This window comes from Quercus lobata, chromosome 12 (genome assembly GCF_001633185.2).
Source record: "Quercus lobata isolate SW786 chromosome 12, ValleyOak3.0 Primary Assembly, whole genome shotgun sequence".
Taxonomy (NCBI): Eukaryota; Viridiplantae; Streptophyta; class Magnoliopsida; order Fagales; family Fagaceae; genus Quercus; species Quercus lobata.
This window is the reverse complement of record NC_044915.1, coordinates 11,524,214-11,596,302: the sequence shown is the minus strand read 5'-3', so window position 1 is coordinate 11,596,302 and position 72,089 is coordinate 11,524,214. Positions and strand designations below refer to the sequence as shown.

General features: G+C 36.1%; 3 protein-coding genes and 1 long non-coding RNA gene across 6 annotated transcripts in view; 2 read left to right on the top strand and 2 right to left on the bottom strand.

Moving 5' to 3' along the window:
* LOC115969810 overlaps window positions 1-1,420 on the top strand; it is a 6,225-nt gene extending 4,805 nt beyond the window's left edge. The window contains exon 3 of the long non-coding RNA XR_004087080.1: window positions 380-1,420. This is a non-coding gene — a long non-coding RNA (uncharacterized LOC115969810). The remainder of the gene's footprint in view (window positions 1-379) is intronic.
* A 6,938-nt stretch (window positions 1,421-8,358) lies between these two features.
* Window positions 8,359-20,114, top strand: LOC115969809 (3-isopropylmalate dehydratase small subunit 3-like). Of its 2 annotated transcripts, XR_004087079.1 has the most exons (3): window positions 8,359-9,213; window positions 18,800-18,901; window positions 19,709-20,114. XR_004087079.1 is itself a non-coding variant. In XM_031089425.1 (2 exons), the coding sequence occupies exon 1, from the start codon at window positions 8,416-8,418 to the stop codon at window positions 9,193-9,195; it is 780 nt and encodes a 259-aa protein (XP_030945285.1). In that variant the 5' UTR covers window positions 8,359-8,415; the 3' UTR covers window positions 9,196-9,213; window positions 19,709-20,114. The 2 variants fall into 2 exon arrangements, 1 of the variants encoding a protein (XP_030945285.1); XM_031089425.1 differs by lacking the exon at window positions 18,800-18,901.
* A 6,761-nt stretch (window positions 20,115-26,875) lies between these two features.
* LOC115970976 (E3 ubiquitin ligase PQT3-like) lies at window positions 26,876-37,020 on the bottom strand. 2 transcript variants are annotated; one of them, XM_031090621.1, is made up of 16 exons: window positions 36,353-37,020; window positions 35,987-36,161; window positions 35,307-35,403; window positions 34,966-35,047; window positions 34,699-34,865; window positions 34,529-34,608; window positions 34,367-34,432; window positions 34,076-34,232; window positions 33,834-33,982; window positions 33,413-33,577; window positions 33,018-33,323; window positions 32,664-32,705; window positions 32,244-32,490; window positions 31,960-32,079; window positions 31,006-31,060; window positions 26,876-27,905 (listed from the first exon to the last, which is right to left on the bottom strand). In XM_031090621.1, exons 2-16 carry the CDS (start codon window positions 36,150-36,152, stop codon window positions 27,267-27,269), a joined length of 2,538 nt encoding a protein of 845 aa, XP_030946481.1. In that variant the 5' UTR covers window positions 36,153-36,161; window positions 36,353-37,020; the 3' UTR covers window positions 26,876-27,266. The 2 variants fall into 2 exon arrangements, with proteins under 2 accessions (XP_030946481.1, XP_030946482.1); XM_031090622.1 differs by having other exon boundaries at window positions 34,367-34,423.
* Window positions 37,021-51,528: 14,508 nt separating this feature from the next.
* LOC115971416 lies at window positions 51,529-66,964 on the bottom strand. Its single transcript, XM_031091333.1, has 10 exons — window positions 66,640-66,964; window positions 61,746-61,805; window positions 61,598-61,637; window positions 59,886-60,064; window positions 59,703-59,741; window positions 59,441-59,527; window positions 59,097-59,157; window positions 52,641-52,765; window positions 51,924-52,015; window positions 51,529-51,777 (listed from the first exon to the last, which is right to left on the bottom strand). Exons 1-10 carry the CDS (start codon window positions 66,685-66,687, stop codon window positions 51,663-51,665), a joined length of 846 nt encoding a protein of 281 aa, XP_030947193.1. The 5' UTR covers window positions 66,688-66,964; the 3' UTR covers window positions 51,529-51,662.
* Between the last annotated feature and the right edge of the window lie 5,125 nt (window positions 66,965-72,089).

Genomic DNA, 72,089 nt, shown 5'->3' with positions numbered 1-72,089 from the left:
TCTCAAAAACAACTTTTTTTTACCGGAAGAGACATCCATGCTCACCGATACATATTTCTGTATACTTACAATTTATATTATGGCACTTTTCTTTAATTATAGCAAAATTTTCAATTCCCAGCCACCAAACAGACTTTTTTTTTTTTAATGATAAATTAATTACTTGTTAAATTAGTTACTACCATTTATAAATTGCAGTTGTGTTTGTTTTCAGCTTAAAATGGTTTTTAGTGTTTTTCAGTTGTTTGGTGTGGTGTAAAATCCAGATCAAATTAAAAATGTTTTAGGCTGACCATGATGACACTATAGATATTAGATATATATATTCATGTGGATGGTTTTAGGCTGAATCTAATTTTTCTCTCCTAAACATATGCAGATTGATGGATCCGATAGCAGTGACCTATGAGACTTGTGTCGTATGCCAGACACAGACTACAGATCCTTTCAGGCCCACATATTGCGACCATACCTATTGCAAGAACTGTGCACTGGTCGAGATGAAGTCTGGGAGACAGCGTTGCAGAATTTGTAAGGAACCACTACACTTCCTGGTTAGAGTTATGGATTAGTTCAGGAGACCGTTCAAAATCTGCCCTATGCGAGACTATGTAATGTTGACTTGGTATCTTCTTGTTGCTTGCATACTGATGATGGTTATTGTGGACACAGCATGTTTGGTGACGTCAGGTCTCACCGTTGGGCTGGTTTGGCCTCTACTGCTGCCCTACTTGATGGTTTCCATTGTCATACATACTATTGCATGGGTGATTCTACTAGCCTTCCGTGCAGTCATGTGGATCAGGTATGTTGTATGGGTGATTGGTCACCGTCTTGCATGGTTTGTTGGCCCTTGAGCCCTCATGCGCTCCTTATTGGTACTGTTGGGTCGTGGTGACACTTTAGATATATAGATTGGTGGATGGATATATAGATAGATACTATGGTTTGTGATGTATAGATGGTACCTGTATGCTCATGGGACCATTGGGCTTGGCCTCTGCTACTACTTTACGATCTGGTGTCTATGCTCATGTCTATTCCGTGGTTGGTTTTACTTAGCTTCCGTGGATCAGATATTCTGGCCAGGTGATCGGTCACCGTCTTGCATGGTGTGTAGACCCTTGAGGCTTCATTTGCTCCTTGTTGGTGCTATTGGGACGATTTTTCCATGATGACACTATAGATTTTGGATATATAGATTCATAGATACTTGTGGATGGTTTCATGGTATTGAAGGATATGTGTAGGCCGACTTTCTTGGATGATTTTACATGATAGCTCTTTAGATATATAGATCGATACTTGTCTATGGTTTGTGATATACTGATCATATATAGATAGAAATGTGGGACCTAATTCCTTTTGTTTGAAAAACATGTTCATATATATAGATAGAAATAAGAAATATGGGACTAATTCCTGCTGTGATGTCTTATAATGTTTTTAGTATTCCTAGTCCAGATTCAGCAAACTCAAATTTACGGTTGACTTGTGTAATTGGAGGGAACTCCTACTGGGATCAAACTTAAGATATCTGAATTTAAAGCTCATCCCAAACCTCCAACTACTAGCTGCATTCGTTTGTACAATATTTTAGTTGTTTTATCTTCAATTTTGCAACCAGTAAATAAGTCTTCCACCTAATCAGAAAAGGTGAGATATTTAAACCTCCTTCCCACATCTCCTCGCCCCCTATTTGCAATGGTGAACACTTTGTAATTGTAACATTGTATGTTAATAACACATCTCTCCCAAGTTTATATATAATGACAGAACGAATTGTACATATAGAAAATTAGAAATGATCAAATGATTCAAATCATAAACTCTTGTCATGCTTTCCCATGAAATTGCATTACCTTCCTACGAAAAAGTTGTTTTTTAATATTTGAGGTGTTCACGTATGTCTGATTTGGTATTTTGGATATGGTGGTTGGATTATGTTGAAGTAAAATCAATTGATTATGTTTTCATGTTGGCCGGATTGGTTTTGGTTGTGTTTGGGGCTTGGTAATCGTTGTCCGTTGACGGTGTATGGGTTGAGGAGCTTAATTGGATGTGTAGAGTTTGGCTTGAGGAATGCCCGACCAATATACGATCCATTGAGAAATTATGTATTGCTTTTATTGAAAACTAGTTGCTAACCCGTACGATGCACATATTAGTTAAACAAAAATTTTAAATTTTAAATTTTCCTAAAGTTATGATCACTTGAAAAAATAAGTTACAATTTAAGAGGGAAAAAAAAAATACTAACACCAATAATGTTAGGCATGCCATGTCTATTATCAATGGCATCCTTTCTTTAATGAAAATTAAAGTCTTAATCATTTTTTTAATATAATATAATCCCTCCCATTGCTTAATTTGTTTGCAAAATCCTGGGTTTTTTCTTGCCATATAAAATGCAACCAAAAAACCCAAAAATAAGAAAATAAAAACTATAGAAGTTTTTATATAAAAAACAGTAATTATTTATTACACTCAGAAATGACACTAACACTTAAAAAGAGTCATTAATCTAGAGCAATAGGTTTTGGAAATTTTTTTTTTTTTTTTTTTTTTGAGAATTAGAAAAGCTAATTTAGTGTTATAGGCAATAGTTATAATATTTTAACAAATAAAAGAACAACAACAAAAAGGCGTATTAGATGAATAAATTGACTTTGTTAGAGAATGAAGACAAATAAATGCACTGGAAAGAATATATATCAGAATATATGAATGTAAAAAGAAGAAGAAGGATGTACCAGTTGAAAGACCATAGAGTTTTTATCGAGATAGAAGACAACCAATCTAAGAAGCACTTGGAATGCTCCTAATAATAGAAAAAATATAAGAGAAAGATAGGTTACCTCAAAAGAACAATGCATGACTATAGCAATTGAAATTTGTCAAGACAATTTCATATATTGCAAAACATGAATCCAAAATTTAGATGTTAAAACTTCTAAAAAGCCAAAAGAAAGAGTAAAGAATTTAGATACATTGTTGGGTGCAAAACAAATATTTGCACCATTGATGTTTGTAAGGTGGTGGGCTGTGCTAGTGGTGTTGGGCTGCTTTCTGCGGCACTAAGCCCAAGTTTTCTGGATAAGGGAGTTGGGACCGGTCCAACTGCAACTTAAGTTGATCCGACTTGTGCGCAAACTAGGCCAGATCTGCTAAGAACGTGTTTACGGCAGACAGAACTGTTTCAGGCAAGTTGTGGCAGTCAAACATAATAATAAAAAAATAAATAAAAAAATATCTAGCTACTCAGTAGGAAATGACCAAAAAGCCCTTGAACTCAATTACATCAACAATATTAATCGTTTTTATGGAAGGGAAAGAACAGAACAGAAGTTAACAAATATTAATATGTATGGGTTAGTCAGAATGTTAGGGAAATCAACCAAAAATCCGATCCGCAGGAGCAGAGCCAAAGAGGAAAGAATGTTCTTTCTCAACGCAGTTAATCTCTCAGGAAAGAGTCCTGCCGTGGAGATTAACTGCCCTGAGGGAAACGGACCTGAGTGGTTTTTCTGCACAGATGCTCCTTGAGGTTTTCACAGAGAGCAGGATTTCATGAGGGAGAGAGGGAACCAATCTACCAGTGCATGCCTACCGTTCTAATTCTCACTTTTGTCTTTCTTTCTTGTGGTTTTCTTTCTTTCTTTTCCCACTCGTTTCTTTGCTATTTCTTTATTTCTTTTTTAAGTTCCTATTTCTTAGTCGAAGTTCCCATTGTTGCCCCCCTTTTCTGCTCACGGCAAGACCCTCTCTTTATAGTGCCTGTTGTGACCAGATTTTACTGTTTTAGCCCTTAACTCCCTTTGTCTGGTCTAGGTGTACTGGCTAACCATCACTATTTCGTCTGTGTGTCACCCTCCCATCACCAGACAAGGAAGAGTATTTTGTTTGCTTGTCTGTCATGGCACCCTTTCCTGTTACGGTCTGGGTTCTTTCTCTCTTCCTATCCCTCATGGCATGCACCTAGTGGTTCCAACTCAGCTTGCCTCTTTTGTGTAGTAAGCTATCCCAACAGGACACCTCCCCGAAAGAGCCTGAGCCGAAACCTTCAAAATAGATTTTTCCCCTCTCCCCACCACCAAACTATGCCATCTGAATCTTTGACCCCCCGACCTTACCATGCTCCGTATTAGCTGGGTACAAGCTGGTGGTGCCTGGGCCTTGCGCATGCCTTCTTTCCATATGTGTCCAAAATTTGCCTGCTGCCTATTCATTTGCCGTGGTCCGAAGACTTGCCTACCGTTTGTTTTCTTTGACCTTTTATGTGGCTGCTTCTTGATTTCGAGCTCCTCTCAGGAGCTGGGCTTTATTTGACGATGGGCTTTATATTTCTTTGGCCCACCTCATTTCCTGCCATATTCGTTCTGTTATTCCTGCTGTAATGATTTAATCCTGTTGAGCTTTTTAAGCCAGTCGTTTATTCTTTCTCCCAGTGGCTTGGTATGGCCACTGGTTTCTTTTCTTACTTATGGGCTCCTGTGTCCCTTTTGTTTTTCTCTTAGGCTTCCTTAGCCCATTTGCTTTCCTTGGGCTTCCTTAGCCCTTTTGCTAATTTTGCATTTCCATAGGCTTTTACTAACTTCATTGGGCTTCCCTGACCCAATAACCTTATTCTTATCCTTGGGGTTCATGGGCCTGCCATAAACCCCTTACTTTTTTAGTTTGCATTACTTTGGGCTTGTGGCGGCCCTTTCTCACTTTTCTACCTCATACACTGCCCATGGGATGCTAGTTCTCTCTTTTTGGGCTTCTTTAAGCCCACTTGCCTCTTCAAGGCCGATTTGTTTATTTCTTGGGCCTGTGATCCATTATTCCTGCTGCTTGGGCCTGATGGTTTTGCTATATGCTTTGCCAATTCTTTGCTGCCCTTGTTATTGGGCTTTCCTTCTTTCCACTTGGATTCTCACAAATGGCCCTCAACAATGTCCTTATTAAGATGCTTGGTAACCATAGAAACCAAATATCAATCAAATGATTTCTTTTGCCACACCATACAAAAAAGTAAAAGCTAAGAAAAACACCATAAGAAAGTGCAAAAATAAAAGCAATCTTATATTCAAGCGTGGTAGATATGAACTTTATTGATTATTCCATACCATCTTGACAAATCTGTTAGAATGTTTTGTTTCATATTACAATGCATTGATAGCTATTTTTATGCCGTTTGTGCAATGCTCCGAAAAGTTGCAAAAAAAAAAAATACGACCACATAACAAAAAAAATTGACAATTCTTATTAAAAAAAACACAGTAAAATTATAATTAAAAAACCCTAATAGTAATCTAGTGACCGGAAAATTAGAAAAGGAGGAAAGGAAGAGTAAAAAAAGTAAAAAATAAAAACGAATGAGAGATAAGGTGTACCAAGAGTGTAAACTTCAACACCCAACTTGTAGCATGGTTTTTCATCAACACTTTCGCGAAAGAAAACTGCAACAACAACAATATTGTATGTGTTCTTTGGACGATCGAACTAGAATCCATATTTTCTACTGCCTAGCTTAGGAGAGGTTGTAGATGGTGGCAGTGGTAGATCGAAGTTGTTGCCTTAGAGGATTAAACAAAACCAAGAATCTATCATCATAACTTTTTGAAAGGCAAAGCAAACCACTGCAACAATCCTCTAGGTAACATGTCATTGATTTTGTGAACTTTGCAACTAAATTCAAGTCAGCCTTCAAGAAGACCCCAACATTTGTAACTATTACATCCATTGGTTTTGTTTTGGGTGTGATGATTGAGAAGTAGGATTTTGGGTTCTTCAACACATCGAAAATGGTGCATGTAAGCAAGGTGTGGATCATCAATGATATTGCGCCATTGTTAAGAGACGGACTTGAATTTGAGAAGTGACTTGATGGGTAATCGTGAAAAGATGTCAAAGAGGACATCTGAGGGAAACTTCACCACGCTTGTTTACCATGCTGTCGGTGCAAAAGCCTAGAAATAACAACCCTAAAGTTCCTCAAAAAAAAAAAAGAAAAAAAAGAAATAACAACCTTAACATCCACAACAATTAGGGAAAACGATTATGAAGACTGCTTTGTGGTTTGGTGTGGCGACTATGGTATTTGAGAGTGAGCATGAGTCTATCGTGTGGTAGTATTCAATTTAATTCTTAATAAACCCTAATAGTGATGTAGTGACCAGAGAATTAGAGAAAGAGATAAGGAAGAGTCCAAAAAAAAAAAAAAAAAAAATTGTATGAGAGAGGAGGTGTTTGCGTTTGAATACATCTTAAAAGTCCTAAACCAAATTTAAAAATATAAATAAAAAATGCTGATGTGGAAAATTATAGGAGTTTCAGAGGTTTCGGTTATATATATATATATATATATATATATATATAGATAGATAGATAGATAGATAAAATTAAGTTTGCTCAACATGTCATTAGCCATTGCAGCAAAGAATGGACAAAAAATTATCAAAGCACAAAATTGTTTCCTTTTAAAAAATTTGACATACCAAAATAGAACTTAATTGAAATATACTATAATATATATGCTTTTTATTCTTGTAATGTTACTACTTACTCCTATCATTCTAATTTCTAGATTTATTTTTATAATAATTTGGAGACCCATAGAAAGAATAAAATTGGTGAAGAGAAAAAAAGAGGAGGGGGGTGGGGCAACACACGGTCATATTAGTTTTTAGCCATGTCATTAAGGGTATGTTTGGATTAGTAGATTTTAGGGAGGATGAAAAAAAAAAAGAAAAAAAAAAAGAAGAGAAAATAGGAGGAAAAACTTTTTGAAAGGTATTTGGTTGGAAGGGAGAGAGAAAAAAGAGATGATGAGACCCAAGTGTTTTCTACCAAGCTCACCAAAAAATTTTATTCCCCAAATGAGAAGAAAATTGGTTTGTAAAAATGTTATAAAATAATTTAGGACTAAAACATTATTCTATTTACATCTAAACTTAAAAATTGTAATCTATATATATATATATATATATATATATATAAAACCGAAGCCTTTGCTTGCACCACAATTTTCCACGTCAGCACAATATTTAAAAAATAAAAAATAAATAAAAATTATAACTCCTCAAAACCCTAGCAACCTTACCCCTCTCTCAAGTTAAGAAATATAAAACCACGGTTTCTGCAAACTCTCTCTCTCTCCAGACGTAAGAAGCCCTAAAGCATTCAAGATCTACAATGCACGGTATATATTTTAGCTTATAAAGTTCAGTTTTTGTAAAGTTAGTTTTGTTTATATATTAATTAATACATAGTACTTTGTTCACCATTGAATACTCATATAATCAATTTCCAATTCAGTGTTCAAGAATTAAACCAAAATTCTAACTGCGCTATCATAAAATATTATTATTAGTATGAATTTTATGGAGTTGCGGTGTTCAAGAATTAAACCAAAATTCTTTTAAATTATCTATAATATTTTGTCCTCTAAAAATTTTATCTCTTTGATTTTATTATATTGTGTTTCTTAAGTTATAGAGAGATTTTCTTTGGTTTCTGCAAACTCTCTCTCTCTCTCCAGATGTAGGAAACCCTAAACGCACGGTATAGCATTCAAGATCTACAACTCACGGTGTAGATTTTAGCTTATAAAGTTCAGCTTTTGTAAGGTTAGTTTGTTTATATATTTAGTCCTTACGTTTAGGTTTAGGTTTAGGTTTAGGTTTAGGTTTTAAGAGATTTATATATTACTACTATGTGGCTAAATTTCCCGTGACATCAGTTTTATATTTTTAACTAAATACATCAGGAAAGCAAGAGAAGATGCATAAATATTTAGTCCTTACGTTTAGGTTTAAGTTTAGGTTTAGGTTTTAAGAGATTTATATATTACTACTATGTGGCTGAATTTCCCGTAACATCAGTTTTATGTTTTTTTTTTTTTTTAAATTTGTTTTATATAAGGTTAGTTTGTTTACATCAGTTCTTTATCTCAAAGATAAGACTTTTATTTCTACCGCAAGAACTATTTAGGTATGTATCCCTTGCAAGCACACATGAACTTAAATTGTCTTTTAATATATGCATGCTTTATTATTTTCTAATAGTTTTTCCGTGCATCGCACGGGTTAGCGACTAGTTTTGATGATTCGTGAGTATTTTGACAATGGTAATACTTATTAAGATCTTCTCAAAAAAAAAAAAAAAAAAAAAACCTTATTTAGATGATTGATGCATTAAAAAATAAAAAAAATAAAATGAAAAAGGGGAGTAGCGAAGACGTGAAGGGCTTTACTTACATTTGGGCCGCCCATTTTGACTTGCATGCTCGATGGCTCGATGCTCCATTGGCATTTTGTGCAAGGCCCATCTTTAATTCTAAAATTTTAAACCCTTTTTAGCTGATTTTTTAGTCCTATCACCTTCAGCTATCTGACACTCTTGACAGATTGACTCTCCTCAACCAAAATCATGGCAGCCTCCTCACTGTCTCTCTCTCCAAACCCTACTACCTTCACCACCTCACCCAAACCCTCTTTCTCTCCTTCTTATCACACTACTCGTTTTATCAAATTTCCCAACACATCCCAAACCCCAACCCACCTCATTGTCAATCCCCTCACCACGCATTCCCCACGCGCTTCCCTCTCCTCCATCATCCCACGCGCCGCCGCCACCCCCTCCTCCTCCACCACCTCAACCGCCCAAACATCATTCCACGGCCTCTGCTACGTCGTCGGCGACAACATCGACACCGACCAAATCATCCCCGCCGAGTACCTCACCTTGGTCCCCTCTAACCCCGCCGAGTACGAGAAGCTCGGCTCATACGCCCTAATCGGCCTCCCTTCCTCTTACACCACGCGGTTCGTTGAACCAAACGAGAACAAAAGCAAATACTCCATCGTGATCGGCGGCTACAACTTCGGCTGCGGCTCGTCTCGTGAGCACGCGCCCGTGGCTCTAGGCGCTGCTGGAGTGTCGGCGGTGGTGGCGGAGTCGTATGCACGTATATTCTTCAGGAACTCTGTGGCGACGGGAGAGGTGTACCCTCTGGAATCGGAGGGGAGAATATGTGAGGAGTGTAAGACTGGTGACACTATCACCATTGAGCTCGCGGAGAGCCGTCTGATCAATCACACGACTGGGAAGGAGTACAAGCTGAAGCCCATTGGGGATGCTGGGCCCGTCATCGAGGCCGGTGGCATTTTCGCTTATGCGAGGAACACTGGCATGATTCCCACTAAGTAATTCACCCTAGAATTTCAGGTACTCCACTCACTCACTATCTGCGTTTTTGAATTGAAAATTTGCTCACTTTTCTGTGTGACTGTGAATTTATGGAATTTTTTACTTTCATTCTTTCAATTTTTTTTTTATTTAATCTTTAATTTTGAGAATGTGACTTATTTATGTGAGTGTGTGAATGACGGGTAATTTAGATTTCTTAGTTTACCTGTATGTCCTTAGTTTGTTCAATTTGTTAATAGAGTTATTTTTGGATGTTTAGAAAACTGGACAGCAAAGAGTGTGGTGTAGGTGAGGATTAGCAAATAGATTGTGTGTGTATTCATTTTTAATGGTTGTTTACTTGTTTTTATTTGGTCTTATTGTGCATATTTTGTTTGATGAATTATTAGGTTGTTTAGGATGCATTAGCTTCTGCTTTCTGCATATAAAAGTTAATGAATTGAGGTGAATTTTTGTTTTAAGATGGAGAAGAAATGGATATGGATACTTTTTTTTAATGTGATTAAACTTGGAATAGAACCTGTAATGCCGAATACTGTCATGGATCTAGATTGATATGGCATGTGTTATTGTTTAGGTTTGGTAACTTGGAGAAGTAGGCATGGGGCATATTTGTAACTAAAATGTTCCTTTTTTTTTCTTTTTCTTTTTTTAATGTTTAGCCTATGAATTGTGCATTGATGATGAGTCTATGGGTTTATCATATTTAGTTTCCTTTCTTGGTGGTTTTTGCTATTCTTGTTCTAGTTCCTATAGTGATCTGTGTATGAATTGGAATCAAATGAAAAATTTCCCACCTCTTTACATGTAAAATATTTGCAGGAAATTTTTTTCATTTTACAGTGTTTGGCAGTGTACATGAAGATGTTGTGTAAAATATTTTCCAGTGTTTGGCACAATGTAAAATGAAAAAAAAAAAGAGGTAAAAATTTAAAACATTGTTTATTAACTTCCAAAAAATACATAGAGACAGGCGAAGGGCTAAAAAGGTTGAATCTACTTATACAAGTTCAAAATAATGAATATACATTGATTATGATCTTTTAAGGGATACTATGATAAATTGTCCTGAGATATCACCAATGGTTAAAAAGGTTAATCTACTTATAGTACCACTTCTTTGAGCTTTAGTTGAAGCTTGTAAATCATCTTGTAAACTTCTTTTGTTATAGAAAGCTGTGCGGAGAAAGTGTGTAATTAGCTAGTGCACAGAATTTTGTGCAATAAGCAATTGATCAAAACAATGAGACAAGCACACAATTATATTAAGCATATCACTAATTAACCTTTCAAAAAAATTATTCCAAAAATAATGTAGTTACAAATTTTCCAATTTAATTGAGAAACTAAAATAGAAATAAAACTACCAAAAAGTTAAAAACTCTTGAGCCAGAAAGAGGGAAAAAAAAAAAAAAAGAAAAGAAACACCCTAAATGCCGCTGTTTGACTAAACTTCCTATGTAATCAAAAGACAAAGGTACAATTCTCAACAAAACTGGAGCAAAAGGAGCAGTCATAGCCTAGCTCATGCTGCCTTGACTGGCTTGGCGTGTGGCTTTTCCATCCACCATTTTGGTAGACCCTATGGCCAGTTTCTTCATTCTGTCCAGCATTACCACCAGTTCGATTTGAGAAATCACCTCGCCTCTCAAAGTCATTTCTCCCATAGTCCCGGCCTCCGCTAAAATTCCCACTACTAAAGTTTCCACAGCCCCTAAAGCTATCATTTCAATAACCAGCCCGTCCTGAAAACCTCCCTCTGTCATTGTTAGCTGCAAGAAACAGCAGACCATGAATTCCAACTATATGAAAAAAACAGCACAAAGGTTGCCATGGCCCATCCAGCAGGCACTCAAAGACTCCAGACTCTCATCACATTAAATATAACCGAATCGATGAGACAAAAACACATAAGTTACTTCACAACATTAAGTTAACATGCGTACCACACATATCCACAAAGTACGAAAAGTTAATCATGACAGCCATACAAAAAACAGAGGATGAAGTTTTGTGTGTCCTTGCTTGGTGAAAAATGTGAGAATGAAGCTTAGACTGTACAATGGTTTTTTTTGATAGATAATAAGAGTTTTATTGATGAAAAAGAACAATGTGTTTACGATTGTAAACACACTGCCCTCGAAACAGATACAATCAAATCATAAGGAAAGACTAATAGAGTTAAGGAAATCAGACAAGGAACTACAATGCGTAAGCCCCCAAATACGAGACCACTCAAACAAAGTCCTAGCAAGCAAGGTCTTCAACTTATCTATAGGACTCTCAACGTCCTCAAAAGTTCAGGCATTGCGTTCCTTCCATACTAACCACATAAGGCAAGCTGGTACCAAATTCCAAACCTTTGAAGAGTAAGTTCCCAACCGATTCCTCCAAGCAAAAAGAAGAGAAACAATAGTGTCTGGCATCACCCACTGAACCCCAAATATACTAAGGACCTCACTCCACAAAGTAGATGCAAACTTACAATAAATCAAAAGGTGATCCACAGTCTCCTCATCACACCTACATAAACAACACCAGTTGACAAGGGGCAAGTTCTTCTTAACAAGGTTATCAATTATGAGAATCCCACCCCTAGCAGCAGTCCATAAAAAGAAAGATACCCTTTTAGGTACCTTTACACACCAAATGCTCTGCCAAGGGAAAGAAACAGAAAGGGCTTTCAATAAAGCAATATAAAAGGATCGCACATCAAAGACACCACTACGATTCAACTGCCAAATCAAGATGTCCTCCCCATCCCCACTAGGAATCCTGGCAGAAACATGCCCATAGAAAGAATAAAACCTCCTCAACTCCCCTTCATTAAAATTACGTCGGAAATGGAAGTTCCAACTCCTACCTCTCCCGTCTGGTGCAAAGATTAACATGTCAGAAATCAGAGCTTCTTGAACCACAACACATGCAAACAATTCCGGGTATAATTCCTTCAAAGGAGTAGGACCACTCCAAGGGTCGTGCCAAAACCGAATACGATTGCCCTCTCCCATTACATACACCACATGACTGAAAAAATTGTCTGCACCTTTCCTGATATTCTTCCATAACCCACAACCATGAGTCCCTCTCACAACTCTAGTGCACCAACCTCCACTATCCTCTCCATATTTGGTGGCTACTACCTGACGCCATAAATGAGTAACTTCCTTCCCAAATCGCCAAAGCCATTTCCCAAGTAGAGCTTGATTAAAAAGCCCAATCTTCCGAATCCCCAAACCCCCTATCTCCACCAGCCAAACAACCTTATCCCAAGCAACAAGCGGATATCTGAAAACATCATCAGAACTCCCCCACAGGAAATTCCTCTGAATCCTCTCTAGTCTGTTTGCTATGTGTTGCGGAACTGTAAACAGCGATAGATAATAAGTTGGGAGACTCAACAAAGTACTCTTCAATAAAGTAAGCCTACCTCCTTTTGACAAATACAACCGCTTCCAACCAGCGAGCTTTTTCTCCACCCTCTCTAAAATAGGATTCCAGATCGAAGCATCCTTAAAATGAGCCCCAAGAGGCATTCCCAAATAAGACATAGGCAGACGCCCAACCTTACAACATAGAATGCGAGCCAAAGCACCCAAATTCCCAACCACACCAACTGGCACAATTTCACTCTTGCCAACATTTACTTTTAAGCCTGTAATAGCTTCAAAAAAGATCAACACCATCCTTATATATAATAATTGTTCCCTAGATGCATCGCAAAAAAGAATAGTATCATTAGCAAACAAAAGATAAGAAATATGCAAACCTCCTCTTGCATTGGGGCTTGCCTGAAACCCCCTAAGAAAGTCACCCTCTTCTGTCCTCCTCAATAACCTGCTCAACACCTCCATCACCAACAAGAACAAAAGAGGAGATAAAGGATCTCCTTGACGAAGACCACGTGAGCTACCAAAAAAGCCAGCCGGGACCCATTAATAAGCACTGAGAAACGAAGTGAAGTGATACAAGCCTTCATCCACCTCCCCCATTTCTCCCCAAAACCCATCCTCTCCATTAAGTAAAACAAAGCATTCCAATTTACATGATTATAAGCCTTCTCTATATCCAACTTAATGATCACACCCGGAACATCACTCTTCAATCTACTATCCAAACATTCATTTGCTATAAGAATAGAGTCCAGAATCTGTCTTCCCCCTACAAATGCATTCCGAGAGTTGGATATAAGTTTGTCCAAAACTCTTTGAAGCCTAGAAGCCAACACTTTTGACAGAAGTTTGTACAAACTTCCCACAAGGCTAATGGGCCGAAAATCTTTAATATTGACAACTTTAATCTTTGTAGGTATCAAACAAATAAAAGTAGCATTTAGAGATTTCTCAAAGATGCATTGGCTATGAAAGTCTGCAAAAAAAGCCATAACATCCTCTTCTATCACACCCCAACACTTTTGGAAGAAAGCTATGGTAAAGCCATCAGGACCAGGAGCCTTACCACCCTCAGCCTCCTGAAGAGCAGCAATGATCTCCTCCCTATCAAACTCCCTTTCAAGAGAAAGCCTATCAAACTCATCCAAACTAGCAAAATCTAACCCATCAACAATGGGCCTCCAATCCTCAGGTTCCTGATAAAGACTCTTATAAAACCCCACCACCTAATCCTGAATATCTGATTCAGCTTCATACATAATGCCATCAACCTCCACACCCCTCATGGTATTGGCTCATCTATGTGAATTAGCAAGCCTATGGAAAAACCTAGTGTTATTGTCCCCCTCCTTTAAGAACAAAGCCCTTGATTTCTGCCTCCAAGAAATCTCCTCCAAAGAAGCTATAGATTCGATCTCCGCCTTAATCTCAATTTTTCTTGCTTTATCTGCCATAGTCAGCACTTGCATACCTTCTCTCAAATCCAGATCCAATAGCTCAGACAACAAAATTTTTTTTCTAAAATGCACATCCCCAAAAACATTTTTATTCCAATGCTTCAAGTCTTTTTTAAGAGCCTTGAATTTACATGCAAGAACATAACTAGGGGATCCCACAAAATGATAACTGTTCCACCAGCCCCTAACTCGAGCCACAAAACCCTCCACTTTTAGCCACATGTTCTCAAATTTAAAGGGACTTTTCGCCCTCACCAAGCCTCCTGCCTCCACTAGAATAGGACAATGATCGGAAACCACCCGAGGGAGAGGCCTTTGAATTACATCCAAGAAGTGTTCCTCCCAATCAGCTGAAACCAAAACTCTATCTATGCGAGACATAGCAGGGTTCGCTGAATCTCTAAACCACGAATACTCACCCCCGACCAAAGGAAGATCAACCAAAAAATTCCTCTCAATAAAGTCTGAAAAATTGAACATGGTTGGACTAAACGAATTACACCCAAGACACTCTGCCGAGTATCTAATAATATTGAAATCACCCAAAACACACCACGCTGAACTCCACCTCGCTCTCACACTATCAAGCTCTGCCCAAAAAGCATCCCTCAAACCGGCATCATTTGGGCCATAAACTCCCGTGCAAATCCAAACAAAACCATCTGCCACCCCTTTCAACAAGACAGAAACAGAAAAGCTACCCACACACAATCAATTTTCTCATACACCCTTGTGTCCCAGACCACAAAAATACCTCCCGCTGTGTGAATGACATCTAAAGCCACCCAATCCACAAAAGAGCTGCCCTAAAGACTTTTCACAGCAGCAGAATTGATATGGTCCAGTTTGGTTTCCTGAAAACACACAACCTCACACTTCCATTCTTTAAGTAAGTTCTTCACAGTATCCCTCTTATGAGGGTTGTTAAATCCTTTCACATTCCAAGATAGAAGTCTCAAATTCATGGACAACCATTAGAGCTCAACCCACTGAATTTCACAATCTCCCTGTTTCGTTTACCAGCTTGACCATCATAATTAACTGTAGAAATTAAATTCCGTAATTCCCTCATACCTTTTGTAGAGGAAGAAGTAGTGCGACGAAGACTGCCTGCCTCAGCTTGTTTCTCCCACACTTTCTCAAGTCGTCGAAAAAATTCAACACACTGCCTCTCACAGGAATCTATTGGGAAGCCCACCCACTTACCGAAGCCCTTGACCTTCTTACTTACCCAAGCCGAAGGTTCCAAATCATCTTCCACAGAGATGTCAACTGGGTCAACTTCCTCATTCATTAACACCAAACCCCCATTAGGATCCCATTGAGCCAAATGTACATATTCCATCAATTGCTGCTCCTCCTCATCCCTATCCGACTCCGTGGGATTGACCCAATTCAACACCAACGTCTCTTCATCAAAAGAATCCGAAACCATCTCAGAAATAGGAGAAAACCTGTTATGTTCCAGTAAAGGCTGATGGCAAGACACCTCAACCCTCTTTTTTGGTATCGTCAAACACTCCGACACAGCATCAATGAATCTGGGATGATCACCGGAGCTCGACACATGCGAAACCTCCACAGCCCCACTTATCGGACACCCCGTCGCTGGATCGCCGGCAACTAAGACACTGGAAGTAGCCCTCACCTCGGCGCCGCTACCTGAACAACCCGTTGGAGCAACAACCTTCTGCATCGCCCTCTCGGGTTCGCTGGAAATTAATGAAGCCCCTCCCATCTCGCCGGAAACACCCATCTGCACCGCCGTGTCGGAACCTCCATCGGAAGTTGAAAACTCCTCGCCCATCTCGCCAAAACCTAAGTTTGACTTCTTGATACTGACTAGTAAGCCCGATCCCTCACCACGCTCACAAGGTCGTGGCAATCCTTGTAATTTCAGGTGGGTTATTTTTTTTGATGGGTATAATTTCAGGTGGGCTATGCCGCCAAAATGATCCTCTTGGGCCTGTTTAAAAGAGCCACCATCTGCTTGCTTAACAGGCCTGAGTTCAGTTGATGTTTTATCATCTAAAACAGACTTGGGCTGAACAAAATTGGCCCACTTCACCTCACATTGGCCCGTTCCATCAAGATCCACTGATATGTGTAAAGAAAAATGGGCTCTAGTCCACTTCAAAGTAGACACACGCGTTGGCCTTCCAGAAACAAGGTGAGTTGAGATATTTGTTTTTGGGATAAAATCAAATCCCCCAAATCCCTCCTTCTGGTTTAACGTACTAGCTAGTTTAGGAAACTGCTTCTCCAAATCTAAATCACTTCCTAATTTCACGTGACCATTAAAGTCCTTCCAAACTTGGTTTCTTGGATTACCAGTAGGTTTTGCAAACCTACCACCGCCGGCATCCACCTCCTTCCCCGGCCTAGAAACAAGTTTACCTAGGAAAAAATCACATAACTTCCTTTCAAGAAAAGCCCAGCCACCCTTATGAAAACCTTCTGGAACACGCAAACAGCCACGTCGAGCCCCATTGTGATACTTAGATATTTCCACAAAACAGCCAGCCTTATTCAACCTACTAGAGCACTCTAAAATTTTATAATTCTCATGAAACCGTTTGAAAAAATGTTGCTTGCTAAAATTCCAACTGCGTAACTTAACCAAGCATGCAATGATCCAGTCCAATCCCGATCTACCTACCCGGATAGAACCATGGTACCTTCCCCGTCTTTATGTAATGGAATAAGAATTCATATGTCCTCCGTCAAAAGCCAAGAAGAAGGCCTTTGTGTCAATGCGAAAAAAAGCAGAATTCCCCCTTTCCCCATGTGAAGGTGAAGGCTTGGATTGTGAAGAAGGTGGTGGCTTAGGAGGATTAGGGTTCAGAGGGGGTAAGGATGGTTGGGTCGGCGTGTTGTGGGGTATGTATTGACCAAACTGACTAGGCCAATAACAAGGCTGTGGGAAAGGGATTTGAGGAGGAGGGAAGAAAAAGGGAAGGTTGGGGAAGTTAACAAAAGGTGTAATAGGCCCAAAATTGTTGAAAACCGCTTCAAGTTGTTCAACAGTTGCAGTCATAGGCAGATTTGGTACAAATATGGCATGAGTCTTAGTTCATTATTTTCTATGCTTTGTTGTCATAGAGCATGATGCAAAGAGTCAAGAATGAATACTAATTCAACAAAATGAAATATCTACTACTCAAGTTCAGTGCAATGTATCTTCGTTGTGCCGTTCCCCTGTTTAAAGAAATATCTACTACTTTTAGGAATATTATCCAGTCCAGTTGGTACAGCTCCAGAAATTTTATTGTAGGAGAGGTAACTGTGAGTACCAAAATAATCAACAATCAGAACCTCATACATATAGCTAAGATAATATTCTAATATATGGTTTACAATGATGAGCAACGTTCTTATCAACCACACGCACACGCACACAGGGAGGGAGGGAGAGAAGCAATACTTGCAAGATTTCCAAGTTGGTCAAATTTGCAAGCTGTGCTGGTATTCCTCCCGTTAAATAGCTATTATTTAAATAACTACATATCAGATTCACAAGGAGAATTATTAAAAATTATCATTTCGCTGAAGCCCATTGTTGATTAACTCAGACCCTTGGATTATTTTAGCTAATGCTTTGGTTAGTATAAAATATAAACAACAGCCTTTAATCTAAGGAACAAAGTGCAAACATGGCCTCAAAGGGAATCAAACATTGAATTCATATCAAATCTGCTACTTTAAATTCTAACAAGGAATCTTGGATCTCAAACATATATCATAAACTAGTATACAATAATTTCATCACAAAATATCATAATGCCACACATAAATAAAACCCCCCAAAAAAAACCCAGATGTGAAAATCATAAACCATAACTCATATCAAACAACCGTTGTCAAAATCATCAAAAAATAAAAAATAAATCTCACACTACCGAATCAACACCGAAAAACCCATATGAAAAATGATAAAAAATCAAATATGTGTAAAACTTATGATTCATCAAAAATAAAACCTGAAACTTTGAGATGTTTTTCTAGCAAGGATTAGAAATCGACCTAAGAAAAACTAGAGATGGGTTAGAGATGAAGAAAAACGAAAAGAAAAGGAGAAATCTAATCTGAAAAGGCAGAAAAGTACCTGGTTTTGCTGCCGATGGGCAGCGCTGGCGGAAGTTGGAGCTGGCCGGTGGTGCCTTGGACCTTGGAGCTGGAGATTGGCCGGGCAGGGGACCGGAGGTGGCTGGTTTTTTGGAGAGAAATATGAGAGGGAGAGTTTAAGCGCAAAAGTAATTGCGGGAGTGATAAGTATCAGGGTGCGAGAGAGTGAGCAAATGTAAAATGTTTTACCAAAATTTGAAGTGTAAAATCTTTTACATAAATTTGCTTAGATTGATTTAGTTAACTGAAAATATTTTACTTTTGACCAAATATTTTACTGCAAAACAAACACCATAAAATTGGAAAATATTTTTCTGAAAATATTTTACATTGAAACAAACGGAGCGTTAGTAATGCTTGGATTTCACATGACCCAAAATTTAATCTGAGTTGACAATTAAATTGGATGTCAGTAATATGAATGACATGATAACATGATAGAGGTTATGATTGATGTAAAGAATAGGTAGAATAAGATTACCCTGGAAGAAATTTTTATGTTTATTATATCCACTCACATATTATTTTAATGATTATTCATTTGATAAATCATTGTTCAATTGGCTAACCCATTACTAAATTTGATTCTATTATCATGTGCACTGTGTTCACCTTCATTGGTAAGGGTAGGAGCAACGACAGAATCTTTGTTGGGTAAGTGAATGAGGGGGAGACTTTGGTAGGAAGATGTAGTATCTGGGTGACTGCTAAAGCAGGGCATGTGAGTTTGAGGTAAATCAAGTAATATAGTAGTTAGTTAGTGTTGTTGTGAGTGCCTATTGAAAGAAAACTCTTATTATCAGCTCTCTCTTGAAGGGCATGTGTAAATTTAATGGTGTGTGATGGATGAGATATCAACATTTGTTGTTCTTTCTAAGTTAGACCTTTCTTCTCCATGATTTATGTGCTCCAGGCTTGAGCCCATGGATGGGAATGGTTGGATTATTTCTTGTTGGTGAAAGCTATTTGTACTTGGTTTTCATTGCTTGGAGGAGGAAACATGGAGTAGATTTGAAAATGATCATTGGTGCTCTGTGCGTGAGGAAGTTGTGAATTGTATGTTATTTTCAGGGTGTAGAATCTTCAATTGAAGTGATTGCCAAATGATTTATTAATACTGAATTTTTAGATTGAAATATCCAAGGAATATGTGAGATCTTATCGGATGTTTTAGTTTACTACATCCCCCTGGCTCTTTTATGTCTTTGTCTGCTTAGAATTTCATGAGTGAAATATTCTTTTTCTTACGCTTAAATTGTTTCAGACATGAAATGAGCTGAGAGATGAAGCAAATATCTAGTTTTTGTTTTAGACCTATATATTAATCAATTCTAAACAAATTTTTTAATTAATGTCTATGTCTGGTCATGATATTATACTCTTTTGAGTGAGATCTTATGTCTCTTTGCTGTTGTATTTTAGGTTCTCAATATTTAATTGTCTGTATGCCCAATCCAAGTATATATTATATAAGGAACAAAAATCTGTTTGCATGCATCAGATATATGAACTAATTTATTGTTTGTTTCTGGCTTTTAGAGCTTTTATAGGAGGTGCATTGCAGGAGGCTTTCGGTTGTACGGATGCTTATGGATCCTTTCTTCCAGATGTTTCAGATGAAAAGTTTCTGTGTTCCCATGTTTCTCTCTATAATAAAATGCCATTGTCATATTTATCAAAAGAATGAAGGATTGTTGTCACTGAAACATTGCCATCTCTTCACGTTGTAATGCCTGTTTTCAGTAGGACTTGCAGTTAATGTGTGTTGTAACTTATCTTCAGAGATTAGTGTTGATTTAAATTTGGTGTATCAACTTAGAAGCTTGTTTCCCTGAACACTTTTTGATCTCCTGCAAGAAAGGCACCAAGGAATCTTTGCATGTGAGATTTTGGTTGCTCCAATTTCGTTATTTATCATTGTGCACTATGCAATTTCAAATTTCAATGAAGATTGTCAAATTGCTTTTCTTTTTCTTTTTTAATTTTATAAAAAGGTTTATGCCCTATAAAAGTATAAATTATAAAGGCAAAAGGCTAGTCTTGAGTCATTTTATGATCTTAGTTTTTATCCGTAGTTCAATTCTGTATTCAGAAAAGGAGAAAAGAACATAAATCCATAGGCCAATGCTATAGCTTTTAATAATCTCAGTCTTAGATATACATTTCATTTTCATCATTGGTGGAGGAAAGTTTTTCGGTCTAAGATTCACCACATTTAGAACACATTTTGGATAGCCATTGGATCAAAAGAATGATTATCATCCATAATATGCTACTGCAAACTTTCATTTAGGAACGGCTGTCAATGAAGCCTGCTGTCAACAACTCGAGGCCATTACATTCCCACTTCTATTCACTATAGTGATTATGAAGTTTACACAGAACGCATACTCGTTAATTCTTACCAGATTGTCATAATTGCATGGTTCATAACCATTTCAACTAGTTCAAAGCTTACCAATGTTCAGGAAGTATTCCGATGTGATATAGGAAGGGTGGGGATTGGATACTAGTGGAATGGACTGGAACCATTAGGGGCTTATCATGTGTAGTGTGCCTCTACAACAATAAATTACCTTCACTACGAGGACTCTTAAGGTGTTGTGTGACCAAGTTTATCTTTCGACGACCCATCAGATAGTTGGGACTGCTTGTGTAAACAGGATTTGTCTCGGGCGGGCTCTCACTTAGATGGATGGTTTTTGTTGGTATCTAGAAGACCACAAGCTGTGGCTATTGGCCTTGTACTGTAAGCTAAGCTGTTCACCTTGTAGGATGGTTATTCTTACCGTATGGAGCCATCATCGTGTATCCAGCATGTGTCCGGGGGCACGTACTATGAACAACATGTGGTCTAACCAACCCCAAGCCCTCCTTGGAGGGCTCACGACGATGTTCCTTTCCCCTTCCGGACCATGTTCCATTTCTAGAACAATCACTGCCTTCTTGTCTTATTGCATAAATACTGGATATAACCAAGAAAGATTTAGGGGCAAGCTATCCCTGGTGTACTGGTTTTTGAATAAAAATGCTAGAGAGAGAGAGGGGGAGGGGAATTTCCAAGAAACCTTTATTATTTTGGCATGGTGCTTCGATCAGTGGTCATGTCTGGGAATTTTATAAGTTTGAAGAAATGATTAGTGTTGAAAATTGAGTAAAGTTATCAACAGTTGTGCGTGATTTGCGGAGGTCACTTTGAAGATAAAGTTAGTGTGGAAACTCACTGGAAACCACCACATGGTAACTTTTGTGGAAAGATTTTAGGACTCTTTTTTTTCCTCTATTTCTATTCGCCAATTCCAATCACAACGTACCATAATCTAACGAAAAAGCCTTGTTTTCAACATAGAATCTATTAACGTGTTCTTTTTAAGGCATATATTAGTAAAAAAAAATATTAAAATTTTTTTTATAGAAATTTGAAAAAGCTGACAAATTTTTTTGTTAATTTTTTTTAAATTTTTTAACTTTTTAAAAATGAATGGTTAATGTGTACTCTAAGAATATTCATCAACCAGATCCAACTATTAACATTATGAGAGTGACAAAAGTAAAAAGAAAGGGGGTCATTGGCGCAACTCCTAATAAATTTATGAGGCATTTGTTCTTTTTAGGTTACTTTTTGGCCAGTTAGAAAAGTTTCTTCTTAAGTTTTTATATTGTTTTTTACCAATATAATTTTTTTTTCATTACCATTACTTTTTGGGAAAAAAATTATATATATATATATATATAAATAAATTTACTAACGCATGCTCTTAGGGTATATATGTAAATTATTTTATAAATTTTTTTATGAAAAACGAAAAGTAATTCACTGCTTTGACTAATTTTTTCAATTTTTCATATAATGCAAAATTGACCCTCTAAGTTTCTTCAGATTTCATTTCAATACTCTAATTTTGCTTTTGTTTATTTCGGTCCTTTAATTTTCAAGTTTATTCAATTAAGACTTTTTCATCAACTATTGTTATATGTTGTGGTTAATTTTTTAATTTTATAAATTTTTCTTCCAATTTTTTAAATTAAAAAAATTCAATTAATGATTAAAAAATATTTTTCAGATTTAAAAAAAAAAAAATTTAACAAAAGTTAACGAAAATGCCTTAATTGAATAAATCTGAAACTTAGAAAATTGAAATTAAACGAAAGTAAAATTAGATGACTAAAATAAAATTTGAAGATAATTAAAAAGTCAATTTTACATTTTAACCAAAATTAAATGATCTTAAAATTATAATAATCAACTCGATTCAGTTTGGTACAATTACAACCTGTCTTACAAAACCCAAGAATACCGGGTTGTTCTCTACATACCGGGTTGAGAAGGGGGTGTTTGGTAGAGGAGTTTGAGTAATGTTGTTTGAGTGTTTTTTATATACATGTGGGTGAAAAAGTGTGGAAATATGTGTAATGTTATTTAAAATGCTCAAAAGTGTGTTCAAACACACTTACCAAACAAGGCCTCATGAAAATTACTAACCCGAATTTCTTTTTTCCCCCAAACAGTGCTAATGTCAGAGAATCTCAGTCCACCAAAACATTGTGTTGTGTTAATTTCAAAGAGAGACTGAGAGAGAGTAGATTAGCATAACTTTTGAGAAGAACACTGTAGTTGTGGAAATTTCCAACCAATCCAATTCTTTGCCCCACCAAACACTCAGAGAGAGGGAGAAGACAAACAAGTTTGGCATGGTGTAGGAAATGTCCAACCCTTCTTTTGACGTTTGAGGAGCAAGTTGCAGATCACGCACATGTAGGAAATTTCCCAGAAACCTTCGTTAGAGCATAAAAAATGATAAACAACTTCTTATCATATTGCTCTGTGACCCGTATTTTTCTTTTTGCTGAATATTGTAACCCATTCATTATAAAGTTCTTTTTACATTGCTTTTCATAAGCTTTTTAAGTGAATTTTAAATTACTTTTTGACTAGATATAAATGTTTTTATTTTACATTACTTTTTGACTAGCAATAACGATTTACATCATTTAATAAAGAGTTAAATAAATCTTAACTCAAACTCAACTCGGGTTTCATATAAGATAGAAAATTAAATGATCTTAGAATTTTAATAATCAGCTTGATTTAGTTTAGCACAATTACAACCTATCTCACAAAACCCAAGAATACTTTATTATTGCCCATGTTATTCAAACAAATTTAAACATATTTTGAGGAGGACCTGAGTTTTAGAGGGTGTTTGGTATTATTGATTAAAAAATAGCTTTCACTGCCTTCTCTCTAGGATGGCCTCATATTTCACGATAGTGTTTTGTTTCTTAATCTTCGGATTTCTACTCGTGAAGACAAAGCTTGTGTGAAATTTTAGTCTTGTTAGTTACGGCCATTGCATGGCATTGACTTGCACCACACCTTGCTTGCAGTGTTATGGTAAATAAAGGAATGAGGTTTAGTTCGATAAAAAGAAAGCCAAAACCACTCGGAAGGAAGCCACAAAACCACAAAGTGAATCCCCCAACCTCCTCAAAGCCTCCACTGCAGTCTGATTGTAAGAAATTTTATGTATCAAAAGGAAGGGATGTCTACTCACTATTGGACGTGTGACAATTGACAACCTCACGTCCCCAATAAGTTGAGGGAAGTTACATGTGGGTGATTGTAAAATAATAACACATGTCTGTTATGAATATCTTATGCACATCACTTTTGTACATAAATCGTGACTTGAAAGTGTATGTATACAGTGTGTGTAAGAGATATTTCCCTTGTAAAATAATAGCACACATATATGTTACAAATATCTTACACACAACACTTTTGCACATAAATCGTAACTTGAAAATGCATGTGTATCGTGTGTAAAAGATATTTCCCTCATAAAATAGCATATAATGCATGACAGTTGTATCCATGAAATCCTTAATTGCGAGGGTCATGTCATTCTGCTGATTGATTGTTAATTCAAAATTACTTTAATTAGGTTGATAATGGAAATGGGCATTTCTACATTTATTTAGTAAGACTGTTTTGTTCGAGAGGAGCCTTTTAGGTTAGCAAGGGCTTCTTTGTTGTACCTAGCATAGAGCGTGACAAGGTCAATAATTACAGTAAACTTTGCAATGGTGAATGCTTGTAAGTCAGAAGGTTTGATTGGCAATGAGCCGCTATCTATATCGGGTTTATGGGCCTACTGACCTATCTAAGCTTGGTCATGGGCTCATGATCATGGGTCCCTCACACACATGATCAAATTAATCTTATATAAATGAATGCATCCTAATCGATGATAACTGAAACAAGTGTTGTTCTTATTTTTTATATTTTATTTGGATAGAAAATCCATCAATGTGAATCACATGGAGTATTTTTTTGGCACTAAAAAGTTAAATGGAAAAAAAAAATTTCATAAAGATGCCATGGTTTTATGAGTCCCTCCTACTAAAATTCTTATCGTTATTCATGTGACATGTCTTTTAATATCCAAATAAGTTTTAAACATAATTTACATGATTTTTTTATTACTTTTAATTAGTTCATAATCTCCCCTAAAAAAAAAAAAAAAAAAAGTTCATAATCACTCATCGCAAGAGCAAATTGAAACACTTTAAAAAGTAAAAAAATAAAGTAAAAATAAAAAATTCTTAAATTTTTTTAGAAGTCTAGGACATACTATTTGAAAACACCCCTGGGAGAATTATGTAACTTATCTAATCATTATAACTGAAGTTTGCAATCTAACACAAATGGTGATAAGCCATAAAGGGTCGAATTCAAATCCTTCAATTATTGAAATATTATTCTGCTTTACGGCCATTGCAAAAGAAGAATTAAATGACACCAGAAAGAGAATTGCGGGATGCCAAGTGGTTGGACTTGGATCTAGTTCATTTTATCTTCTTTTTTTTTTTTGAGAAAATAGTTCATCTTGATGGGCATGTTATGTCATTAGAGACTGTCAAGGTGTAGATCATTTTTGTCTATTGTCATTAATTAATGTTGACTAGCCAGTTATATTAACTTGATTGGAATTAGACTAAGCGTGCATTTGGGAGTTGATTATTAGTTGGCTTATTGCTTCTTCTTTTTTGGGTATTATTTGTGAGTCTCACAATATTATTTGTGGTTATCATATGACTATTTTCAAATGATTTTTTCCTTTTGTCTATAAAAAAGTACATGGTAAATTTTCATAAATTAAAGGCTATAAAAAAATAATTTTACGAGGAAAACCAACCCATAAATTAAACTCAAATAGACTTCTCACACCCTCATTTCATTCTCTGAATTTATTTGCTATAGGACTCTTTACAACCACTAACTATGATACTCCCTTTAAAATAATAACTTGGATGATAAATAATTGTTCAAAAACAATCAAGATAACAATGAAAGCAACAAATAAAATTTCAGTGAATAAACAAGATACTTGATAGCTTAGAGGCACGTTAAAATCGCTTTCTTCAAGATAATACTTTTCCCCAATCAAAGTTGGTAAAGGGTTATAGTTCTATGATCGAACTAAGCCAATAATTCTTTGTAATTGGAACTTGAGAATTCTTGTGAATTTCTATTACGGTGAAAAATTATATAAAGTATTGAAAATGGAATAATAACTATTTATATACAATGTGGTGTGACACTTTAATAGGCACCTTTGTAGAGTCACATTAGTTGATTCAACACTAAAGACAATTAAAAAGACCTTTACTATCGTTTGAGACAACAAAATTGTTTTTCTACAAAATTTTGCAAAAAACCTTACAAAATTTTAACCAACATATTTTTTTAAACCTTGATAAGGTTTTTTTTTTTTTTTTTTTTTTTTTTTTTTTTAATTTTATGAAATTACCTTGATAAGCTAATGAATATAAAGTATAAACTTTAATTTATTGTTTAAATTTAGATAAGTAGACAAACTGTCACAAACAAACTAATCAATCCCGTCTACTATCACTCTATCTTGGACTCATCCAATTCAGCATTGTCAACCTCGCCTCACATGGGAACTTAACATAGATTTCTAACAAGTGAATATATAGGAAGGGTAAGAAGTTGGTAGACTTCTGGTTAGGTTATTAACATCGAGCATCTATGGTGTTTACGTAGAGTGGCTAAGGTTGGTAGATGCTGGCGAATGGTAGTGAGCTTGCCTTAAAGCAATGGAGTTGAATGCCTGGGAACACAACTCAAGGCTAGAGGTTTAGTGATGTTTTGTGGTACGTTCCTACACGCAATCAAGTAGTTTGGAATTGGATTGGAGAGTTTTTCAATAATATTGATTGATTTGAGCCTGAGGTCAACCAATCTCCTGGAAGGATAGAGAGGCTGAGCGGGGGAAGCGAGGGAGAGAAAATTATGGAAAATGCCAACGGATACTCTTCCTAATCCTACCCAATCAAATTGATAGTTAAGATGAGCATCCTCATCAACTCCTAAACCTAAGGCAATGACACCACTACTCCTAAATTTAACCAAACTACCCTCATTTGAAAACATCAATCATTATCAACTTAATCACATTACTACCATAAAACTTAACCACTACTCCTAAACTTAAGCATTGATAAGTTAACATCAACTATTATGAACTTTTGAACTTAATCACATTATTATCATAAAACTTAAATCACTACTACTAAACTTAAAGCAAACCATTAGCATAAGAAAGCACGTATTGTGTGCCTGAGAAAGAGAGCGACACAGAAATGGTGGCAGACAGGTGGTTAAATTTCCACAAGAAGAAGAAGAAGATTGGCAAGCATTTATTATTAAAAGAAAAATGTAAATGTCATTATTATAAATTGTAAATCAAGCTTAAAAGCTTAAATACAAGGCTCGAAGGATTTCCATTCCAATAACACAGAGTGGGTGTTACTGTTACCATCTATATATATATCCCATCCCCCCCATCATGTTCCCATTTACAGTAACATTGAGAATACCCAAATAGGGGAGAGGTAAAAGGAGAGAGACGGAGACACAGAGCCTTTGCCCTCAACAGCCAGCCAGAGTAGAAGAAGCTCAGCTCAAGCACCAATGACGTGGACTGGCTTGGCTAGCTATGCCTCTCTCTCTCTCATTATATTTGTTCCCCATTTCAACTTTAGCCAGCTGCTCCAACCATAATCCATCTCATCTATGTTTGCTCCGTTCCCGTTCTCTTGAACCTCTGGAAGGCCTAGCGTCCTCCTCCCACTCCACAGGTGGAGGCGGTGACGGCTCGTACCTGGAAGGCTTCCTCTTGAAATGCCTATCATCGTCACTGGACTCATAATCTACAGCACTACTACTCTTCCTTCCACCGCCGCTAGTCACAGAAGCTGCTACTTTTGTAGACCCGGATTTATAGTCATCATGATGATGATACCCATTTACCAATGCCTTGGAGGACGCAGGGACACCGGGGGCTTCTGTTGAGGAGGAGGAGGACAGCTTTCTCTTCTTGTTCGCTTCTTCTGCAGGGAAGCTTATGCGGGAGAACACGCTAGCCTTTTGTTTACGCTCCGCAGCAGCGGCAGCCGCAGCCGCAGCTGAAGTTTCAGAAGAGGGTGGTTGTGGCGGTCTAGCGGAGGAAGACTCAGAACGGTGGCGTTGGTGGTTGCGGTGGTCATGGTCGTGGTAGTCGTAGTCACGATCACGGTCGCGATCGTATTCATGATGGTGCTCTGAAGATTTCCTCTTGGCCGGGCGTGGAGCATCTGGGGATCTCTCGGAACGGTGACGCTGGGGATGGTGCTCCGCGTTTGATACAGGGTGAGGAGGAATAGGCTTCTGCACCAACCAAGTAAACGGCACACATAAATAACACAAGTACACATCCGTTTTATCATTGTTTTTTTAGTTCTTATAAAGACTCTTGTTGACACTAGTGCGCGCAATAAATAAAATTATAAAACTACTAGATCCATTTATTTTTCCTTTTTTTTTAGGCCTCAGGTCTCCAACACGTGTGTCATTAAATAACAATATAAATAGATAAAAGGGATTTTTTTTCCCCCTTTTTTCAAAAGGCAGACGTCAGTAAAATTTTAGATGCAACAACAGTGTATAAACAATGTTTTCTTTTAAATGCAAATATCCCCTCCAAAAAAAAAAGTGCAAATATATTTTTCAGGGCTTAAATCCGGCAGGGTGATTCTGACTTAAATTAGATGAATGGTACAAGTCCAATACCAGATTTTTTTTTTTTTTTTTTTTTTTTTTTGAGAATAAGGTTAGTAATCTTTATATGTCCAAAACCAGAATAATTTTTCACGTGATATAACATGTCATGATGAGTGTTGACAGGTATATAGTGATAAAAGTTATTTAAAAAATAAAGTAATAAACCCATAAAAAACAAGAATTTTATTAACACGAGTTAAGGTAGGTTTAATATTTTATTAAAAAATATTTTTATACATTTAAAAAAAATTCAAATTGCGCACAAGCATTTAAAAAAGAAAAAAAAAGAAAAAAAAAAGCACACAAGCACATTCCTCAATCTATGCTCTTAGAGCACTCTTAATAAAAAAAAATTTTAAAAAAAAAACTCTAAAATTAATATTACATTAATCACAACTTGCCACTTTTGTCATGAAAACATTTGTAATTTTTTCTATCTCACAAGAAAATTAAATCTTAATTGACAAAAAAGATATTCCTCAAATACCATCCACTGGATTAAAATAACCTATTAACACACAAATAAATGAAAAAAATTTATATTTTAAACCCTACAGTTTAGGGAACATGAAATAAATTGGATATCAAATTAAGTCCCTCATCATTACACTCAACTGGACTAAAGTTTTTGATACTGTATAAAACCTCATTAGTTAATTAATTACTTTTGAAACTATATAATTTAATAAAGTGTTTAAAATACAATTCTCCCTCATTAATTTCATTTCATTATCTCATGAGCTAATTTCCAGTTCCTGGAGGAAAAAATTTCAACGCTTTCTGATTTTTTTTTTTTTAAAAAAAATGCTTGGAACGAAAATGAAAAGTTAAGGCAGGGGAATAGTGCCACCCTGCCACAGAACCAAGGTATATCATCCATCCTACTCTTCCACACCGAACTCAGTTAAACAACAAAATATAAAAATGGAACAATATGAGTTCAGAATCCATTACCACCATCAATTATTATAATTATCAAAGTCTCATCTTCAGAGGAAATGCAAATACCATTGGAAGAACGAAAATAATTTTTACTTTACCCAGCTTGAACTGGTACCATTCATCCACAAAGTCAAATTTCAAAGCCTATTGCATTAAAAAATCCTCATGATAAATATTATTTAATATAAACAAATTCATGTCTTATTACTAATACTATTACTATTAATTTGGGTGCACATACAGTTAGAACAAACCTCAAAACCAATGCACAAGTCAAGCATGATCTTAAGCAAGATACAGAATCAGAAAGACTTGGTTCTGTGCAATTACAAATGCTTAAGGGCCAAAGGAACTTAACAGTATTGTCAATGTCCCCAGAATGATTTTTAAGTATTTAGTTATTCAGCCAAATAAAAAGTATTTCAATATAATAGCAAATGAAAAAAGAAAAACTAAACCACTGCAAAAGATTATACGGTGGGAGAGGAGGTGACTAAATTCTGATTCCTGGCAGGATAAGTTGAAATGAATTCCCTCATGTCAAGGATAGACTCAGGATTTTAAGACTCGGGATTTTAAGCCAATGGAGGCTGGAGTATAAAGAAGAAGAAGAAGAAAAAAAAAAAAAAAAAACTCCAAATAGGATTATAAATACTCAAAATCATTATTTCTAAATACATTAAGATGCAATCATTTACCTACAAAGACAAAGACAAAAACAAAATAATGTTTTTTTTTTCTTTTAATACTAACCTGACTAGGATTAAAAAAAAAAAAATTAGAGCATTCATAATGGTGGTACTAAAATTTTTAGTTTTTACTATATCACTTTACAATACACCCAATATCAATTTTTTTTTTAATTACTTCATTTAAAATAATATAAGCAACTCATTAAAATAATAAAAAAAGCAAGAGAATTTGAATTTTTTAATTGAAGGAAGAGATATAATTTTAATAAAATATTGTATTTTATTTTTTACAACTTGCTTCATTTAAGTTATATTTATACCAGTTTATTTTAATTGCAAAATATTTAGCTTTAACTTCTCCAATAATACATAATTTTTTGGTTCTTTGGTAGTAAAATAGTTTTTTTTTTTTTTTGCTAAAATACAATCACTATTGTAAATGTTTTTCTTAAGTTTTTGGATTGAATGGTTGCTAGTTAAGTGAGGCTAGTTAGACTCATCGAGAAAAAAGAGTGCCTAAGGTTTTTGAAGGTGCCCAATTACATAAAAGAAATATATTATAACTATAACTATAACCATGTATATATATATATATATATATATATATAATAAAATAAATGGACCCAGGGGGGCCGGGCCCCCTTGGGCCCCACCTGGGTCCGTCCTCATTAACACTACAGGACCGAACACATGTACAGTGACTACAGTCATGCAAGTCTACAAAGCTTTGACTTTCGACCATTTTTCCTCTATATCCACTTTAGACCCATTTGATTGCCAGACGGAAAGAAAGACAAAAACTTGAAAATGTTCTTGCTCGCTTTTCCCATGATATCTCCCAAAATTAGATGGAGCATCACAAGAAAATATATATTTAAAAAAAAAAAAAAAAAAACCTATAACTGCAGAACAAAACAGTCTCTCTTCCTTTCCTTGTGAAAAAAGAAAAAGGCAAAAATTGCCAAATTGGTGATTTCTTGCCAAAATGTTGCCGGTGGTGACCGTGGAAAGTACTGGCTGCAGTACAAAAATAATAAGCACAAACAGAAAATAGTAAAATAGAAAAGACATACAGATTTCAACTTCATTGATTGAACATCACCAAAATCCCGATCTTTGGAAAACTCCCTGCTCAAGATAGAAAAAATCATTAGACAAATAATAACTCTAGTTTTGTGGTATAAAAAAATATTTTAAAAGCAAGAATTACCATGTAGTGCAAACAACAAAAGAACATAATGAGGGAGAGCGAGGGAATTGAATGATTAAACAGTTGTACCAAATGATTTAAAAAGATAACCAACTAGAATTATTGAGGAAGTCCACTACAATAGGCATGGTTCAACTCCCCACTTATTTATAAAGCATAATTTATAAACATCCATTGTATCCCAACACTTGAGAAATATTTTGATACATCTTACTAGCAGTTTTTCTTTTATAATTCAATAGTTGGGGGATTTGAAACCTATACGTCTCCATTAAAAACACTACGAAGTGTCAGTTGAGCTACAAGGCTCTTGACATGGTTTCTTACTAACAATAAAAAGAGAATTTATGAAAAAAATTAAACAAAATGTTCTAGACCACTAAATTGACTTCTCCATTACCAACCAAAATATTTTTAAAATAATTAAAAAAAAAAAAAAAACCCATGCATGGGCATGTGCACACACATATACACGTTTTTTTTTTTTTTTTTTTTTTATTAGTAAGTTTGATTTACTCACATACCATGTTATATATTACACATGTTATGAGCAATATACAACATGAATCACATTGTACTAGGTAGTAGGTACCATACTAACCTTTCAGGAAAAAAGAAAAGAAAAGGAAAAGGTACTATACTAACCAGCACACACATGGAAATTATGTGCAACATGCAACATGAATTGCAATCCAATCACCATTAAAATTTCAAAACAAAACACAGCCATAAGATCAAACAAGATTTGTAACCATATCATGTTATAAAAGATACAGATGCACCGTATATTGAAAGGAGTATAAAATTTTCTGTTTACCTTTCACCTCGTCTCTCATTTTCTCGTTTCCTCTTCAAATCAGCTTTTCGTGCTTCAAATTCCTCTCTGCTCATGATTGGAGGTGGAACGTTCATACCCATACTGAAATCTGCAAGATCCCTACATATGTCCAAAAAATTTATAACATTAAGCTTACTGGGCAGACAAACAGGCGTTGCACAACAAAAGTCACATGACCACCTTACTATTACACACTAAACCACCCCCACATAGAGAGAGAGAGAGAGAGAACTAGATTTACAAAGGACACAGCTCATAAATACCTTTGAGGTGGAACAGGAGGGAACATATAGCCCTGTGCAGCAAATGGGTCCTGAGGAGGAATTCCTCCAAAAGGCATGTCAAAGGGGCCTAGTCCATAACCTGAATAAGGCATGGCACCAGGATAATGTGCCATATACCCATCCATACCAGGCTGCATGCCGTTCCAATATGGATTAAAGGCAGAGGGAGCAAAAGGCATCATATAATTCTCAGCTGCAAAGTCTTGAGAGGGTTTCCACTGCAAATCTACAAGGCAAATATGAATAAATAAGCCTAATACCATTAAGGGGTGGCAACAGTCCTATTACAATTTTTAATATTAAGGATATTTATATCAAAATACATTAAGATAAACCCTATTCTCAAAAGAATTTTCATCTAAGCATTAAGACAAAAGCCAAAGAAGAGCACAAAAATACCATTTGTAGGCACACGGACTTTCTTCTTTTTCTTTTTCTTTCCTGAAAAATTAAAAAGTGTGAGATAGATCATCCAGAAACCTCATTAAGACAACCAACAAATAAAATATAGGACATGTTAATAGTTTCTACGATACTTCTTTTAATAATGCTTATAAGGTTTCAGTGTCTTATGACAAAAATTAACAGCTCCTAATGATACATAAATAAAAAATAAAAAAATAAAAAAACATATGAGAAATCCATGGGCTAGAGTATCTAAGATTCTAAGCAGCAGTGGACTCAATATGCATTGGGAGTGGACAAAAAAGAAGTGGATTAGGCTGACAAAAATACCATTAGAAAATACATTACCAGCATCACTGACAGCCAACCTCTGCTGCACTTCTTCCTCAGCCAAGGGGGCACTCCCCTGTGATGCTGCTGGTTCTTTCACACTCATCGACTCGTGTGTTGCTTCAGAGATATCAGTTGTTTTTGCAGTCCTTGCTCGCTCTGCTGTCTGTTGTGGGAGAATAGCAGCAGCCTTTCCCTCATCTGCAGTATCCTGTATCTTTGGGGTCTCTTCATTAATGGTTGATCGCTTTTGTTCACCCTTTGATGCAGCAGATAAAGTTGGGGATGGAATTTTGGGCTGTGGACAACGAGCAGACTCCATATCTGAATGTTAAAAGTCAAAAAGTCATTAATAAAATGTATTATATGAAACAATTATGATTAATATAAAGGCTATTAACTAAAACACATACCTTGAACTTGAAAAGTACTTCCAGCATTTTCAGCACTGCTGTTACCAGCCTCCAATATCCGATTGATTGTATCCCTGAGTGTCTTATTTGGCAGAAGATCATCTGCAAGTATATTTGTTGCCCCACATATACACATTGACTTCGAGATTATGTGGTCCCTGATACCTGAGTAAAATTATACAAACAAAAATTTCAAAGACATGGCAGTTTAAGAACAAGGAGCAGTAAAGTGGTTGAAAGAGTGCTAAAATCACTGATGGATGAAGACAAGCAGATGAAACCATAGTACTGAAGTAAAGATTCTAATTATGTTCTAATGCTGGCAAAAAATAACTGCATTTAAAGGTTTTTTTTTTTTTTTTTAATAAGTAAAAAGAGAGGATAATAATATTATAACTGCATTTAAAGGTTTAAAACATACATCTATCACAGAAGCTCTGAAAACAGCACTTGCTTGTCAGCACAGCATCTTTCATTACGTCCTTGCACAATGGGCAGTGGAGCTCTGGTGGTAGCTCACCAACAGAACGTGTGGATGGTAACCCTTCAATTTCTCTCTCAAAAGCAGCCCTGTTTTCAATTTAAATGTTATGATTAATTTTCAAGCCTATAATTAACAGTATGGATAGCCACTGTAAAAAACTTTGAATCATATCAGCTTACTCATTTGGTCTCAAGACAGCTACAGCACCACTTGGCAATGCATATGAGCCATCTGGGGTTGCCATCAGCATGGACTTCGGTATACCAGTTGGTGGCTTCACCTTTTTGATGTCAAAATTTGGATCACCGTTTGTAGGGCAGTGCTGAATGAAGTGCCCTGAACACAAAAAGTTTCACATAGTGAGCCTTTTTTTGCCACAAAGATAGACCTCTCAGCAAGTAATTTTATAAATAAAAAAAGGTCGAAAGACCAAAAAGGAGGAGGAAAAAGGCATAAAACCATGAACATACCAGGCACCTTGCACCTGTGACATACATAGCCCTGAGGAGGAGTTTTGCGCTCAAATCCTGCTCGACCTCAAAAAGAGATTAACAAATTTCAGCTTATCACAGAAATATATATTAGTAATGGTTGATGTGAAATATAAAACTAAATGCAGTATACGGACTCACCAAATCCACGCCCACCCATTCTACCTCCCATACCCCCCCTTCCAAAACCTCTACCATGGGCAAAGCCATCAGGACCTTGACTGCACCATCCAATACAAATTATGAATATATGTTTCCCACATTAGTGATTTAACATCATATGACACAACAAAAAGCAGAAAGCATCTCACCGTTGCCAGTCCAAGGCAGGAGTATCAATTAGAGCTTTAATCTTGCTGTCCTCATCAGCTTTGCTAGTTGGGAGAGCTTCCGGAACTGGATTGTTTGACTGAACAGGGAGAACTTCAGGGATTGCATACAAATCATTTCCAAACTCATCCCATTCCGAGTCTTCAGGCTGTAAAGTCAAATTAAACACATTAATACTTAGATGCATTACATCTAAGACAAAAGTCAAAGTTCAATAATAATGTGATTAAACCCAAGGGTAAGCATACATATTTCATGGTAGAAGCATTAGAAACTGGAAAGCTACTCTTTTCTGGTTCAGGGTCATCCATCTTACTTTCCACCTTTGGTCTGCAAAACAAAACGCAGTCCAACTCAACCACACTTTCAGAGGTTGCTTCACTTAAAAAGGACATAATAAGGAAGAAATCTGTTGCTGCACATATCACCACCATGATACGGCCTTGGTAGGAATATGACAATAACAGCCCATATCATGCGTGAGCCTCATGCTGCTAGCTCAGATTTTATAATTAGCTATTCCATAAAATAACTAAACTGAATCAAATGCAACCATGCAGTCAAAGATATTAAAGGTTTGAGATAGTACTCTTGTTCAGTAACAATTGTCATACGAGGCCGTCCAGGAACACGACGAATTAAAACTGAGGTATTTTTAGGTATCAACATTGCTTCATCAAGATACTCTGAAATTGCAAAACAGAGAAACAGACCGACTGTAAAATACAGCTAATAGATATTAATCCATGAAACCAAACATACACAAGTTATCAAAATAAAATTCCCCCAACTCAGGGGCTCTCTTCTTCCTAAAAGTATGCCTAAACATTCATCTAACTCCAACAATAATCTCACAATCCATCACCTATCAAGGTTCATGAACCAAATCCCCTTACAATTCAATGACAATTCGAAAATTCACCAATACACAAATTATGTCTTTATATATGCCAGGGCACGAGGAAGCACATGTCAATGGCATTGTAACAGTGCAACCCCAACCCTTTATAATTTCCTTTGGGTAAGTAATTAAAAAAAAAAAATTAAATGAAATTTAACCATTCACAGCATTAGACACCAATAATTATCAAGTGGAGAAGAAAGCCCCAAATGAAAACTATGATCCCAAAATTAATTGAAAAAAAAAAAAAAAAAAAAAAAAAAAAAAAAAAAAAAAAACACTCTCATCTCACCGCCCAAAACCCAAATTTTGTTGGAATATTGAAAAGGAATTAATTAATTAAGTAATGTCTAAGAATCAGAACCAACCTTCATTGGTCTGGGCATTTGTGACCACAAGGTCGAAATCAGTGCCCCTGCCCAAATGCTTGGATTCAAATATTTTTTCTTTCAAAGTACCAACTGAGAGGAAAGGACCATCCATGGGAATTGAATCATAATCTTTTGCACTCTTAAATTTATAATACACCGCCATGCTATTTTTCTTCAAAAAAATATAACAATAATACCAAGAATAAGAACAAGTAATAAAGCCCTAAAGAGCAATAACCCAAGGCCTTAAAAATAAAAGGGCCTGATATTTAACTTGAACAAAATCAAACAGTACAAAATCCAAGCTTTTTTTTGTTTTTGTGTTTTTTTTTCTATGACTCAAATAAGATGAACAATTCGAACCACAGAAGGAGAGCTCTTTAATTCTTCTTCGTGCGCCGCTGATCACAGAAATCTCTTCGCGATCAAAATCTTCAAACAAAAAGTGTAAAATCAGATAGCGTCTGAACGAGAAAAATCAGATCGCAGTGATTATTCTTCTCTTCCGATTGCCACAGTTGCCGTGGAATTACACAGATCTCAGCAAAAATCGAAGAATCCCCCTTATCTTCAAGGCGAAGCAAAAGCCAGTTCTTTGAATAGTGAGAAAACCTCACAAACCCTAAATCTTCCACAGTCAGTCCGATGAGGGATGCATCAGAATGAAACGAGACCCGATCAGAGGATCTCCGATTGGCCGAACGTGTCTTCAAAATCGCGTACTCGAAGAAAGCGTCTGAAATCGAAACCTTTCAGAGAATCGCCGGAAAAAAATCGAGGGCTTGCGAGAGAAGATACGTATATGAGAATTCTTCGATGAATCGCAAGCCCTAGATCGAGTATATAGAAGCCGAAGATTGAAGATCACGATGTGGAGCTAGGGTTAGGGTTTGAGAAACATGGAGAGGAGAGGAGATGAGAGAAGAGAGATAGCGAGAGCAAAAGGAGAACTAAAGAGAAAAACAGGTGAATTTGGAATTTGGTAGATTTTTTTTTTTTTTTTTTTTCCTGTGTGAGAGTTTTAAGTCATCTGTTACCGATGTAGGAAATAGTTGGGAAGTATATATAGAGATCGATCGGATTGGGGTTTTCGGCCTTTCTTTCCTTGCTCACGAGTGGCTGCGATGCTGCGTCCACACGCTTTTAACAAGCGCGTCTAAAACAGTTGCGCTGTCAACTTACGCTATGTTTCGCAATTCGACTACTGCTCGGAGTCGGACTAGTCCAATTAAAATAAATAAATAAATCATGTTTTTAGAAACATTAAAATCGTGTTTTATATCCTTTCAAAAATCGTGTTTTATATATATAAAATAAAATAAGTTTCATCAAAAAATAAAATAAGTTGCTAGGTTCTCTAATATTTTGAACAATAATAATTATTTTGCAAATTTTGCCATCTAATCTCTTTAGTTTAATTCCCTACAAAAATATATATATATATATCTTTAGTTTAAGACACAATTTTTTTCCTATCAAAAAAAAAAAAAAAGACACAATTTTTTTTTTCATTTTTTTACAATTTGCTAATGTGATAAATAATGATTGGAGAATCAATTCCAAATCGACTCGTCATTGATACCATTTTATTATAAACCAATCATAACAATGTATGTTAGCAGTTGTCCAAAATTTGTCAATATTTTTTTTTGAAAAATAAAATGACTCTGTGATTCTTTTTAGTAAGTTCTACTAGGTGTAAAGATATTGCAATATAAATTGTTAATACTTGCAATACAAAATAATATTGATATCTCAAAATATTATTTACAATCACCAAAATATAAATAAAAAACACCAAGAGAAAAATAATATAAATTAAAATTTATTGAGTTTTCAAATTAATGTATTAAAAATATTAGAATTTTATTATGTAGGACTATGCTAATAAAATAAACAAATCTGTGCATAGAACTTTAAACATCTTATCTATAACTATGGTGGCGGGCCCAAAGAAAAATTGGTGAATTGGACCTGGACCTTCAATTTATTTGTTATCTGGTGATGTTCTTGGCCACATTGAGGGATCCCAAAAATAGTTGGCTACTGCGATGGATCGAGCCTTTAAACTAATCCTTGCTGGTTCACTAGAGGTTGAGCAGAGGATATTATCCTCTTGTCGAGCTCACCCTTCTAGGTCCCGAGCTGGGCCTCAATTCCCTAGTGTTTTAATCTCTCCTTTCTCTCGTGCTTCACACCCCAATTTTCTCACCTTGACCTCCTTTCACTTTTATACTCTCTCATTGGTGGAGTCCTCATGATGAAAGAATCGCTCACCAGTGTGTGGGACCTACTAAATCAGGGGTTCAAATGGTTATTTGGGTTTGTGACATTGTTCCCGCTTATCAAATCAATTATCAGCGATGTAACCCATCCTTCTAATGTTGGGAGATTGCTTGGTAACTTGTGTCTAACGTCAATTTAGGTGCTCGGGCGCATGTTAGTCTTCGGATGGGGCCATGGGTCTAAACGTCGGGCCTTTTCATATCTTGCTCATCCCCGAGCTGAGTGTATTCTCTAGAATGGGTCTCTCAACATCTTCGGCCCAACTCTGGAATGGGCCAAAGACCTATCCCACTACAATAGCTATATTTTTATTTATTTATTCTATATTTGTATAATAATTTAAAATTAAAGTCTTTGACATTTTGATGACTTCTAATATTGTCATATAAACTTTAAAAATCTTTTTTTTTTTTTTTTGGTCACCATCCTAATATATATTTCTTTTAACAATACTAAATTATGTAAGTTTAAGCTAATTATAACTCACCATCTTTTGTATAAAGCAACCAACAATAAACAAATTCTAACGAACTTGGATTAATATTCTCTAAACAAATTCTAATTAAATTAGGTATGTTCATTTATAAATTTTTTTTTTCAATTTTTCTTTTTATTTATTAGTCCCTATTAATTTAATTTAATAGGTAAAGCTTAGAGCAAGTTCAATTAGAACTTGAAATTTTTTTTTTTTTTTTTGAGAAGCAAACATACATATACACAAAGAAGAGAGAAAGAGGTTATAACACAAAGACACATCACAAACTCCACTCAAAAGCCATGGTAACTTTTAAGAGAGTGTGGAGCAAGTTATACTACATACAACACACTCTCTTAAGCAATGTAGGACAATTATCCATTCTTTTTTTTTTTTTTTTGAGAAACAAACACACACACACACACACAAGGGAGAGGAAAATGAGTTCTAACATAAAGACTCACCATAAACTTCACTTAAAAGCTATGGTGCAAAATTGGATTCTAATTAGAACTTAAAATTAGAATCCAATTTTGCACCATGCGTCTAAATTTATGTGGGGCCACACCATAATTATCCAGATAAGTTTTTTAATTTTTGTGTCAAGAGAGTTAATGAGTGCAAAATACTAAGAATCTAATATTAATGAACTATAAAATTTAAATTTATTAAAAAAAAAAACCAATCACATATACTCAATAAAAATCACTGCACAGCAAAGATCACTACACATTCTATCTTATTAAAAATTTGAAAAAAAATTATCATAAGTAGTATTAAATTTAGGTAAGAATTTTAATATATGACTAATTTCATTTACTTTTTAAAAAAAATAATTTGACTAATTATTTATATTTTTATGAAAAAAAAAAATTGTGTTTAATTTTAAATGTATTTATACATATGCATGTGTGTGTTACATGCTGTAGAGTTAAGAGCCTAAAGTGTATATTGGGTCTTGGGCCTAGTTCGAGAACACGAATAGTTTGAGGAGGAATAAATAGCTATGGATAATTCCAATTTAAAGCCTTATAAGTGGGGAATGAGTGGAAGGTGGTCTGAGGAGAAACATCTCCTCAGATAAACTGAGAACAACTCCAATATGTATCCTGATAATTAAGGTGACCTTCCAGGAAGCTCCAGCGACAGGAACGTGCATCATAAACGTATCAGGGTGATGGGAACTCAAAAATATCTAAGGGAAAGTTGTTACCACTGCATTAAACGCATTACAGCTACTCTTCTAGCCGCATTTATGTGGAAAAGACCCCTAAACAGTGCTGCCTTGGCAATCACAACTCATAGAAAGCCAAAAAGAGTGTCTGATGGGACGGGTACTCAAGTAAGGGCTCAAATGATCAACAAATGTAAGATCAAGATGGTCCAGAAGGAGCTATATAATGTAAGAGACCTCCCATGAGGAAGGGATCGGAAAAATCAGGAAAGAAACATTGTAGCAATCTAGAACCAGACTTGTAACATTACCTAAGAACAATATATATAATAACTAGTGTCGTTGGATTTCGCCGATGATGTTTTTTCTTTAATTTACACTTGTGTATTTTCATTTTTTTTGTCATCAAACCTACCTAACTTGTTGTTTGGTTAACTAAAACCCAGTTTTCTAACTCATTCTCTATAAATTCATTGTTTTGGAGTTTTTGGGCCTAAATCCATTCATACCTTGGGTCAGGATCCCAAATCTGGTCCTTACACATGCTATTTTTTAAATTAAAAGAAATTTGACTAATTATTTATATTATTATAATAATAAATTGTGTTTAATTTTAAATGCACCCATGCGTTTGCATGGGTTGTATGCCAGTATATATAAAACGAAGCAATTTGAATTTTAGTTAACTTTATAATATTGTGCCACATAAACTTTTGAGGTCTCATAATTTTACATATCATTATTTTAATATATATTTTTAATTATATTCTATATTTAAACTCTCCATCAAAATCTTGGAAAATTATACCCTTTAAATAGTAGAATAATATAGTTTCATTTACAAACAAAATCATAATAAATGTATATTAATAACTATTAGAATTATCAAATTTCATAGATAGACAAAAATAATAATAAAAAATGAAGAAATCAAATTATGTTATATTTTCTTGTGTATTACTAAGGGTCGTCAATGAGCCGGGCTAGTATAGATAAAATGAAGCAATTTGAATTTTAGTTGACTTTATAATATTGTGCCACATAAGAGGCCTCATAATTTTACATATCATTATTTTAAATTTATTTTTTTTAATTATATTCTATATTTAAACTCTCCATTAAAATCTTGGATAATTATACCCTTTAAATAGTAGAATAATATAGTTTCATATACAAACACAATCATAATAAATGTATATTAATAACTATTAGAATTATCAAATTTTATGGTTAGACAAAAATAATAATAAAATATGAAGAAATCGTATTATGTTATATTTTCTCGTGCATTAGCATCACACGGGTTGTCGACTAGTATGTATCTTATATTACATATTGTCATTGGTTTGGATAGAATATTGATCATATATTAGATCCAAGCAATAAAATTAGATTTGAGTTAAAGGTTGCAACTTTAGCTATGGTTGACTATAATAAGAGTTGGGTAGAGGAAATCAAGGCCATAAAAAAAAGATGGCTGAGATGAGGCATATAATTGAAGATTTTATTGTGAGTTTTACAAATTCTTTTGTTAACGTATATTGTGTTATAGGCTTTAGGTCCAGCTAAATTACTTGTATAGCACACATTTTTGTACTATACTCTTACTTGTACTACATACATATTTACTTGTACTGCACATATATGTCTCTTATATAAAGGCACTCATGTATATTCTTTAATTATGAAATACAATACAATCATTCAGTATTTTTAACATGATATCAGAGCCACTGCTCTGATATTTTCTTAGTAGTCTTGTCTTTATTAGTGTTACTCCATTCTCAACATCGCTTCCGCCATCACAACAGTCGCCACAGCCTCTCGCCGTTGAACCTCTGACGTCTTCTAGCCGTTGTCTTTGGGTTCCAGACTTGCAGCCACTGTCGTTGAGGAGTCCTACACCACACAGATCACTACACGTGTCATCACTGCCGCGAATATTGCTCCGATCACATTTCTGGAGGTATCACTGAGATCATCTTGCGCCGATCTACACTTCGGTCAAAGCCTCGCAATCATCGAAGACTACACGCGTCCTCACGCGCCAGCCCAAGCTTTTGCGTCAAATCCCACGCACCTCACGCACTGTCCTCAGCTCCAGCTGACGTCATCAGTCCACGTCAGCCCTAGCTTACGTCAGCATCCAGTCATCTGCTGACGTCATTCGTTGATCGTTGACTTTGACCGTTGACTTTTCTCCAGTGTTGACTTTTACAGTCCAGGTTTTCCTTACCTAGTTTTTTGCGTAGAATTCATTTTTCCAGTTTGTTTTTGCATATTGTATCTCTAAATGGATAAAAATGATATTTTTCTTCCTCGTCCCATCAATACTATATTGGAGGGGAATAAGAATTACTTATCTTGGTCTCAAGCTATGCGCAGTTTTCTTAAGGATCGCATGCTCTAGCATTATTGTACTAGTGCAATCATTATTCCCGTCAATGGAGTAAGTGAAGAAGATGCTGCCTTCCTTGGTCGCATGATTGAATGAGATAGTCACAACCACATGATCTTCACATGGATTCAGAACACTTCCATTCCCTCCATCTCCAATTTGTTGGGCAGCTTTGATAATGCAAAATCAGCATGGGATATGTTGGCCAAAAGGTACTCCACTACTCACGGATCCATGAAATATCAGTTAGTGGTTGAATTGCATCAACTCAGGCAAGAACTAGGGCAATCCATCAATGACTACTATGATCAGCTTCGCTTCATTTGGGACCAAATTGACCTTTCTGATCCAACTTGGGCATGCTCAAAGGATGCTCAGCAATATGCTTCCATTAGAGATGAATTTCGCCTCTATGAATTCCTGATGTCACTTCACAAGGACTTTGAGCCCATTCGAGGTCAGCTTCTAAATCGCAGTCCTACTCCCTTTCTTGATACTGCTATGAACAAGTTGGTTAAAGAAGAAGCTCATCTCGCAACCCTTCAAGCCCAGAATAAGCTCAATGTTTTGACTATTACTCCTTCTACTCCACCCATAGAGCAACCTCAGCAATCAGGTAATTCCTCTGGCTCTAGTAATCGTCGCAAGCAAACCAACAAAAAGTTCTGCAACTATTGCAAGCGTCCTGGCCACACCATTGAGACTTGTTACCGCCACAACAAATCTACTGTTGCTGTTGCTAATACTGAGCCTATTTCGCCGATGGCTTCCATTTCAGCTGAGTCCCAGTTTTCTGAATCCACTATCAACCTCTCCCCCACTGAACTACAGGAGATCATAGCTCAGGCTATTCGTATGGCTGGTAATGCATCTCTTTCCATTGCTCTTTCAGTTTTACCCGGTAAGTCTCAAACTTGGCTTTTTGATTCTGCCTATTGCAATCACATGACACCTCACTCGTCCTTATTCTCCAAACTTGACCCTGCACCACATCCTCTAAATATTCATATAGTTGATGGTTCCACCATGCATGGGAATAGTATAGGTTTTGTTTCGACCTCCAACCTCTCTATTCCTAGAGTCTTCCATGTACCTGACCTATCCTATAATTTGTGCTCTGTGGGACAATTAGCTGAACTAGGTTATCGCCTTATTTTTTTCTATTCTGGGTGTATTGTGCAGGATCTGAGGACCAGGCAAGAGCTTGGGACTGGTCCTAGAGTTAGGCGTATGTTTCCCGTGGACAATCTTCATCTTCCACCTATTGCTCCTGTTTCTGTTGCTGCTGCAGCTGCTGTAGTTTCTTCCTTACCATCTTCCACTTATTGCTCCTGTTTCTGTTGAGCTCTGTGTCCAAAGACAATTTTGATTGTACTTCATGTCAGTTAGGAAAACAACTAGCTTTGCCTTTCAATAACAGTGAATCCATTTCTAATAGTATTTTTGAGTTAATTTATTCTGATGTTTGGGGACCTTCTCCTGTTGCTAGTATCGGTGGATCTCGCTATTTTTTTGTTTTTATTGATGATTATTCTCGTTATAGTTGAATCTTTCCTATAAAATCTAGTTCTGAAATTTTACCAATATACAGCAACTTTGCAAAAATGGTTGAAATACAATTCTCCAAACGTATCAAAACTTTTCGATCTAAGAATGCTCTTGAATATACTCAATATGCGTTTCAAGCTCTGTTACATTCCTATGGCACTGTACATCATCTAACTTGTCTAGGTACCTCTCAGCAAAATGGTCGAGCCAAAAGAAAATTTCGTCATATTCTTGACACTGTTCGTACTTTTCTTCTTTCTACTAAAGTTCCTGCCCCATTTTGGGGTGAAGCTGCTCTTCATGCTGTTCATGCGATTAATCACATTCCAAGCGCTGTCATCCATAATCAGACTCCGTATGAGCGTCTCTTTGGGTCACCCCCTGACTATCATCACCTTCGCTCCTTTGGATCTGCTTGTTTCGTTCTTCTTCAGCCTCATGAGCACAACAAACTTAAGTCTCGATCTAGACTTTGTTGTTTCCTTAGTTATGAAGAAACTCAAAAAAGGTATAGGTGTTATGATCCTGTCTCTCATCATCTTCGTGTTTCTCGTAATGTTGTCTTTTGGGAACACCGATTGTTTGTTGAACTCTCTCACTTTTGTTCTTCCCTGACTACCTTCTCTGTTTTAGAAATCTTTCCAGATGAGTCTCTTGTTCCTTCTACAAATACTTTTGATTCTCCTTTGGACTTCTCTATTCAACCTCCAGATATTTTTTATGCTTCTCCTAGACAGGTCGAAGATGAACAGGTTGATGACGAGCTACCCCACCTTGAGCCTGGGTCCCCTGCTTTTGCTCCCCCTAAAAATCCTCCACAAGACATTCCACCTCGCCACTCCACCTAAGTAAGATCCATTCTTGCTCATTTACTTGACTATCATTGTTACACTGTCCTTGCCACACTTCACGAGCCTCACCCCTATCGTGAGGCCTCCACTGACCCTTTATGGTAGATTGCAATGAAAAAGGAACTTGATGCATTAACCAAAAACCATACTTAGGATCTGGTCACTCTCCCTCTTGGACAGTCTGTGGTTGGTTGTAAGTGGATCTATAAGATCAAGACTCGCTCTGATGGGTCCGTTAAGCGCTACAAGGCTCGTTGTTGCAAAAGGTTTTACACAGAAGTATGAGATTGATTATGAAGAGACCTTTGCTCCAGTTGTTCGTATCTCATCTGTTCGTGCCCTCTTAGCTATTTCTGCTGCTAGTAAATGAGATCTTTTCAGATGAATGTTAAAAATGCCTTCCTTAATGGGGATCTGAGTGAAGAAGTCTATATGCAACCTCCTTCTGGTCTCTCTATTGAATCAAACAAGGTTTGTTGCATTCGACGTGCACTTTATGGCCTTAAACAAGCTCCATGAGCTTGGTTTGCCAAGTTTGGCTCCACTATCTATCGCTTGGGTTATACTGCCAGTCCGTATCATTCTGCCTTATTTCTTCGTTGCACTGATAAAGGTACCATTTTGCTTCTCCTATATGTGGATGATATTATCATAACTGGTGATGACCTTAATGACAGTCAAGAACTTAAGAATTTTTTCAGTTAACAATTTGAGATGAAAGATATTGGACATCTCAGCTATTTCTTAGGTTTTGAAATTACTCATTCCACAGATGGTCTTTATATTACTCAAGGTAAGTATGCTTCAGACCTTTTGTCTCGAGTTGGACTCACTGACAGTAAGACTGTTGACACTCCAGTTGAACTTAATGTGCATCTAACACCCTCGGGGGGGGGGAAATCATTGTCTAATCCTTTTTTTTACAGACAATTGGTTGGCAGCCTAGTTTATCTCACAGTTACTCGTCCAGACATTTCCTATGTTGTTCATCAGGTGAGCCAGTATCTGTCTACTCCACAATCAACTCACTATGTTGCTGTTCTGCACATTCTTCGATACTTGAAGGACACTTTCTTCCATGGCCTTTTCTACTCAGCTCAGTCTCCTTTTGTACTCCATGCATTCTCTAATGCTGATTGGGTAGGAGATCCCACTGATCGCAGGTCCACTACGGGTTATTGCTTTATCCTTGGTTCTTCTTTGATTTCTTGGCGAAGTAAGAAACAAACTTTTATGGCCCGCTCTAGTACTGAAGCAGAATATCGTGCCCTTACTGATACCACATCTAAGTTTTTTTGACTACGATGGCTTCTTAAGGATTTAGGTGTGTCTACATTCTCTGCTACTCCTCTTTATTACGACAACCAGAGTGCCATTCATATTGCTCACAATGATGTCTTCCATGAACGGACTAAACACATCGAGATTGATAGTCATTTTATCCGTTATCATCTTGTCCATGGTGCTCTCAAGCTTTTCTCAGTCTCCTTCAAAGATCAACTTGCAAATATCTTCACCAAGTCACTTCCTAAGGGACGGACTTGTGATTTGGTTGACAACCTCAAGCTGGTCTCACATCCATCTTGAGTTTGAGGGGGGCTGTTAACGTATATTGTGTTATGGGCTTTAGGCCCAGCTAGATTACTTGTATAGCACACATTCTTGTACTATACTTTTACTTGTACTGCACACATATTTACTTGTACCGCACACATATGCCTCCTATATAAAGGCACTCATGTATATTCTTTGATTATGAAATACAATACAATCATTTAGTATTTCTAACATCTTTAATGACAGGAACTAACGATAGCATGTATAGAGACTTCTAGAGGAGACTACAAAGCTTTGGACATGCTAAAAGATGGACTCAACGATGAAATCGATGATGTAGAATATAAAACTCCTTTCATGATGTCAAACTCATAAAACACAAGGCAGATTGGATGATCAATCAGTGTGCGCAATTGAATGGAATGATGAATTTTGTGTCATAAACTAGGATTCTCCACAAATTTATGATAACTATCCCAAAGAGCATAGCCATCGAGACAAGATGGCCTTGATGAATATTATATGCATACAAAGTGAGCACATAACCTACACTGTTGATGAAACTTCCTTTGTTCAAGAAATGTTTTCTTTTTTAAATGGAGTTTCAATCAAATATTGAATACATTATACCTTCAATGTTATGATTATATTGGGGTTGATGAATTTCCCACAAATTTCTCTAGTGATAAACTTAATCTTATTCTAGAAAGATTTAGAGAATGTTCTTGATCCTTTGTAAAGATTTTGTTGAACAAGAATTAATAAAACAGAACAAGAAGCATGCAAGAGTGATGTTGGGTAAACTAGGAGGAAGAGGCACTATGAGATGTATGCATAGATTCCTTTTTAGTATTTGCTTCACGTATTCCACCTCGGTGAAAGAGGTCAAGAATAAAAAAATTGTTCAATAAGATTTAGCATATTGATTTGTCTTGTCTTGCGTGGGAGATTAGGATGTAAAGGATTAGTTGGACATCCGAGATATTAAGATAGGACAGTTTGAAGTTTGAAATCGAAAACGAGTTCTTCTCCAACCTGGAGAGAATTTAAGCCCAATAAATAAATATAAAAAAGGCTCATTTCTATTCTCTTATATTTTTACTCTATTTTATGTTTCATTTATTATGTGAGATGGGTTCAAGTTACACCTTTTTTAAACCATTGGATTTAAGTAAATCCAATGATCATGACTTTTGAGTGGAGTTGTGGTATGCCTTTGTGTTAGAACCCCTTTCTCTCTCTCTTGTGTGTGTGTGTGTTTGTTTCTCAAAAAAAAAAAAAAAAAAAAAAAAAAAGATCCAACGATTAAAAAAAAAGGACCCTCATTAATGCTAATATTCTGATTAGGATCTCATTAATTATCTCTTATTTATTATATTTTATATCTAACTCTAAACCCAAAAAAAGTGTTATATTTGACTCTCTCTCTACGTTTCTCTCTCTATCTCTTTCTCCTCTGCCGTTTTTCCACCTCCACAGATAGATTGCCAGCAAAAGAAGGAAAAAAATAAATAAAAAAATAACTGCGGAACACTGACATGGGAGGTTTGTGAGAAGGAAAACAAAAATGAAAATCATTTTGGAACAACGGTGGAATGGTCATTGCATAGGACATAGTGGAGATAAAGCCAAGCCACACCAAAAATCAGATGAGCATTTTGGAGAAATTACTTTTCCCATTGCTTCAATTCGAGGTGCAAAACGAAGGGCTTCATAACAGGCAAGGCAGTGCAGTTTCTGAATGTCTAGAGGTAAATAGTTATTTGCTAAATGAGAATCAGATTTGGAAGCTTGAATAATCTGAAAAGAAATATAATATAATAAGATAGCATTAAAGGGGGAAAAACTGAAGAGACAGGTAAATAATAAGATGCTGAATTTAGAAAAAGAAAATCAACAAATGCATGGACCAGAAGCAATCAAATAAACATACCTAATGTCTGATCATTTAACCAGGAGTTAGTAATCTCCTCCTCATAGTATTCTACGCCAGACCAGCTTCTGAACTCTTTCTTTGATTTAGACACATTTGCCAATTCCTTAGGAAGCTTTTTTTACAACTCTTACATCATTAGCCAGAACATTAATAAAATGATCTTCATCAAAAACATCCGAGAAGTGACTGCAAATCAAACAAAATGATTTTCATTTTTGTTTTCCTTCTCACAAACCTCCAGTGTCAGTGATCCGTAGTTATTTTTTTATTAATTTTTTTTCCTTCTTCTGCCAACAATCTATCCATGGAGATGGAACAACGGTGGAGGAGGAAAAGATAGAGAGAGAGTCAAATATAACACTTTATTGGGTTTAGAGATAGACATAAAATATAATAAATGAAGAATAATTAATGAGATCCTAATTAGAATATTAGCATTAATGGGGGTCTTTTTTTTACCGTTAGATCTACTTAAATTAAAAAAATGTGTTAACTTGAACTCATCTCTTATTATGTATATAGTATTTTAAAAAGTCACATGACTAGCATGTGAGTTTTAATGAAGTAGGATGGGTAAGATTTAGTTGTTATATCTTCTTTTTTCTTTTCTTTTTTTTTTGAGAAAAATCCCCTCAGGGGTAGAGATCTTATTATTGCATCCTCAATAAATCAAGTTGGTACACCTCAAGAATGTCTAGTGGAACAGACTCCATCCAGATAAAAAAAGGATAACTGGCAGCTCACCTAGCAAGCTTATGTGCCACACAGTTTCCTTCTCTATTAATATGCTTAACTAAAATGCAAGAAAAACAAGAAAATAATCGTTTGATATCCAACAATACATGACCCAAAGCTGAGTGATCCATGTGACCTCCATTAATAGAGGTAATAGAGTTTGCAGAATCTCCTTCCACAATCACCCTGTCAAAACCGAGTTCCTTAGCAAAAACCAAAGCCTGGCGAGCCGCTAACACTTCCACCATCTCCACCGAAGTAGGTAGTGGAATTTGTTGTGAGAGAGCAGCCATAACTAATCCTTGTTCATTCCGGATTATAATGCCGATGCTAGCTAGTCCATCCTGTGAGAAAACCACTCCGTCGAAGTTCACCTTGACACAGGTTTCAGGTGGTGGCCTCCAACGCACTGCACGAGTTGTCCTCGATATCGTGGCATGCGTAAGACGCAGCTGCTGAAACTCCTGAAGAGCATTATAAGCCGAGGAAGGAATCTACCCCAGTGGAAGTGCAATTTCACCCAGATGGACTTTATTGCGCCACATCCAAACTGTAGAGACCATCATTGCAAAAAGCTTGAAGGAGGTTTTTACAAGTGAAGCACTGTCAATGACTTCGAGAAGGGAGGTGCAGTGTACTGTGTCTGCCTTCAATTGAATATTATAGCTAGTCTTTTCTTATATTTTCCAAAAAAAAAAATCAAATTTGAATATATCTTAAGCTATTTAAGTCCAACCATTGATATTTGATTGTTCTAGCTTCAATCCTATTGTGTTTTTCTTTGCTTTAATCTTGTTTATTGTCGGGGCAACCTAACAAACTTTAAGGCCTAAAGCGATATATTTAAATGCGGCTTTTTTGTTATTACTTAAATAATATTTAACTAGTTTTTGATATCATAATTTTTTTATAACAAAAATCCATTCTTTTTATTTTGTAATATGCCTTTTTTTTTCTTTTTTCTTTTTTTTTGTTGTTGTTGGTTGAAATGCTAAAGCTATAATAAATTTAACTACAAAAACCTTACAAATGATGTATCAATGAATGTGATTAATGACACTTCAAAAAAATAATAAACAATTATCTGAATGAATGATGTTAGAAATATTATAAATTTTACAACATGAAACTTATAAAGATGTATCACCAATCATAAAAATTAATTAAAAATGCATTTAGATTGTTGATGTTCACAAATCATATTAATTGTCACATCAATTTGTAAAGGTTTTAAAGTAAAATTTATAGCATTTTCCCATCTAAATTATTTCTTGTGATTAGTGACATATTTGTAAGCCCTATGTATTTAAATTTGCATTATCCCTAGCATTATTAAATTCTTTGGGACTTCTTAAAAGTAGAGAAAAAAATGTAAAACTAATTTATTTTTTTCCCCTATATCTCAAAATATATATATATTTCAATTTTTACCCCAAAATTTGGGGGCCTTTCTCTTGTACGGGCCCTATGCGATGACCTAAATGGCCTAGGCCTAAGGCCGGCCCTATTTGTTGTTTAATTTCTTCTTAAATCCTTGTTACAAATTAAATACAAGTTCTCCCCCATCACATTATAATTTTTTTGTTTGTTGCTCAAATTTCTTCTTAAATCCTTATTACAAATTAGATACAAGTTCTCCCCCATCACATTATAATTTTTTTATCGATGATATAAATAGAAGTTTTGAAGATTGAAGGTAAAAATTACAATTGTGAAAGCCAAGGGCTAATTTACAATAGACGCTAGACTTAGGGTGTGTAAAGTGTTTTTTTTTTTTTTAAAGATAAAGTAGATAATAAGGGAAGGGAAAATATGGTCTATCTACAAACATAAGACACCACCAAAAAATGCCATTACACCAGAAGTGTCACTTTAACCTCCATGTAAAGTGCACTCTAACCCAATTATTTTATGGCTTCCCCCTTGAGAAATTTTGAGCCTTTCTTAAAATAAAAACAAAAGAAGATCACATACAAAAATAGACAATCACAACTTCTTTCATAACTTGTTGAAGTGACAAAGTGGGATTAGGACAACATTATTTCCATTAAGACCACCACTGTCATCACTTTTATTATACACAAATCACAACTTGCCACCTTGACAAATGTAAAAAATATTGTGAAATTTAATTGTTCCTCAAGACCTATCATATTAAAAGTATCCACTAAAATTTCAAGAAATTTTGTTTCATTTTATGCCATTTGTGCCCCATGTTCCCTCGTGGTTAAATGCAGGAAACGGGATCTATGTTGCGCATGGGCAGGACCATGAACCAGGAAAAGGGATCTATGTTGTGCATGGGCAGGACCATGAATAATATGGGGGTAAGATCTGTCCATTGAATCCTCCAATTCCCTCAAATTTTTATTCCCTCCAAACTAGTTTTAGATATAAGATACATGACATTTAAAAATCAAATAAATATCACTATTCACATCTACCTAAGAATTGAAAAAAATGGGAGGATTCAATAATAATATATTGGCTTCCCCATCAACATATGGAGGCCACCATTCCAACACGACCTTTATGCAAGCTTTTGACAGAACATGCATTATAGATATATAAGATAATCAAACAGCAAGAAAGCCTCTCCTTTTTTTCCTATATTGAAATCAAACTAACCGAGCCCATCATTTAAAAAACAGGGGATATATAATATTGGTTTTTAGAAGAAATTGATTAAAAAAGGAAGAAAGACAACTATAATTCATACATCAGTTAAGATTAATGAAGATACAATCACAACATATGCCAGAAAAAAGAAAATGGCTATCTGAATGAAGAACTTTGGATTCTCCCTCATGTTAGGGGATGTAACAGCCCTGTAAACCAGAATAACTTTCATTTAGTTAGGATCAAAATAAAAGGAAATGTCTTTTTGGGAGAAAAGAATTTACAGATATAAAGTGAAATCTAATACTCCGTGTTTTACTGATGGAATTGAATTCAGGCTGCAAGAAGCCAATACCTGGCAATGCGCTGAGAGAATCGGTGAAAGGGTAAACTCTGGATAAAGACAATGCCTGGGCCCGTTAGAGTAGCTGTTACTAGATTGTCACCCTGCAAGTTGACAAACACAATTAAGAAAAACTACCTTCTTGGAAAGTAGAAACAAAATAATTGATGTGGTATTAGGACAGTTATGGGTATCAGTGAAGATGAGATAATTTTGGGCACCAAACTGGCTGGACCCAACAAATGAGACCCTATTTGTTGGGTATAAAACGACACAAAATTAGCTTTTCCAAGATAATGCAACTACAGAAAAGCTGGGTCAACCTTATCTCTAAGGTCCCAGAACCACCTAATTTTTCACCATTGGAGGCAGCAACATATACCTAAGGTGCTACTTATCAAAAACATATATACCTAAGGTGCTAAACTTGCCTTCAATATTACCATTTGAAAAACAATGCATACGTAGAATTTTTCTTTGCTAACAAGGTTAATTGAAAATATGAAGAACAATGCACTTTATTTTAAAGGTTTTCCGGAATCAGTATCCCCAAAATAATTGAGAGTAAGGTTGCCTATCAATCACCTCTCTCAAACCCTGGGGAGGTGTTTCAGAATATCCTACAGTTACTACTACACATGGTGTAAACACCAATGACAACATATAAATGGGTGGAGTTGATGAAAAACCACAAGGAAACAAAAAGTAAGATGGACAGTCAAAGCTCACCCCAAACACTGCTCTTCTCATAGGACCATTGTACTTTACTTGAACATTGACTGCGGTTGTCAGAGCAACAATACAAGATACATCAACAACTAATAACTCACCCACTTCAAGATTTTTCTGCACAACTAGAAAACAGAGAAACCCACAGAGGATTAGTCTAAAGGGTGAACATTGAAGCTTGATTTTGGTATTCTGAACTAAAGATATACCTATCCAGGAAGTAAGATAATCAACCAAGAAACACTTTTTTTTGATAGGTAATAAGACTTTTATTAAAAAAAATTGAACATCACGTTCACGATGGTGAACACTTTGAACAATGAAACAAATACAAGAAAATCAAGAGCTAAAAGAAATAGAAACTAAAAAATCAGCTACAGCAGTACAATTCGTACACCCCCAAATACGAGCCCAAAGAAACAGAGTACGAAAAAGTAAACATTTTAGATGTTCCAAAGTTCTCGCCTTGTCTTCAAAAATGCGGGCATTACGTTCCTACCGGACTAACCACATTAAACATGCCAGGACCATGTTCCAAATGATTGAAAGATGCTTTCCAAACCAGTTTCTCCAAATAAAGAAAAAAGATTTCACTGACCTTGGCATTACCCATTGAATCCCAAACACTGCAAAAACTTCACACCATAAGGCATGAGAGAACTTACAATGAAGAAGAAGGTGGTCCATTGATTCCCCATCACAACAACACAAGCAACACCTATTAACCAAAAACTGACCTTTCTTAATAAGGTTGTCAATAGTGAGTATCCCATCATTAGCTGCTGTCCATAAGAAAAAAGACACCCGTTTAGGCACCTTAGTACGCCACATACATTCCCAAGGAAAGGCATCAGTGGTAGGACTAGATAATAGCTTATAAAAAGAGCGCACATCAAAACACCATATGTAGTCAATCTCCAGACCAACTAATCATCCCCCTCACCCCTCGGCATAGAGGAATAAATAAACTCAAAGAATGAATAGACAGTGGTTGCCTGCCAATCCAGAGGACCATGAAGGAACAATAAGTTCCAGCTCCTACCTCCTTCTGAATTTGATACAACCAAGTCAGAGACCCATACTTCTTTAGAAACAAAGCAATCATACATGGAAGGGAATAGTTCCTTCAAAGGAGTAGGCCCACACCATGGGTCATGCCAAAAACTAAAACAGCTGCCCTCCCCCACATTAAAGAAAATCTGGCTAAAGAACTTCTCTGTTCCTTCTTTAATACTCCTCCACATCCCACACCCGTGAGCACCTCTTACCCCTCTAGTGCACCAACCTCCTCTCACCTCTCCATATTTGTCTGCTATAACCTGACGCCATAATCTATGATTTTCTTTCCCAAACTGCCACAACCACTTCCCAAGCAAAGCCTTGTTAAACAGCCCAACTCTCCGGATTCCCAAACCACCACATTCAACCGGCAAGCATACCTTATCCCAAGCAACTAAAGGATATTTAAAAACATCCTCTGAGGCCCCCCAAAGGAAATTCCTCTGAATTCTTTCAATTCTTGCAGCCACAGCCTGAGGGATAGTAAATAACGATAAAAAGTAAGTGGAAAGACTCGATAGGGTACTTTTTAACAAAATAAGCCTACCTCCTTTCGACAAATACAACCTTTTCCATCCAGCCAACCGTTTCTCCATTTTTTCAATAATAGGATTCCAAATTGATGAATCCTTATAGTGTGCCCCAAGAGGCATACCCAAATATCTCATAGGCAGAGTGCCCACCTTGCAGCAAAGGATACGAGCCAAACCATTCAAATCCCCAACATCACCAACAGAAACAATCTCACTCTTGCCTACATTAACTTTTAGGCCTGTAATAGCTTCAAAGAAGATCAGCACCATCTGCACATATAATAATTGGTCCCTAGAAGCATCACAAAACAATATAGTATCATCAGCAAAAAGAATGTGAGAAATATGGATACCCCCATGTCTATGGGACCCCGCTTTAAATCCACAAAGAAAACCACCATTTTCTGTCCTCTTTAACAGTCTACTCAACACTTCCATAATCATAAGAAATAAAAGTGGAGACAAAGGATCTCCTTGGCGAAGACCACGAAAACTACCAAAAAAACCTGCAGGAGATCCATTAACCAGAACGGAGAATTTAATTGTAGACATGCATGCCTTGATCCACCTACTCCACCTTGCCCCAAAGCCCATCCTTTCCATAAGGTAAAATAGTGCATTCCAGTTCACATGATCATAAGCCTTTTCAATGTCCAGCTTTATTATAACACCAGGAATACCACTCTTCAACTTGCTGTCTAAACATTCATTAGCAACAAAAACCGAATCAAGGATTTGTCTCCCTCCCACAAAAGAATTTTGAGAGTCGGATATCAATTTATCCAAAACTCCTCGAAGCCTATGAGCCAACACCTTAGCCAACAATTTATAAAGGCTGCCCACAAGACTAATAGGGCGAAAGTCTTTGATATTTACTGCATTAGTCTTCTTGGAGATCAAACAAAGAAACGTGGCATTAAGAGATTTCTCAAAAACACACTGACTGTGAAAATCTTTGAAGAAAGCCAATATATCCCCTTCTAAAACACTCCAGCATTTCTGAAAGAACGCCATAGTAAACCCATCTGGCCCAGGGGCCTTATCGCCTTCCGCATCCTTAAGAGCCTCAAAAATCTCCTCCTTCTCAAACTCTCTCTCCAACATAGACCTCTCAGTTTCGTCTAGACAAGCGAACTCTAACCCATCAATAGTAGGTCTCCAAGTTTCTGGTTCCTGATATAATCTCTTGTAAAAATCCACCACCTGATCCGTAACATCTGACTCCTCCTCAAAGAGAACACCATCCACCTCCACTCCTCTAATCTGATTGGTTCGCCTATGGGAATTGGCAATTCTATGAAAGAACCGTGTGTTGTTATCACCTTCCTTGATAAAAAGAGCCTTGGATTTCTACCTCCAAGAAATCTCTTCCAAGGAAACTAGAAAATCTATATCTGATTTAACCACCGACCTTCTAGCCCTGTCCTCTTGAGTCAACACCTGCATATCTTCTCTCATGTCAATGTCTAAGAGCTCTGTCAAAAGACTCTTTTTCCTAAAAGCTACATCTCCAAAAACATGCTTGTTCCAATGCTTCAAATCCCTTTTAAGGGCTTTCAACTTACAAGCTAGAACGTAACTTGGAGGTCCTATGAAATGATAACCATTCCACCAATGACGAACCTTATCCACAAAACCCTCCACTTTTAACCACATATTTTCAAATCTAAAAGGGCTCTTCCCCCTCGACATACCACCTAAAAGGGCTCTTCCCCCTCGACATACCACCTGCCTCTACTAGCAAAGGACAATGATCTGACACCACCCTGGGGAGAGTTCTTTGAGTCACATCTAAGAAATGCTCTTCCCAATCTGCTGTCATCAAAACTCTATCAAGCCTGGACATGGAAGGACTATTAGAGTCTCAAAACCAAGTATATTCACCTCCTACCAAAGGCAAATCAATCAGCGAATGTTTAGCAATGAAATCCGAGAATTTAAACATGGCTGGAAAAAAAGAGTTACAGCCAAGTCTCTCAGCCGGGTAACGGATAACATTGAAATCTCCCAACAAGCACCAAGCCCCAGCCCACTGTGATCTCACTAAGTCTAATTTTGCCCACATAGCATCCCTAAGACTTCCATCAGTCGGTCCATACACCCCTGAACAAATCCATTCAAAGCCATTTGACACACCCTTCAACACAACAGAAATTGAAAAACTTCCAACCACTGAATCTACTCTCTCAAAAACCCGTCTATCCCACATCAGAATGACATCCCCAGCTGTATGTATGGCATCTAAAGCCCCCCAGTCTACAAAAGGGCTACCCCAGAGACTTTTAACCAAGCTGGAGTTGGTGCTGTCTAGTTTAGATTCTTGAACACATACGATATCACACTTCCATTCCCGTAAAAGATTCTTCACAACATCTCTCTTATGAGGATTATTCAAACCCCTCACATTCCATGACAGCATTTTTAAATTCATTTACCAACAAATAAACCCAAACTAGAGGATTTCAAACTGCCTCTAGAACTTCTACCAGAATGCCCATCGTAATTAATAGATGAAAACAAATTTCTTAACTCCCTCATCCCCTTTTGGTTTGAATTGCTTACCCGACGAGTATTAACAGCAGTTGCTTGCTGCTCCCAAACCCTCTCAAGTTTTTGAAAAAAATCAATACACTGTCTCTCGCAACAATCAATTGGGAAACCCATATAAGTACCAAAATCTCTAATCATCCTACTCACCCATTCTGAAGGCTCCAAAACCTCTTCCATTGAAATCCCATCCGAACCATCATCCATAGAGACGAGATCAAGAGAACCAATTGGGTCCCACAGAGCCAGAGGTGTAATGACCTCAGGATTAACAGCCTCCTCACCCTTACCCGAAGGCAAAGAAGCATCCTAAATCAGTCTAGGAACCTCAGAGTCAACCAACCCACAACCCACCTCAGAAATAGGAAATTCAAGTCCGAACCCACCCTCACTTGGCTCTGAACCTGAACTGGACACCCAGAATTTTCAACGGTTGTCACACAAGCTCCAAGAACTGTATCGGCAACCAAAAACCCAGCCCCTTGGTCCACGTTTTGATCAGCGACAATAGGGGAGTGTGCCGGTGCTCTATCGACACTCAAGCCTGCCTCCACAACAGTGCCGTGATCATCTGAACCCGAAACACGATTGGCGAGCTTCGTATCAGTCATGAGTGGGTCGCTCAGTCTCTCGCCGGAGCACTGGAACTCCCCCGACTCTTCCATGTGAGTCGGTTCCTCATTGGACTTCATATCAGCAACAGGGAAGCCACCCAGTCCCTCGCCGGAGCTTGGGATCTCCCCTTTCTCGTCCTCGTGTGTTCCCGATCCTTCCCCAGTCACCCACTCAGAAATTTGCAAGTCTTCAGACCGATCACTTATACGGATATGACTTGAAATGTCAAAAGAGGGCTGGCTCGACTCATTCTCACGATTGGGTTGGTGGGCTTGATTGGGTCGGCTTACAATGGGCTGTAATTTACCCCAAGAAACAGTCCGCTTACCCTCACCCACTAAGTCAATAGAAACTTTTAAACAAAAGTGGGCCTGGGTCCATTTTAAATGACTTGCACGGACAAGCCTACCAGCTGTTGACACACTAGCAGAGATTGTCTTTTTGGAAACATCATCAAATCCCCCCAAAGACTCAAACTGATTACGCTGACCAGTTATATTTGGAAGATGCTTCACCAACTATAAATTACTCCCTTTATTATCGTGGCCATTTAGTTTTTTCCAAACTGGGGGTTTTTGCATGTCAATTGCTTTTTCAAACTCTCCGCCTCCAGCCACCACCTTTTCCACCGGTCCAACATTCGTCTTCCCCAAAAAATAGTCACGTAATCTTCTTCCAAACAAAGTCCAACCACCTATCTTGGTCCCCTCTAGAACTCGTAGGCAACCCCTTCTTGCACCATTGTGGTATTCAAAGATTTCCACAAATAAGCCGCCCTTGTTAAATCTACTGGCAAACTCCTAAAGTTTAGAATTCTCACGTAAACGTTTGAAAAAAGGTTGTTTTCGAAAGTTCCACTGATCTAGGTCTGTCAAGCAAGCAATAGTCCAATCCAAACCCAAACGGCCCACCCTAATGGAGCCATGGAACTTACCCCGTCGTTCATGAATAGCATAGGAATCTATCCTACCACCATCAAAAGCTAAAGAAAAAACCTTTGAATCAATACGAAAGACAGCTGAAATCCTCTCTAACCCCCCTGACTGTGGTTTAGGCTTGGGCTGTTGAGGTTTAGGTGGCTGTGCAGGAGTAACGGTGGGCTTGGGTTGGAAGGTTGAGGGAAGTGAAACGTTAGGTGGCTGTGTGGGAGTAATGGTGGGCTTGGGTTGTAAGGTTGAGGGATGTGAAACGTTAACAGTATGGGAAGCTATGGGTACAGGTATCAAGGGGGGTGGTGGTGGTCCTTGGCCAAAGGTCGGCCAAAAAAATTGTGGTAGTGTGAAAAAAGGTAAAGAGGGCTGGCTCGACACACACACATACACAAAAAAAAAAAAAATAAAGAAAGAAAGAAAGAAGGAAGCATTTAAGGGTTTTTTTCCCTTGTTTTGGGGGGGGGGGGGGTGTTGTTAAATAATAAAGGAAGAAAACAGAAACAAGCTCAGATTTAACCACACAAGAGGCTCAGGGAACTATGTTTAAGAGCTCATATAGAAATGCTAAGGTCACCAGTAATCTGTGAGGGGTAAACAAGCACAACTCAGTGCTGAACCCGCCAGACATGCTTGAACACAGAGCAGGACAAAAGGCCTGTCTATATTCTGTTTCAATTGCTTTCTCAGCAGAACTCCTGACAGAGCCAAACTCTAAAATGGCCCTGAAACAAATTTTATAAGAATGTATATTTGAGTCAGAAAGTTCATACCTGATCCACCCGCAAGTATGAATGCAAGCCCCTGGCCTGATAGCTTCTGTCTCAGAAATCCCTATAATAACATTAACATATTATTTACCCTAAATAGAAACATTTACATGCCACCCAAATACATACACAGCAAAATTGGGAGACCAGAGAAAAAATGCAGAGTGATAGAACATTCCGCCCAAAAGGGGAGGAAAATGGAGAAGAAGAAGAAGAAAAAGAGGAGAGAATGAAGAAAGAAACAAGACTCAACTGCTAGAAGGAGCAATGGCAAGAGGCCAGTCAAACCAAAAAATAAAAAGAAGAGAGAGGAGAGGAGGCAAATCTGAAACTACCAAATATCTCACCTCAGCACCAGCGATGACATTACGTACTCGTTGATCAACTGTATTACTGACCTTCACATCATTGACTGAGCAAAGGAATGCATCTGGCTACAATCAATTTCAACTAAGTCACATAAAAATCTAGATGACAGAGAAAGAGAAAGACAAGGTGATAGCAGAAGACAACCACAGTACATTGGTCACAGCAGAATGGGAAATACATGAAAAGGATTGTAAACTTAAAAGAACAAATAGACAATTAAAGCAAATAATTTAGCTCTACCTGACATAAAATTTCTCCATTAAACATAGCCAAATCAATCTGTAAAATAATGTCCATCCAGAAACATATATAAGACTATAGTTAGATATATCCAATAAAAGTATGGATCGTCAGCCATGCCCACTTAAAATGAGCAAGAAATGAAGTATTCATAGATATGTGGTATGTCTGAAAAGCACTAACCGGGAGAATCCTTGCAAGAGAAGGTGCAGCAATCCCAACAAATCCATCAGTTGGACCAGGATTACGAAGAATTATGCTACTCAAACTCTTCCCAAAAAGCCATTGCCACATACCTACTTCATTTTCAGGGACAAAAACATTTTCCATTTCGATGAACCCAGACATGAAGCACATGGAACCTACAATTTTTTGCGACACATTAAAAAACACAAGGACATTTTATGATCTGTAACTCAAAAAAGAAAAAAAAAAAAAAAAAAACTAATACGACTTTGGTCAAGTATAGAATGTCAAATTAAATCTATAATCCACTTTATAAAAATAGAAGATAACTATTTGAGATTACGACAATCCCATAAAGATTCCGACAAGTAATTTTCAATGAGCTCTCTATTTTCCCTGACGTTAATAAAATTCCATCACTTGAGGAGCCAACAAACCAGCAACAACCCCCTTCTAAATGTATATAACTGCGTTGGCTAGATTGAGGATTCAAGAAGATGATCTTCTGGCCAATGAATGTGGACTATTAAGAATTGCACAGAAAAATAAAAATTGCATCCAGTAGCCTTTCCTGAATAATGTGTATCTGGGTGTGGATGTGCAAGCCAAAATAGCAAAGGGATTAAGGAACTAAGAACAAAAGTAAGGAGCAGTATTTGCTCTACAAAAGTAAGAGCAGGTCATTCCTAAGAACAACAATAACTCAAAGGCAGTGCAATGCATGTGGAACACAACCAGACATCCAGATTGAAGTCAAAGTAGAGGAAATCCATTTCTGAGCAAGTTGACATGAACTAGCATCGAAACAACAACAATCCTTAGCATATTATACATAAAATTTGATTAACTAATTAATTGATCCCTTTTCCTTTCTCAGTATCCAAAGTGTGTACAATGCAAAGATTTAACAGTATTAATTCAAAGGCAATGCAGTGCATGTGGAATACAACCAGACATCCAGTTTGAAGTCAAAGTAAAGGAAATCTATTTCTGGGCAAGTTGACATAAATTAGCATTCAAACAATAACAATCCTTAGCATAGTATACATAAAGTTTAATTAACTAATTAATTGATCCCTTTTCCTTTTCTCAGTATCCAAAGTATGTACAATGAAAAAATTTACTAACACAACATCCTTCCAAAATAAAAAGCAAAAGAAAAGATGCATTTCCATACAAAGTAATGTCAATCAAACAGCTTCCAAATTAAAAGAAAGGCTAAAATAGTAAAATGCAATCTTAGGCAAACCACACTTCAAGTGAAACCAGTTTGTTATTAAAATCAATCAAACAAGTTAAAAGCTCTTGGCATGCCTCAAATGGATAGATAGTCCCCTAATCTATGCATAGCCATGATTGGCAATGAGAAACATCATAGGATAAGATTATCTATGTCATCCATCACCCCAAAAAAAGTCTCTGACACTATACTTCTTTAATCACTAAGAAAATTTTCTCATTGACTACTTTAGTATCAACTGCATGAATGTAATCCTCAATAGATAAGCAACAAAATTAAAAATTAGCATATAGACGTGCACTGACTAACCCAACTACCCCCCACCCCCCCAACAAAAAAAAAAAAAAAAAGCAGGAGAAAAATTAGAAAGAAAAAAAATGGCAAAGTTAGGATGATAGGATAACAAATTGATATCATTTCTCTTTAGATAGACCATCAACTAAACCATCCATCAAAAACACAAACTTACCAGGCTTTGCAACAACCTTTTCTTGTGGCTTCAACATTATCTGAAAATGCAAAAACCATCCAATTAAATATTTTAAGAGAAATAAAGATACAGGAGCTGAGGAATAAGGGGAAAAACATTATACACTTTGGAGCAATAAGGAATATACCTGAACCACCTGAGCTTCACCACCCAGAATCTGAAAAGGTATCACAGCATCTTGTGGACTCTACAGTAGGGAAATATGAATATCAGTTAGAAAGACATCAAAACCCATCAAGTATTTGCACAATTCACTTAACATGAGCACACATACTCCTTACGTCAAACCGACAAAAACCAAAAAAATGAGCTTAAACAAGGAATAACCACAAAATCACATACAAATAAGTTCATAGCAGAGTATTGGATTCAAAGTAGATTATACTTTATCACATCAGATTTCCATCCCTGACTAAGAAAGAAATGGATAAACTACAGAGAACCCACAAAACACAAAAATGACATTCTACAGATACTGTTTGCATACAAGAATATATACTACTCTATATAGAGTAGACTCAAATTAAGTCTACAATATGATCATACATGAGTATCCATTTTGTATGCTAGTTATGGTTGAAACTCATATTGAGTCTACAATTTGTCCAGACATTACATTTTGTATGCTAACTGTTGAAACTCATTTTCAACTAAGTAAGATGATCATTCACCATAACTTCCCAGCATTTTTGGTTATCATTTCTCTTTAGTTTGCTTTAAAGTTCTACATTTTCTATCCCCTTGAGAAAGAACTACAAAAGAGATACACATTTTTAGATTAATTAACTAGAAATAATTGCATTTTCTTTTTACAAGTAAAAGTTTTACTTAAAGGGAAAATACATACAAAGGACGATTATTTTTTGATAGTTATAAATGGGGGAGAGGGTATTTGAACTCTGGACATCTTCATTAGAAACACCAAGAGGTGCCAGTTAAGTACAAGACTCTTGGCCATACAAAGGACTATAATAATACATCCTCATATAAAATTACATTTAAAGAGTTATAAAAGCAATAAAATCTAAAAAAGTATCACAATCTAAATTTCCAAAAGCATGAATTCGATCATATAATGAGCATAAGACAATGCTCTTCAAAGATTTTTTGCTTTACTCCATATTATTAAGGGTGCGACTATTCCTCTATATTAGAGAAAATGTAATTGAGGTTAGCGGGGTGGAAGAAGTTGTACTTTTCTAAGGGAGGTAAGCTCACTTTAATAAAGAGCACACTTCCAAGCATGCCTACATATTTTCTCTCTCTTTTTCCCTTCCCCTCTATTCATGCAAATCAGATTGAAAAATTTGCAGGAAGATTTTCTATGGGATAGTTTAGGAAATGAATTTAAACTCCATCTTGTTATCTGGAAGAAGATCTATGAATCAATTCAACATGGCAGATTGGGCAAAAGGAGTTCAGTATCTTTTAACCAAGTTCTATTGGGAAAATGGTTGTTGAGGTTTGCCATGGAAAAAGATGTTTTCTGGAGGAAGGTGGTGGACAAAAAATACATGAAGTGGCTGGAAGAAGGTGGTTGGTGTTTGATGGCAAGCAGGGACCCCTACTTTATTTGTCTCTGGAAACATATCATAAGGGGCTGGGGAAAGTTTTCTAACTGCATCACCTTTGAGGTTGGTAATGGTACCAATATTCATCTCTGGCATGATAGGTGGCTTGGGGATGGTTGTCTTAAAGACACTTTCCCAGAACCCAGATTGATATAGAAACGCTCAAATAAGAAGGCTACTGTAGCAGACTATATGATCTGGAAAGCAGGTCATCTTCATTGTGATGTCACCTTTCTTAAAGCTATCCAAGACTGGAAGATGTATGTCTTAATAGATTTCCTTAATTTTATATCCTCCATAAAGGTCAATCAAGATGCTAAAGACTATATTGATTGGGGACCATCAAAGAGCAGGTCATTCGAGGTCAAATCCTTTTATAAAGAGCTATATGCGGGAGATGTGTAGTATTTCTTGTGGAAAGGTATTTGGAGGATCAAATCTCCTACTAAGGTATCTTTTTTATTTGGACAGCAGCATTGGAGAAAACTCTGACTCTAGATAACCTACGAAGAAGAAACATAATTTTTTTTTTTTTTTTTTTTGAAGAAGAAGAAGAAGAAACATAATTGTTGTGTAATGGTGTTCATGTATAAGAAGGATGGAGGATCAGTTGATCAGTTGCATCTACATTGAGATATGGCCAGATACTTATGGTCTTCATTGTTCTGTTTATTTGGGCTAGTGGGTCAGCCTATGAGGGTATTTGATATGCTATTTTGTTGGAAGGTGAGGTTTGCTAGACATCGGAATAGTGATATTTAGAATGTGATCCCTTTGTACTTAATGTGGACTATCCAGAAAGAATGCAGTTGTTGAATGTTTGAAGGATTCAAACATGCTACAATTTATCTTAAGCAAATTTTTTATGTGCTTTGTACAAGTAGGTGGCCATACTTAGGAGCCATTCCTACTCTAATTTTCTCAAGTTCCTAGATTCTTGTACTTTCTATTGATTTTTTGCAAATTTTATTGATTTCTCACTTTTAAGTACACCACCCATATACTTGTTTTTGTTTTTTTTTTTTTCTTAAGAAAATTTTTACTTACCTTAAATGAGGATGAACTACCAATTCCTCACAAATCATACACATGTAGTATCTATGCACAATTATTCCCCTTCTCCTTAGGTTGCCAACTGTCAGTATTTTGCCAGAAGCAAATGTCTGCAGTCCATCCAGACAATGCTACTTTTCTTGGTAGAAATATTCTTTTTTGGAACTTCCCTTGTACAACTCTGTGTACTAGGTTGCACCTCTTTTCAATGTATTTATTACTTATCAGGGGGAAAAAATTGCATTTTCAACTGTAAAGGTTCATATTTCTTACTGATGTTGACAAGTATAACACCTAAAGATATTTTGTTATGCCACAGAAAAAACTCCAAAAGATTCAGTGTCCATTTGGCATCAGCTTATTTTTCTTTTTGCTGAAAGTTGGTTAAAGTATACTAGTAATTGAAAAAGTGAGGTTATAAAAAGCTGTACATAACCAAAGTAAGCTAAAAACAAACAAAAAAAGTCATGGAAAATGTACACTCAGTAACCAAATCTCAGCTGCAGCTTTAAGAAAACACATGAAGGGAAGAGAATGTATTATGCCATATTAATAATTTTCCTAAGACTTTTTTAGGTTCCATTCTCTAAATCTATACCATTAGACATACTATGTGATTATTGAAACTTCAATATATCTATCCATAACAAGATTCAATATTTAGCATAAGTTTAATTCCTAAAAACATTAACTGGGAAAACCCAATCTAATTAATTCTCATTGAAGTCGACTTGCTTTTATTAGTTGTTTTACTCTCCCTAATCTAAATCTTGCATTGTTCACTACCAATAGCCTTGTAGCTCAGCTAGCACTTCCTGGTGTTTCCAACGTAGACATCTACAGTTCAAATCCCCCCTCCCCCAATATTCGAATTATTGAACTATCAAAAAAAATACGCAACCACCAGTCTGGTCATCCCTAAATTTACACAACTTACAAGGTTAACAGATATGGTTTTTTTTTTTGGATAAGCACAGATATGATTAAATATTATGATATGAAGTGCAACTAGTAATTAGACTTACTACTTCTGCCCTAAATAATTTGCCAAATTCTTGGCTGAATTCGCAAAACGATAGCTGTTGGCAATGCATTCTGAATTCAGTCATCCCAATCTATCAATAGTTTTCCTTAAGTAGCCTATTCAAGTTATAAAATTTATTGCTTATAAATAAATAAAAACAGTTGGATGCTTGTAATTTGTGTATTTGATTGTTTTGGTCCCTTGCTGTATACTTCCTGTATACTTGGGTGACTCCTTTTTATGATTTTGAATAGAATTTTCTTTACTTATCAAAAATAAATAAATAAATAACAGTTTTGTGCCTATAGTATTGAGTCCACGAATCAAAATCCTAAAAGCAATACGTGAATAATTAAAATGGCTACACCCTCAAGAATCCTATCTACTCTAGCTAGCCAAGGGATGCCCTCCATGTGTGAAGATCTAGGAGCAGTTGGTCCAGCCATGTAACTTGCAGTAAGCATGCTTCATAGACATCATGAGCAATACACCCTACTGTTAATGCCAACTCCTATGATGGCTTGGAGGAATCTAATTTTAAGTGGTTGAATTAATAGGCTAGCTGAGGATAATGGCTGTACGCCTGTACCGTAAATACAGCAGCAATGCCTTCTCCAACTTCGGGAATGATTAGTATTCTTGCTCCATGTCAAATTCTTGTTTCACCACTTGATGCACTAACAGCCTCTCCGAATATCATCTTTGTTGCTCCAGAAGATATATCCCAAACAATCTGCCTTCACTTAGAATTTCCCTTACTGTCATTTTCTTTCTTTGCACCTCTCTCACTACACTTTCCACTCTTTCCTATCAATACATAATTTACTTCTTTGTTAAAAATAAATAAATAAATAATATGCCTAATGATCCTTATTTTCCTAGAAAACCTAATCATTGATTAATCTTTACCATTTAGAAAATTGCGATTCTCCTCCTCATTGAGATCAGCATGTGCTAGAAAATAGCATTTTGCTATTTTTCTTAAACCTCCATGAACTAACTACGTTAATAACTTGAAACCATTGATCAAACTTAGCTAATAGCGTAATTGTCTCACAAACTTGCCTCCGCCAAATGAAAACCTAAATACAAACTGAATAACAAAATCTCCAACAATGTACATAAAGCAAATCGGTAATCGGATCAAACGCCAAACCAAAAGCAAGTCACTAAATTCACATACAAAATTAAAAGAACCAACTCCATTCAGCTACCGCGAGATGTGTTCAAAAATAACAGAAATAATAAATAAATAAAAACTTCAACTTTCTTCATTTTCCTAAGTTTTCTAGGCAACCAAACAGAGAGAAAAGAACAAAAACCAAAAATGCCATCGAATTGTGGAAGACACATAGTGTTGAAGTAGTGAGCACCTGATAGACGTAAGGTTGGAAAGGCGTTGAGAAAAACGGTGCGGCCATGGCGAAAACGCAGCGAATAGATTTGAATTCAGAGAGATCCAACAGAATGGAATCGTTCAATTTTTCCTTTTGAGATTTCAATAGACCTCCATTGTCGTGATCGGATCGAAAACGAGAGAAATTCAGTGAGGTTTGAATGATTTTGCTTAAAATGTAAAGGGGTTTTGGGGGTCTTCGTAAACTAAATGAAAGAGATTGAAGTAACCAAAATAACCTTGATTGTCAACGAATTTGCCTGTGGAATTGGCCGGGTTGAGGTGGCTTTTTTGTCAGACTGAGCTTTCAATTACTGGTTCAGGTTTTTGTCTTTGATGTGGGATTCGTTGAATGGAGTACACGTGGCATTAATTGTGAAGTGGCGTCTTTCTATTGGTTATGCCTCAACTCTCGACGTGTTCATGTAAAAACAACTACGTCCGTCCTGCTCAGATGTGCTCACTTCTCCGTCGTTTCACATGAAGCCATCGTCGTTTTGGCCTTCCCAAATTTCTTACAGCTGTATTACTTCTTTTAGGACCATGGTAACTCTAACCAACTTTGTGACGATTTATAAGGAAATATTTAAACGAGTCACATAATCATGTGATTACGACTACATGTGAATAGTTTTTATAACTGTCACGTAGCGAGTTGGAAAATTTTTTTGGCTTGAAGGTAATTTTATTTTTACCTCTATAATGGTAAAGTGCATTAAGATCGCTTGAACTTTTATGTCGTTGAACTAAGACTTGTCTTTTTTTTTTTTCCTGCCAGTTTAGTTATTAATTATTGGCATAAATTTTTGAAGGGGTAAAAAAATTTAATAATGGTTTTACTTGGAGATGAAGCTAAGAATTTATATTTGAGAGGCCAAACATAAAATTAGACAATTAATTTTTTTCTTTGTATATATTAATTATATGACAAAACTTAGGTACAGTATCTTAAGCATGGTTGTCAAAATCGCGATCCGGATCGTAAAATCGCACGATTTTACGATCCCACCTCATCAAAAAGTTTAAAATCGTAGCAAGATCGTAAAAATGGTAGGATTGTATGTAGAATCGTGTAGGATCATATGGGATCCTACCGATCTTATTGATCCTACAATTTGGATTGATTTTTTTTTTTTTTTTTTTAAGTTGGATTCATTTGGGTAGGATAATCCACCTAAACCCACAAGCCCAATGGGTTATCAAAAGCCCAATAATGAATTGAAATCCCAAATTTACCCCTATGTCAACATAAAGTCTCAAAAAAACCTATAGTACTTAAGTTTAACGTTTTAAAAAACAAAACCTAAAATATTTAGATGATGAAATGAGATATGAAAATGACAGTGATTAAATTAGAAGAACCTTAGAATGTGAATTCTTTTTTGGATTTCATATTTGTAATTAGCTAGTTTACCTTAGATTGAGAATTCTCTTTTAGATTACATATTATAAATTTGTAGTTAGCTAGTTTTTATATGCTAACAAGCCTAACTTATTTTGGATTTGGAACTTAGAATTTGGAAAACATTTTCCATATGTGTAGATAATATTTTGGTACTTAGTAGCTACTTAAACATGTATTGAATTTTTTAGATACATTATGTCAAAAGTTAAATATATTTTGTTTCATTAGAATGACATAAGAATGATGTAATGCGTGCAAATTACATTTTATGATGCAATTTTTTTTTTAATGGATGGATTCATATTTTAAGTGATTATATAACATACAAAGTCACTATCAATAGGTTTTTTGTTTAAAATCTGAAAATAGGTAGGATCTTATGATTCACGATCCAATCCTACGATCTACGATCCTACCTACCTTCCACGATCCTACGTAGGATCCCGATTTTGACAACCTTGATCTTAGGTGTTATTCCTTAAGTTCCTCTCTTAAAATTCTATCATATGGATTTTTTTCTCATAGGATGAAAATGTATTTTTTAATTAATTAGTTACATGGCTGAAATTTAAAAGGGAAATATAAGGAACAGTACTTAAGTATTGTACTTAAGTCTTGCCCTTAATTATATCCATACTAATAGTAACGTACATACAGTTTAATAATTAGAACCCAAAGATGTATTATTTTTGAATTATCGTCTCCTAAACTTGTCCATGAACCTAGATTTTTCAAATTAAATTATCACCCATTAAATATAATGACTAAAATTTTAAAATTGCTAAATAAAAGACAAACAATCATTCAAATTTCAATATATAAGAAAATCTAATAACTACAATCAAATACATGTTGTAAGGACTTAAATCGTAGCAATCCCAAACTGGTCTTGGGTTCGTACTTTAAAAGCCCAAACAATAAAATTTGTAGAGTGTGGGTGTTCAAGAACTAGATTAACTTTTTAAAAGTAAAACGATTCAACCTTACGTTTATAGATGGATTAGAACCGATATAACAATTTGTTTTTTTTTTTTAAACAAGTACAGGTCTTTTTTTTCTAAGCTTTTTTCCTGAGTGTTCTTTTTGTCTTTCTTTTTGTTCTGATCTTTTTCCGCATGCTTTTCTTTCATGTTATATACTGCCCTCTTCATACCATCTTCACCACACACGAGTAGGTTGGGTTCAGGAAATCTCTTTCTGTCCCATCTAACACCTTTTGGAACCTCCTACTAGCAGTTGTAAGGCTGCTTCATCACTGTTCAGGCATCACCTCCACATTAATGCGGCCAGAGAGTTGGTTGAGAGGCAATTAATGCGGAGGCAGCTGTTGTTATAGACATTTGTTTGTCTTCTCTTTCTTACCCTTGGTCCCTTATCCCACCTTTAATGGTGACGTAGTTCCGAAGCACGTTTGTAACAAGATGGCGTTCTAATCGTCCTCGGACTCATACTGCCGAGAAGGATTTTGTCCTCGGACAAATATTGAACTCACCTTTCGTGATATTCACTCTTTCTTTCGTTTGGTTATCCTTACAATCTGACATGGGCCTCCTCAGACAAATTTGCATCCTCGGATGGGCCACAGGCCCAATTAACTTGACCTTAATAATTTTAGTGACTGACCGGCCCCCACACATGTTATATTATTTTATATATAAATTAAATGATAAAAATAATATATTTTAATCATATACATTTATAATGTTATGATATATTGATTATTTTAATATTTTAAGAACAAATAAATATATGAGAAAAGTCAAATCAAATGAAATGAAAATAAAATAAAAAGTACATGGTAAAGTGGGATTAGCCTACACGGCTACACACTTGCTTTTGTAGTAAGGATTTTAACCACACACGTGGTTATCTAGTGGAGGATGATAATTGTTTGAGAAGTGTTACGTCTATAATAATTATATAATAATTTCACAACGAATTCTAAGTGATAAGTTGTTATTGGTTCTAATTTTAATCCACAACTTAAATAACTATTTTGTTCACGCGTAACAGAATCAGTGGCTCATTAACAAACTCGAGCTTGATAGATAATAAAATGAACAAGTCTAAACTTTTACCTAAACTTTGATAGTTTACCAAATGAGAAATGATATGTCTACAATATTTTTACAACAAATCCTAAGTGGCAGGTTGTTACTTGTTGTTAATGTTGAGTTAAAAAAGTAATCTCAATGCTAAATTCAAATTTGAACCAATAACAACTAACCACCTATGATTTGTTGTGAAAATATTGTAAAAATGTTGTAGATGTAGCATTTCTCTTACCAAATAGACGCTTATGTTATGAACATGTATTAGTGTATTCTTCTATGTTTTGGCCTTCCCAAATTTTTTTTAAAAAAAAAAAAAAAAATACAATACAATACAATACCTATTTATAGTGATAAGAATGAAGAGTAAATGCTAACCTGAAATTACGACCAACCCCTAAAGATCAAATACTTTGACCAAGTTTGCCTAAATGTTTACCAAAGGTCAAATGCTCCCTTTTATGGAAAAGACATCAAAATAGTAAATTCTATCTGTTTGTAACCAAAACCTTGAATTAACCTACTTTGATTAAGGTTTTGACCAAGCTTTGACTGAAAGTTTGACGGTCACATCAGAGCAAATTTGTCACCATAAATATTACAAAATACCTTAGAATTGACTACTCACAAATTGAAATTGGACTTGAAACAAGTAAGATGTCGCAAAATTAATGGAAAACGTCTCAAACACTTGGCAAATTTGGTTAAGTGTAGGAAGGATCGGATTTTGAGTTTCATCATGGTCAAACTAGGATCAAACGACATTGAATGAGGGTGTTATGTACTCGTGCTTGTAACTGTTCATTGAATGAAGATCGGATTTTGAGTTTCATTATGATCAAACTAGCCGTTATCTGTGAGGAGGGAATGGAGTGGAATAGAATAGAATGAAAAAAAAAAATATATAAATATTCTTCCCTCCCCTTGTTTTGGAGTTTTAACGGAGGAAATGAAAAATTCATTCCCTTGTTTACGAGTTTAGGTGGAAGGGAATTGAATGATTATGAGGGAACACTCATTCCCTCTTTTTTCCCTCAAAACCTCAAATTTCCATTCCTCCCAAATTGGGAGGAATAAGAGGGAATGGATTTAGGTTTAATGAAAATTTTATTGAAACTCCTAAATTATCCCTTGAATCTTAACCCTTTTTATTTTCAACCAGCCATACAAATATGTTTGCTCTCTCTTTGCTGCTCTTTCTTTCTCACGCTGCTATTAATCTCAACCAACCATACCCAACTATGAGTTTTTCAATTGTTTTGATTTCATTGATTTATTTACTATTAAAAAGCTTTTGCTAATATATGTATTCTGTGAATGCTAGTGTATGCTATGAGATTTTCACTTGTATGAAATTTAAATCCTATTATTGTCTTTTGAGTGAATGCTAGTGTACTATACATATTCTGCAATTATTCATTGGTTTTTTCAAAACTGTATGATTACCTGTTTGCCTCAGTTAAGTCCAGCCGTACCCAACTATCCAAACCCAACTGTTAAATTTTCACTTGTATGAAGTTTAATTCCTATCATTGTCTTTTGTGGGAATACTAGTGTATGTGTTCTGTAATTATCCACCAATTTCTTCAAAACTATGACTACCTACTTGCCTCAAACCATTAGTTTTGAATGTTAAATTAAGTCCATTAGTTTTAATCAAGTAGACCTTAGAATCATTAGACAATAGAGCCTTAGTTTTTGAATTTAAAATTAAGTCCAGATACCTTTATAAAATGTCTTTGAGTTATTGGTCTACTGTGCAACAAGTTGTTTCTGTTATTGAATCCCAAACAAAATTAATGTTTATAGTTTAGCATTTTTATTTTTATACTAGTTGTAACACATTCCTAATTAGTTAGACTATATCATCTCAAAGCATCTTTTATAAATACAAAGGTCCTGTGGAATACTCCAGTGAGAGGAATTATTTACACCATTTTATTCAATTTCCATTCTCTTTATTATTATGGA

What these genes read in the sequence shown, in the direction of transcription:
- LOC115969809 (XM_031089425.1), top strand. Translation starts at nt 8,416, where the DNA reads ATGGCAGCCTCCTCACTGTCTCTCTCTCCAAACCCTACTACCTTCACC.
- LOC115970976 (XM_031090621.1), bottom strand. Translation starts at nt 36,152, where the DNA reads ATGGCGGTGTATTATAAATTTAAGAGTGCAAAAGATTATGATTCAATT. An exon ending in GTTGGCTGTCAGTGATGCTG is followed by an intron (nt 32,706 to 33,017) that starts GTAATGTATTTT and finishes TTAATTTTTCAG; the next exon opens with GAAAGAAAAAGAAAAAGAAG. An exon ending in AATGAGAGACGAGGTGAAAG is followed by an intron (nt 31,061 to 31,959) that starts GTAAACAGAAAA and finishes TATCTTGAGCAG; the next exon opens with GGAGTTTTCCAAAGATCGGG.
- LOC115971416 (XM_031091333.1), bottom strand. Translation starts at nt 66,687, where the DNA reads ATGGCCGCACCGTTTTTCTCAACGCCTTTCCAACCTTACGTCTATCAG. An exon ending in TCCAACCTTACGTCTATCAG is followed by an intron (nt 61,806 to 66,639) that starts GTGCTCACTACT and finishes TCCCTACTGTAG; the next exon opens with AGTCCACAAGATGCTGTGAT. An exon ending in TGAGAAGAGCAGTGTTTGGG is followed by an intron (nt 52,016 to 52,640) that starts GTGAGCTTTGAC and finishes GTCAACTTGCAG; the next exon opens with GGTGACAATCTAGTAACAGC.